General features: G+C 36.1%; 1 protein-coding gene across 2 annotated transcripts; it reads right to left on the bottom strand.

Moving 5' to 3' along the window:
• Positions 1–26,858: 26,858 nt before the first annotated feature.
• LOC133857026 (AUGMIN subunit 3) lies at positions 26,859–71,867 on the bottom strand. 2 transcript variants are annotated; one of them, XM_062292122.1, is made up of 18 exons: positions 71,520–71,867; positions 71,322–71,358; positions 70,840–70,943; positions 67,206–67,401; positions 66,137–66,197; positions 65,399–65,502; positions 65,191–65,272; positions 64,872–64,926; positions 58,666–58,797; positions 51,404–51,473; positions 49,155–49,212; positions 48,923–48,978; positions 44,546–44,698; positions 43,543–43,654; positions 43,288–43,429; positions 30,722–30,797; positions 29,892–29,987; positions 26,859–27,141 (listed from the first exon to the last, which is right to left on the bottom strand). In XM_062292122.1, exons 1-18 carry the CDS (start codon positions 71,693–71,695, stop codon positions 27,010–27,012), a joined length of 1,842 nt encoding a protein of 613 aa, XP_062148106.1. In that variant the 5' UTR covers positions 71,696–71,867; the 3' UTR covers positions 26,859–27,009. The 2 variants fall into 2 exon arrangements, with proteins under 2 accessions (XP_062148106.1, XP_062148105.1); XM_062292121.1 differs by having other exon boundaries at positions 66,131–66,197; positions 71,520–71,866.
• Between the last annotated feature and the right edge of the window lie 222 nt (positions 71,868–72,089).

Genomic DNA, 72,089 nt, shown 5'->3' with positions numbered 1-72,089 from the left:
TCAGCAAAATTAGAAAAATTGGATATTACAAATAGAGCATCTACTTCTGTGTTCACTTCACCTAATTTATTTTTGTTTTGAGAAAAGTCCACCTACCCCCCTCACACAGTCACACAACCACCCAATTATCAATATCCCCCCTAAACTTTAACTTGCGTCAGTGTTCCCCCAAACTACAAAAAATTGTCAATGCCTTTGAAAGGCAGGAAAAAAAATATTCCAAGTTGATATACCTTTTGGAAAATATGTGAAGATCTTATCCCGGTTCAACAAAATCGTATCAGTAATAAGCACAAAGGTTCTCTTCTGAGTGACAACATTTTATTTTCTGTTTTGGATCCACACAGATCTCTACCAAACAAGAAAAATATTTCTTTAGTAAGAGAAAGTTCCAAACACTATTAACCCGAATTCCTCAACAGCTTCATCGCTGTATTGGCAGATACTGATGACGTTTGAAAATTAAAGATAATTGTATCATTTTAGTAGAACAAAAAAACATTCATGCATATAAAAGTATATATAGGAACAACTTTACTTATAACCCTTATTCTTTCATCACTTTTAAAATAAGGTACACAAACTTGAAAAAGTGTCAATTTAGGATGTCAATCTTTCAATTTTTTTCAATTTTGATCAACCCTCCGTCATAATGTTCCATTTAATCCTGTCAAAATTTTCAAAATAGCTCTTTTTTTTTAAGAAAAGAAATTGCAAGGATTTAGGCATTGGTCAAAATTTAAAGGAATTTGCAAAAATACTCATCTTTGAATCTTTAAGAAAAATGTAAGATATTATCTCCATATATGGCCCATATGCCACATATACGATACTTATTATATTTTAATTAATAAATATAATATACAGTATTACGGTAATGGTAATTTCTATTAATTTAAATTACCATAATAGAATCGTTTAATTGATTTTAAAATAAATTAATAATATTGTTTCCTTGATGGGAGGAACAATAAGGTGTTTACCATATTTGAGGGTCCTTGACCTAGCCTATAAATATACAGCATGTGTACACCATCAGTACTGCAATAAAGTAAGGCATAGGTTTGAAAATCCCTTAAATAATTTTTTTTTTCTTCAGATCTTCGTGGAAACGCTTGAGGAAAGATAGCTAGAGGTAAGCCAAGATCCTTATCTTTTTCTTTTTCCGATGTGCATGTTAGTTAAACATAATATGTTTATATGTTCTAACAAAAAATTTATAATTTTTTTTATTAAAAAAAAAAAAAGAAAAAGAAAAACACTAGAGTATTTTTGAAATTTTTATAGGATTTAACGGAAAATTTTAAGGGAATGTTGAAATTGAAAAAAATTGAAAGATGAATACCCTAAATTGACACTTTTTCAAATTTGGGGTACGTCATTTCAAAAATGATGAAAGATTAGGAATTATAAGTAAAGTTTCCACTTATATATAATACAACCGTATGTATTGTACCACATCCTTACGTGGATGTTCATTTTATAAATAGATTCAAAATTGAAATTTATAGACTGAGAGGCCTCCTTAAGATACTTGTCAAGTATTCTTGGTTATCCACATAAGATGTAGAGCCTAACTTTAACTTTCTCCAAGTGTTCAGGTTCTATACAAAACAAATCATGGACATCCTCCATAGATTTTGTTTTGATGAGTACGTTGTATCTTTTTGTCCCTTCTGGAAAAGATATAAATGAGTTAGCATCATTACTGGAGTTACAAGCTATGAGAGGAGGTGCCATTTGTACCAATTTCTTTTAAAGAATTTTCAAATTAGTATGTATATTTATTACTTTGTGGTTTGTGAATGTTTTTAAATGGAATGTGTTAAAGAGCTTTGAAAGAAAAAAAAAAAAAAAAAAAGATCCACATGAGAAAAATTGAAAGTTAAATTAGCATTTAAAAAGCCCAATACACACAAATAAATGCTTGGGTGTATGCACTAGTACGGTGCGAAGCAATGAATGTACACGCATGTGCGCGCGTACCAGTGGACTGTAGGGCACTAGTGGCGCCTTTATAGTGCACTTGGCACTTGCATCAATCAGATCATGACCATTCATGTTTGGATGGTCATGATCATATACATGATTTGGTGGTTTGATCTGAATCATAGGATGCTTCTAAGGTAGCTATGCCCCTAAAAGTGTAGTATATAGCATTTTTCTAAAATTATATATGCATAATAATAATAAATTTTTTCTATATTTTGGGGTTTCAACCTTAACAATGTCATCCTAAATTCGAAAATCAAATAAAAAATATAAATAAAATTAAATGTTGGAAAAACTTTGACCGTTGAAACCGTTTCATTACTCTCTGTCTCGCGCTCTCTTTTCTGATAGTCATTACGCAAACACTCGAAACTTCTGGGAACTTTCTGTTTTGTGATTTCTGTCATTTCCTATTATCAATTAATCCAGGTCTTCTTCTTGATATATATATTTAAACGCTTCACTTACCATCTCTTTCATCATTTTTGCAATCATATCCTTATACTTTAAAAAGTGTCAATTTAGTTTATCAATCTTTCAATTTTTTTCAATTTCAACCCTCTATTAGGTGGTTCCGTTAAATCTAGTCAAAATTTACATACTACCCTTCTTTTTTTAATTTTTTTTTTAAAAAAAATTATATAAATTTTCAAAAATTCAAGCAAACGTATTTTTGCAAATTCTGTTAAATCCTAATAAACGCTAAATCTTTCCAATTTTTTTGGTTTTTTTTTTTTTTTGTTTTTTTTCCTTAAAAGAAATGATAAGTATTTTAAGAATTTTGACGCCTCTTCATTAGAATTTAACGAAAAATTCTAACGGATGGTTGAAATTGAAAAAGAATTGAAAGATGGATATACTAAATTAACACTTTTTAAAGTTGAAAGGTATAATTGCAAAAGTGATGAAAGATCAAGGGTGGTAAGTAAAGTTTTCCATTTTTCTTTATAGTTCTTCATGATTCTTTCATCTAAATATTGGTTAGCTCTCTGTCTATGTCTCCCTCTCTCTCTTGCCTCTTTGTACTTCTCATTTTCGTAACAAAATGAGAACCTTAATTTTTATTTCATTCTCCTAAATATTATTTGATCTTTCAGTTGACTTTACTTACGGTCTAATAAATCCAATTATTGGATCTACCTTAGAAGCATCCTAAGATTAATTTAGATAAAACCACCAGATCATATTTATGATCACGACCATCCAAATGAATGGTCATGATCTGATCGATCCAAGTACCAAGTGCAACATCAAGGCGCCACTAGTGCACTACAACCCACAACCACGTGCACCCACGTGTATACATCCAGTGCTTCGCACTATATTAGTGCATACACCTGAGCATTTATTTGCGTGTATTGGGCTTTTTAAATGCTAATTTAACTTTCTCTTCTTTTCTCATGTAGATCTGTTTTCTTTCAAAGCTCTGTAATACCTTCCATTTAAAAACATTCACAAACCACAAAGTAATAAATATACATACTAATTTGAAAAATCTTTAAGAGAAATTGGTACAAATGGCACCTCCTCCCACATCTTGTAACTCCAGTATTGATGCTAACTCATTTATATCTTTTGCATAAGGGACAAAAAGATACAACGTACTCATCAAAATAGAATCTATATAGGATGTGCATGAATTGTTTTGTGTAGAACCTCAATAGTTGCAGAGAGTTACTGTTAGGTTCTACATCTTATGGGATAACTAAGAATACTTGACAAGTATCTTAAAGAGGCCTCCCATTCTTAAAATTTCAATTTTAAATCTATTTATCAAATGAACATCTAAGTAAAGATATGGTACAATGCATACGGGAGTATTATATATAAGGGAAAACTTCACTTATAACTCCTGATCTTTCATCAGTTTCAAAATAAGGTTTCCAAATTTTAAAAATTGTCAATTTATGATATTTATCTTTCAATTTTTTTTTTCAATTTTCAACCCTCCCTTAGAATTTTTCGTTAAATCCTATCAAAATATCTAGGAAAACATGGTGCCTTGGACCCAAGCCCCAATATAACTCCGTCACTGCACACTTTTATCACACTTTTATCCTTTCGAGCTTATGTGGTAAGGTGTAGTGGCCTTTGGACCCGCCATTATTTAAATAAATAAATAAAAAATGGAGTATCAAATAACTATTACATCTTCCCATGTCAGCAGAGTGAAATAAAAGTTTAATTTATAATATTACTCATAATTTTAAGTTAATTGAGATTTGTAATAAATGTAATGCATTTAGAAAAATCATAAATGACACACCTAAAAGGAAAGATATCACAAGCGTTGAACATGGACAGAGATGAATCATATTTCATGGATTTCGTTAATTGTCTTGGTTTATGAGGATCACATAAATTTTAGTATCTATTCTTGGAACTACAAGGTAGAGGATAATGCCTAGCATGTTTAGAAATCCCTCAAACTATTATCTCATTTTCATTCATCCAAGTGAGTTTTAAAATGTTTCAATTGATCCATAGATTCAAAGTTTAGGTTTCAATGGCTCCAGAGGTCTAATGTTAATTTTGAAAAGTGGAAAGATAGGAGAATGACCAGAAGTGGATGTTTTGCACTTGTTGGAGAAGATCCTCAAATACGGGTAATAGAAGAAGAATTTTCTATAATGAAAAAAATGAACGGTTTTTTTTTTTTTGAACAGATAACATGAGTCACCATATATTACTGAAGAACGCCCGAAGGCAATTAAAGAGAATAGAGGTACAAGACCCCATACACCCTAAGTCAGAAAAATCTCACTTAAAACAACTATCTAAACAACACACAAACATTACATGAACAAGGTTTGAGTTGCTCATTACGTTTAAGCACAATCTAAACATAGAAAAAGAGGGCTAATATAGCTCCTATGCCAACAAATAGTCCAGTAACAATTGAGCATTACAAAGGCAGACTGTGAACAGAAAAACAAACAAAAAACCCAAACAGAAACCAAACAAAACCGGCGTTGGGAAAAAGCTATCACCGGCACTAGTGCGTGTAAACTGTAAACACGTGCCTTCATCAAGGACTTCCCTCTGCAGCAAACGATTGCCAAAACCACCGATCTCCAACAATCTCCACCATAGAGAGGCGTGTGTCATGAAGGACCCAGCCGAAGAACACAGATCTAGCTCTAAAAAAGACATCAAAAAAGCACAGCCAGAAAAACTTGCCAGAGACCCACCATGAAAAGCCGCTCCCCAACACAGATGTCCCGTGTAGCCTTCTGCCAGGAAAACCAACAGAAAAAAGCACAAGGAAAAACTAAAAAGCAACCTCCATAGCCCTATAAGGACTAGGAGAACATCAACCACAACCGGATCTAGCCCGAGGGAACAAAACTCCCTAGAAGGGATAGGAGATAAACCAAAGCAAAGAAAACAGGAAAAAACATAAAGGAAAGGAGAGAGGAGAGGAGGGAATAGAAGAGACCCTTCCCTCCTCCCTCACCAGCTGCACGAAGAAGAAGGATACCAAAATTTGATAACAAGTTAAACATAACCAATAGGATAATAAAACAAGATAATAATGAAGTAGTCCATGAAGAATCTTCTTCGTTTCAATCAATCAAAATTAGGCAAGGAACAACAAAAGTAACAGTTTTCCCCATTCTAATGGTCCAGTATGAGTGATGAACTAAAAGTTTAGACAATGTAATTCAACAAAATCATTATACAAATACTTACCTTAAGATCATGTGACAGTAGTTAGAGACAACTAAAAAGCAAGATTAATTCAAGTATAACAAAGAAGAATATTAACAAAGAATGACCTTTATTTATTCCTCATGAAATTTCTTAACATGTACAAGTTTACAAATAGAAAAGAAATTATTAGAACAAATATCAGAAAAATTAGAAAAATTGGATATTACAAATATAGCATCTACTTCTATGTTCACTTCACCTAATTTTTGTTTTGGGAAAAGTCCACCTACCCCTCTCACACAGTCACACTACCACCCAATTGTCAATATCCCCCTAAACTTTAACTTGCGTCAGTGTTCCCTCAAACTACAAAAAATTGTCAATGCCTTTCAAAGGTAGGAAAAAACAATTTCCAAGTTGATATACCTTTTGGAAAATATGTGAAGATTTCATCCCAGTTCAACATAATCATATTTGTAATAAGCTCAAAGGTTCTCTTTGGAGTAACAACATTTTATTTTCTGTTTCGGATCCACACTTAGATCTCTAACAAACATGAAAAATTGTTATCTAGTAAGAGAAAGTTCCAAACACTATTAACCAGAATTCCTCAACAGCGTCATCGCTGTATTGGCAAATATCGATGATGTTTGAAAACTAAAGTTAATTGCATTATTTTGTTAGAAAGAAAATATTCGTGCATATATAATTATATATAGAAACAACTTCACTTATAATCCTTGATCTTTCATCACTTTTAAAATAAGGTACTCAAACTTTAATAAGTGTCAATTTAGGATATCAATCTTTCAATTTTTTTCAATTTCAATTAACCCCTTGTTATAATGTTCCATTTAATCTTGTCAAAATTTTCAAAATATCTCTCATTTTTTTTAAGAAAAAAAATTGCAAGGATTTAGGTGTTGGTCAAAATTTAACGGAATTTGCAAAAATACTCATGTCTAAATCTTTGAAATAAATGTAAGATATTATCTCCATATATGGCCTACATGCCACATATACTGTATTTATTATATTTATTATATTTTAATTAAGAAATATAATATACCGTATTACGGTTATGGTAATTTCTATTAATTTAAATTTTCATAATGGAATCGTTTAACTAATTTGAAAAGAAATTAATAATATTGTTTCCTTGATGGGAGGAACAACAAGGTGTTTACCATATTTAAGGATCCCTGACCAAGCCTATAAATATACAGCCTATGTACACCATCAATACTACAATACAGTAACGCATAGGTTAGAAGATCCCTGAAATAATATTTTTTTGATATTCAGATTTTCGTGGAAACGCTTGAGCAAAGATGACTAGAGGTAAGCCAAGATCCTTATCTTTTATTTTCTGCTGCGCATGTTAGTTGAGTATAATATGTTTATATGTTCTAACAAAAACTTTTTATTTAAAAAAATAATAATAAAAAAACAAAACAAAACAAAACACAAGTGTATGTTGGAAATTTTAATAGGATTTAACGGAAAATTCTAAGGGAAGGTTAAAAATGAAAAAAAAAAAATTGAAAGATGAATACCCTAAATTTACACTTTTTAAAGTTTGGGGTACCTTATTTCAAAAGTGTAGAAAGATTAGGAGATATGAGTAAAGTTTCCACTTATATATAATACTCCTGTATGTATTGTACCATATCTTTACTTGGATGTTCATTTTATAAATAGATTCAAAAGTGAATTTATATACTGAGAGGCCTCCTTAAGATACTTGTCAAGTATTCTTGGTGATCCACATAAGATGTAGAACCTAACGGTAACTCTCTCCAAGTATTCAAGTTCTACAGAAAACAATTCATGCACATCCTCCATAGATTCTATTTTGATGAGTACGCTGTATCTTTTTGTCCCTTCTGGAAAAGATATAAATGAGTTAGCATCATTACTGTAGTTAGAAGCTATGAGAGGAAGGGCCATTTGTACCAATTTCTTTTAAAGAATTTTCAAATGTATGTATATTTATTACTTTGTGGTTTGTGAATGTTTTTAAATGGAAGGTGTTAAAGAGCTTTGAAAGAAAAGAGATCCACATGAGAAAAAGAGAAAGTTAAATTAGCATTTAAAAAGCCCAATACACACAAATGCTTAGGTGTATGCACTAGTATGGTGCGAAGCAATGGATGTACACGCAGGGACGGAGGGAAGGGGGGGCTGGCAGGGGCCATGCCCCCCCCCCCCCCCCCAAATTTCCAAATATATATATATATATATATAAGGTGGGAAAAGAAAATTTCTAAAAAATTAAAAAATATAAGGTTAAAAATAAAAATTTAGCTTATTGGCTCCTACCAAAAAAAAAATTTTGGTCACTGGCCCCTGCTCATAAGAACTTCTGGCTCTGTCCCTGTCCCTGTGTACACGCGTGCGTAAGTGCACGTGGCAGTGCATTGTAGGTTACTAGTGGCGCCTTGATGGTGCACTTGGCACTTGGATCAATCAGATCATGACCATTCATTTTTGAGTGGTCATGATCATATATACGATCTGGTGGTTAGATTTGAATCATAGGATGCTTCTAAGGTAGCTATGCCCCTGAAATTGTGGTATATAGCATTTTTCTAAAATGATTTATGCATAATAATAGTAATAACAATAATAATAATAATAATAATAATAATAAAGTTTTTCTATATTTTGGGTTTTCAACCTTAACCAGGTCATCCTAAATTCGAAAATCAAACATAAAATATAAATAAAATTAAATGTTGGAAAAAACTTGACCATTGAAACTTTTTCTTCACTCTTTGTCTCACGCTCTCTTTTCTGATAGTTAGTGCACAAACACTCAGAACTTCTTGGAACTTTCTGTTCTGTGATTTCTGTCATTTCCTATTATTGATTAATCCAGGTTTTCTTCTTGATATTATTATTTTTTTTTTTAAACACTTCACTTACAACCCCTTTCATCACTATTGCAATCATATTCTTATATTTTAAAAAGTGTCAATTTAATTTATCAACCTTTCAATTTTTTTAAATTTCAACCCTCCATTAGTTATTTACGTTAAATCTTGTCAAAATTTACAAAATACCTAATTGTTTTTTTTTTTTTCAAAAAAAAAAATTAAAAATTTTCAAAAATTCAGGCATGGGTGATTTTGCAGATTCTGTTAAATCCTAACAAATGCTAAATCTTTGCAATTTTTTTTTTGGTTTTTTTTTTTCCTTAAAAGAAACGATAAGTATTTTAAGAATTTTGACGCCTCTTCGTTAGGATTTAACAAAAAATTCTAACGAATGGTTGAAATTGAAAAAGAATGGAAAGATGGATATACTAAATTAACACTTTTTAAAGTTGAAAGGTATTGCAAAAGTGATGAAAGATAAAGAGCGGTAAGTAAAGTTTTCCCCTTTTCTTTATAGTTCTTCATGATTCTTTCATCTAAATATTGTTTAGCTCTTTGTCTCTGTCTCCCTCTCTCTCTCTTGCCTCCTTGTACTGCTCATTTTCATAACAAAATGAGAACCTTAATTTTTATTTCATTCTCCTAAATATTATTCGTTCTTTCAATTGACTTCACTAACGGTCCAGTAAATCCAATTATTAGATCTATCATAGAAGCATCCTATGACTAATTTAGATAAAACCACCAAATCGTATTTATGATCATGACCTTCCAAAAATGAATGGTCATGATCTGATCGATCCAAGTGCCAAGTGTACCGTCAAGGCGCCACAAGTGCCCAACATCCCACTGCCACGCGCACGCACATGTGTACATCCAGTGCTTCGCACTATATTAGTGCATACACCCAAGCATTTATTTTCGTGTATTGGGCTTTTTAAATGCTAATTTAACTTTCTCTTCTTTTCTCATGTGGATCGGTTTTCTTTCAAAGCTCTTTAATACCTTCCATTTAAAAACATTCACAAACCACAAAGTAATAAATACATATACTAATTTGAAAATTCTTTAAAAGAAATTGGTACAAATGGCACCTCCTCTCATAGTTTGTAACTCCAGTAGTGATGCTAACTCATTTATATCTTTTCCATAAGGGACAAAAAGATACAACGTACTCATCAAAACAAAATCTATGTTGGATGTGCATAAATTGTTTTGTGTAGAACCTCAACACTTGGAGAGAGTTACTGTTTGGTTCTACATCTTATGGGATAACCAAGAATACTTGACAAATATCTTAAGGAGGCCTCCCAGTCTTTAAATAAAATCTATTTATAAAATGAACTTCCAAGTAAAGATATGGTACAATATATACAAGAGTATTATATATAAGTGAAAACTTCACTTATAACTCCTGATCTTTCATCACTTTTGAAATAAGGTTTCCAAACTTTAAAAAGTGTCAATTTATGGTATCTATCTTGCAATTTTTTTCAATTTCAACCCTTCCTTAAAATTTTTCGTTAAATTTTATCAAAATTTCTAGGAAAAGCATGGTGGCTTCGGGCCCAAGCCCCAATATAACTCCTCCACTACACACTTTTATCACACTTTAATCCTGTCGTGTTGATGTGGTAAGGTATTTGGACCCGCCATTATTTAAATAAAATAATAAAAAATAAAAAATAAAAATAAAAAGTATCAAATAGCTATTACATCTTGCGATGTCAGCATAGTGAAATAAAATTTTAATTTATAGTATTACTCATAATTTAAGTTAGTTGGTGATTTGTAATAAATGTAATGCATTTAGAAAAATCATAAATGGCACACCTAAAAAGAAGGATATCACAAGCATTGAACATGGACTGAGATGAATCATATTTCTTGGATTTTGATAATTGGCCTGGATTATCAGGATCACGTAAATTTTAGTATCTATTCTTGAAACAACAAGGTAGAGGATAATGCCTAGAATGTTTAGAAATCCCTCAAACTATTATCTCTTTTTCATTCATCCAAATAAGTTTTAAAATGTTTCAATTGATCCATAAATTCAAAGTTTAGGTTTCAATGGCTACAGAGGTCCAATGGTAATTTGAAAAGTGGAAAGATAGGAGAATGACCAGAAGAGGATGTTTAGCACTTGTAGGAGAAGATCCTCAAATACGGGTAATAGAAGAAGAATTTTCTATAAATAAAGGAGCAATAAGAAAAGAATTTATGTCAAAAGAAAATAATGAAGAAAATGATTGGGTTTTTCTTTTTTTTTTTCTTTTTTGGAAAATTTTGAATATTTTCAGAATTAGAGAGAAATAAAATTAAAAATAATTATTCTAAATTTATGAATGAAATTAAGAGAAATGTAAAATTCTTTACATGGTCGAAAAAAGTTAAATTTGATAACAAGTTAAACATAGCCAATAGGATAATAAAACAAGATAATAATGAAGTAGCCCATGAAGAATCGTCTTCGTTTCAATCAATCAAAATTAGGCAAGGAACAACAAAAGTAACAAGTTTCCCCAATCAAATGGTCCAGTATGAGTGATGAACTAAAAGTTTAGACAATGTAATTCAACAAAATAATTATACAAATACATATCTCAAGATCGTGGGATAGTGGTGAGAGACAAATGAAAAGCAAGATTAATTCAATTATAACAAAGAACAACCTTTATTTATTCCTCGTGAAATTTCTTAACATTTAAAAGTAAAGTTTACAAATAGAAAAGAAATTATTAGAGCAAATATCAGCAAAATTAGAAAAATTGGATATTACAAATATAGCATCTACTTCTAAGTTCACTTCACCTAATTTTTGTTTTGGGAAAAGTCGAGCAACCCCTCTCCCACAGTCACACTACCACCCAATTGCCAATATCCCCCCCTAAACTTTAACTTGCGTCAGTGTTCCCCCAAACTACAAAAAATTATCAATGCCTTTCAAAGGCAGGAAAAAAAAATAATTCCAAGTTCATATACCTTTTGAAAAATATGTAAAGATCTTATCTCGGTTCAACAAAATCGTATCAGTATTCTCTACCAAACATGAAAAATTGTTCTTTAGTAAGAGAAAGTTCCAAACACTATTAACAAGAATTCCTCAACAGCTTCATTGCCGTATTGGCAGATACCGATGACGTTTGAAAATTAAAGATAATTGCATCATTTTATTAGAACGAAAATATTCGTGCATATATAATTATATATAGGAACAACTTCACTTATAATCCTTGATCTTTCATCACTTTTAAAATAAGGTACTCAAACTTTAACAAGTGTCAATTTAGAATATCAATCTTTCAATTTTTTTCAATTTCGATCAACCTTCCATTATGATGTTTCATTTAATCCTATCAAAATTTTCAATATAGCTCTCATTTTTTTGAAGAAAAAAAATTGCAAGGATTTAGATGTTGGTCAATATTTAATGTAATTTGCAAAAATACTAATGTCTGAATCTTTGAAAAAAATGTAAGATATTATCTCCATATATGGCTCATATGCCACATATACAGTATTTATTATGTTTATTATATTTTAATTAATAAATATAATATATGGTATTACTGTTATTGTAATTTTTATTAATTTAAATTACTGTAATGGAATCGTTTAATTGATTTTAAAACAAACTAATAATATTGTTTCCTTGGTGAGAGGAACAATAAGGTGTTTACCATATTTGAGGGTCCTTGACCTAACCTATAAATATATAGCCTATGTACATCATCAGTATTGCAATACAGTAAGGCATAGGTTAGAAGATCCCTCAAATAATATTTTTGTGTTATTCAAATCTTCGTGGAAACGCTTGAACAATGATGGCTAGAGGTAACCCAAGATCCTTATCTTTTATTTTTTGTTGCGCATGTTAGTTGAGCATAATATGTTTATATGTTCTAACAAAAAATTTATAATTTTTTTTAAAAAAAAAAAAAAAAAAAAACAACAACAAAACACAGGTGTATTTTGAAATTTTGATTGGATTTAACGAAAAATTTTAAGGGAATGTTGAAATTGAAAAATGAATACCCTAAATTGACATTTTTTAAAATTTGGAGTACCTTATTTCAAAAGAGATGAAAGATTAGGAGTTATAAGTAAAGTTTCCACTTATATACAATACTACCGTATGTATTGTACCATATCTTTACTTGGATGTTCATTTTATAAATAGATTCAAAATTGAAATTTATAGACTAAGAGGCCTCCTTAAGATGCTTGTCAAGTATTCTTGGTTATCCGCATAAGATGTAGAACCTAACTGTAACTCTCTCCAAGTGTTCAGGTTCTACACAAAACAATTCATGCACATCCTCTATAGATACTGTTTTGATGAGAACGTTGTATCTTTTTGTCCCTTTTGGAAAAGATATAAATGAGTTAGCATCATTACTGGAGTTACAAGCTATCTAAGGAGGTGCCATTTGTACCAATTTCTTTTAAAAAAATTTCAAATTAGTATATATATTTATTACTTTGTGGTTTGTGAATGTTTTTAAATGGAAGGTGTTAAAGAGCTTCGAAAGGAGAAAGTTAAATTAGAATTTAAAAACCCAATACATGCAAATAAATGCTTGGGTGTATGCACTAGTATGGTTGGTAGCCGACTAACCGGCTACGTAGATTTTAGATTTATATGAGTTTACCACTCACAATAGTATGTATCGATTGTATTATAATAAGGGTAATCGAACCACAGAGATTATTGATTGTTTTGCGTAATGGAATATTAAAGAGCGTATTTAACTTAACTTAAGGGTAAAAATAAAAGCAAAGGTTGTAGAATTGAAGCTACAACAATAAGGTGAAGAAATGAAAGCGGAAATTGAAAACAAACTTAAAAGAAAACTTAGGGTATTGATCTTGTCCAATCCTCAACCAATGAAACGCTTAAAGTCTCTATGGATCTTCTTAACATGCATGATATGAGCGCGTAATGGGCGTCAACCATTACGACGACCTCGACATGAAAACACTTTAGTTAAGACGTCATCATAAAGCACTTAGTTTTACATTAAACAACTCCACATAAAGATTTAAACTACAATTGAAAAACTTTTACTCTACCAAAGGTGTGGAGTGATTAATGCTCCCTAGCTTACTACTCTATAACACATCCTAATAAGCATACACAATATATGAAAACCCTAGTTAGGCCACAATGATAAGGTATCTAGTTTCACACCGAACGCATCACGTAAAAGTTACACTATAATTGAAAAACGGTTTAAACTACCAAAGGTGTGAAACGACCGGTATTCCCTAGTATACCCTATAAGGTGACTCTAATGAGAAAACACACATTATGTCAAAAATCATCATTGCACAAGACATCATTCTTTTTCAAAAATGTTGATTTTACTCATGAATCCAAGAAAACTCATAGACAAGCATAACTCTTTTTCATGAATAAATGGATTGAAATATTGAAAACAAAACCTTTTAGCATGGGTTTTGCAATCCTCTAGCCTTACACAATCATCAAACATATTAAGAAAATCTCAAGAAAATCAAGAACACTTCATGGTTTTTGGATAGGATTTTGATCAAACCCTAAGACCTAAATTAGCTATGCATAATTGAATCTAATCTATGCATGAAAATTAATGAAAACAGTAAAGATTAAGCTAGAAAAGTGAAGAACAACACTATAATTAAACTAAGGAAATTCGAATTACATAAAAAATGGAAAAACTAAACTAAAACTTGAAGAACAAAGAGGAAAAAGCAAAGGAAATAAGCTTTCTGGATTTCGGTCCAGAGAGTAGCATCAAAGTAAACTAAAACACAAAAAATTAAAGTTGATACACCTGAGCAAATCCGAAATCCCCAAAAGATGCATGTCTAAACCTAAATCCCTCATCTTATATATATAGAGAATTGGATTTACAAATGACCATCAAGAATTAATTCTAGCCAAGTATTCAGAGTTGGTCGGCGTCCATTTCTATCCACAAAATCCAACTTATGATTTGAATTGCATAAAGAATTCAAAAGATCTGGAAATATCTGATTTTTTGGAAGACAAAGAAATCGATCGATCGCAATCGGGCTTGTCCTGGTTCGATCGATAGAGTTTCGCTCGATCAACTTTTCTTCGACTGATAAACTTCGATCAATCGATTATAAAGTCGATCGATCGAATTGCCTTGGTCAATTCTTCAACTTGCAAGAACAATCTCGAACTCTAAAAATGACTAAAATACCCTTGATGTATTTCCAAGTCTAATTCAAGTGTTTTGAATTAGATTTCAATTAAGACCTGAAAATAAGATAAAACACAAAAACTACAACAACACGTTATATATACAACAAGAACTAGGTCTAACAAATGCAAATTAAGAGGTCTTGAATTGAATAATTCAAGACTTATCAATGGTGCAAAGCAATGGATGTACACGCGTGCGTACGCGTGGCAGTGGACTGTAGGGCACTAGTGGCGCCTTGATGGTGCACTAGGCACTTGGATCAATCAGATCATGACCATTCATTTTTGGATGGTCATGATCATATATACGATCTGGTGTTTTGATTTGAATTATAGGATGCTTCTAAGGTAGCTATGCCCTAGAAAGTGTGGTATACAGCATTTTTCTAAAATTATTTATGCATAATAATAATAATAATAATAATAATAATAATGTTTTTCTATATTTTGGGGTTTCAACCTTAACGAGGTCATCCTAAATTCGAAAATCAAATAAAAAATATAAATAAAATTAAATGTTGGAAAAAACTTGACCATTGAAACCGTTTCTTCACTCTTTGTCTCACGCTCTCTTTTCTGATAATCAGTGTGCAAACACTCGAAACTTCTTGGTACTTTTTGTTTTGTGATTTCTGTCATTTCTTATTATTGATTAATCCAGGTTTTCTTCTAGAAATTTTTTTTTTTTGTTATTTTATTTAAAACACTTCACTTATCACCCCTTTCATCACTTTTGCAATCATATCCTTATACTTTAAAAAGTGTCAATTTAATTTATCAATCTTTCAATTTTTTTAAATTTCAACCCTCCATTAAGTGTTTCTGTTAAATCTTGTCAAAATTTAAAAAATTCCCTTATATTTTATTTAAAAATATATATATATATAAAATTTGAAAAATTCAGGCATGGGTTTTTTTTAAAATTCTGTTAAAACCTAACAAACGCTAAATCCTTGAAGAAAAAAATTTCCTGTTTTTTTTTCCTTAAAAAATGAGGAATATTTTAAGAATTTTGACACCCCTCCTTTAGGATTTAACGAAAAATTCTAATGGATGGTTGAAATTGAAAAAGAATTCAAACATGGATATACTAAATTAACACGTTTTAAAGTTGAAGGATATAATTGCAAAAGTGATAAAAGATCAGGGGTGGTAAGTAAAGTTTTCCCTTTTTTCTTTATAGTTCTGCATGATTCTTTCATCTAAATATTGGTTAGCTCTCTGTCTCTGTCTCCCTCTCTCTCTTGCCTCTTTGAACTGCTCATTTTCGTAACAAGATGAGAGCCTTAATTTTTATTTCATTCTCCTAAATATTATTTGATCTTTCAGTTAACTTTACTAACGGTCCAATATATGCAATTATTGGATCTACCTTAGAAGCATCCTATGATTTAGACAAAACCACCGGATCGTATTTATGATCACAACAATCCAAAAATGAATGGTCATGATCTAATCGATCTAAGTGTCAAGTGCACCGTCAAGGCGCCACTAGTGCCCTACATCCCACTGCCACGCGCACGCACGCGTGTACATCTAGTGCTTCGCACCATACTAGTGCATGCACCGAAGCATTTATTTGCGTGTATTGGACTTTTTAAATGCTAATTTAACTTTCTCTTTTTTCTCATGTAGATATGTTTTCTTTCAAAGCTCTTTAATACCTTACATTTAAAAACATTCACAAACCACAAGGTAATAAATATATGAGTAATGATTCACTACCACCTAAATATACAACTTTCCACCACCTTGTCTATGTGGCAAGGTGGTCCCCTACTTTAATTTATTTTTAAAAAATAAAAAACTCAAAAAGTAGTGGGGGACCACCTTGCCACATAGGCAAGGTGGTGAAAAGTTGTATATTTAGGTGGCATTGAATCATTATTCTAAATATATACAAACTAATTTGAAAATTCTTTAAAAGAAATTGGTACAAATGGCACCTCATCTCACAGCTTGTAACTCCAGTAATGATGCTAACTCATTTACATCTTTCCATAAGGGACAAAAAGATACAACATACTCATCAAAACAGAATCTATGCAGGATGTGCACGAATTGTTTTGTGTAGAACCTCAACAATTGGAGAGAGTTACTTTTAGGTTCTACATCTTATGGGATAACCAAGAATACTTGACAAGTATCTTAAGGAGGCCTCCCAATCTTTAAATTTCAATTTTAAATCTATTTATAAAATGAACATCCAAGTAAAGATATGGTACAATACATATGGGAGTATTATATATAAGGGAAAACTTCACTTATAACTCATGATCTTTCATCTCTTCTGAAATAAGGTATCCAAACTTTATAAAGCGTCAATTTATGGTATCTATCTTTCAATTTTTTTCAATTTCAACCCTCCCTTAGAATTTTTCGTTAAATCCTATCAAAATTTATAGGAAAAACATGAAGGCTTGAAGCCCAGGCCCCCACAAGCCCCAATATAACTCCGTCACTGCACACTTTTATCACACTTTTATCATGTCGTGCTGATGTGGTAAGGTGTAGTAGCCTTTGGACCCCCAATTATTTAAAAAAACCAAAAATAAAAAAATAAAAGAGTATCAAATAGCTATTACATCTTGCCACTTCAGCAGAGTGAAATAAAAGTTTAATTTCTAGTATTACTCAAAATTTTAAGTTAGTAGGTGATTTGTAATAAATTTAATGCATTTAGAAGAATCATAAATGACACAGTTAAAAAGAAAGATATTACAAGCGTTGAACAATGACTAAGATGAATCATATTTCATGGATTTCGTTAATTGGCCTGGTTTATTAGGATCATGTAAATTTTAGTATCTATTCTTGATACTACAAGGTAAAGGATAATGCCTAGAATGTTTAGAAATCCCTCAAACTATTATCTCATTTACATTCATCCAAATAAGTTTTAAAATGTTTCAAATGATCATTAAATTCAAAGTTTAGGTTTCGATGGCTCCAAAGGTCCAACGGTAATTTTAAAAAGTGGAAAGATAGAAGAATGACTAGAAGATGATGATTAGCACTTGTAGGAGAAGATCCTCAAATACAGGTAATAGAAGAAGAATTTTCTATAAATAAAGAAGCAATAAGAAAAGAATTTATGTCAAAATGAAATAATTATACAAATACATATCTTAAGATCATGAGACAGTAATTAGAGAAAACTAAAAAGCAAGATTAATTCAATTATAACAAAGAACGACCTTTATTTATTTCTTATGAAATTTCTTAACATTTACAAGTAAAGTTTACAAATAGAAAAGAAATTATTAGAACAAATATCAGCAAAATTAGAAAATTGGATATTACAAATATAGCATCTACTTCTAAGTTTACTTCACCTAATTTTTGTTTTGGAAAAGTCCACCTACCCCTCTCACACAGTCACACTACCTCCCAATCGTCAATATCTCTCCTAAACTTTAGTTTGTATCAGTGTTCTCCCAAACTACAAAAATTGTCAATGCCTTTCAAAGGCAGGAAAAAAAAATTTCCAAGTTGATTTACCTTTTGGAAAATATATGAAGATCTTATCCCCGTTCAACATAATCGTACCAGTAATAAGATCAAATGTTCTCTTTGGAGTGACAACATTTTATTTTCTGTTTCAAATCCACACTTAGATCTCTACCAAACATGAAAAATAGTTCTTTAGAAAGAGAAAGTTCCAAACACTATTAACCATAATTCCTCAACAGCCTCATCGTTGTATTGGCAGATACCAATGACGTTTGAAAATTAAAGATACATGCATCATTTTTTTAGAACGACAATATTCGTGCATATATAATCATATATAGGAACAACTTTACTTATAACCCTTGATCTTTCATCACTTTTAAAATAAGGTACTCAAACCTTAAAAAGTGTCAACTTAGGATATCAATCTTTCCATTTTTTTTTTAATTTCGATCAACCCTACATTATAATTTTCCCTTAAATCCTATCAAACTTTTCAAAATTGCCCACTTTTTTTTTAAGAAAAAAAATTGCAAGGATTTAGGTGTTGTTCAGAATTTTAAAAATTTTGATAGGATTAAATAGAAAATTCTAAGGGAAGGTTGAAATTGAAAAAAATTGAAAAGATGAATACCCTAAATTGACACTTTTTAAAGTTTGTAGTACCTTATTTCAAAAGTGATAAAAGATCAGGAATTATAAGTGAAGTTTTCACTTATATATAATACTCTCTTATGTATTGCACCATATCTTTACTTGGATATTCATTTTATAAAGAGATTCAAAATTGAAATTTATAGACTAAGAGGCCTCCTTAAGATACTTGTCAAGTATTCTTGGTTATCCACATAAGATGTAGAACCTAACAGTAACTCTCTCCAATTGTTCAGGTTCTACACAAAACAATTCATGCACATCCTCCATAGATTATGTTTTGATGAGTTACGTTGTATCTTTTTGTCCCTTCTGGAAAAGATATAAATGGGTTAGCATCATTACTAGAGTTACAAGCTGTGGAGGAGGTGCCATTTGTACCAATTTCTTTTAAAGAATTTTCAAATTAGTATGTATATTTATTACTTTGTGGTTTATGAATGTTTTTAAATGGAATGTGTTAAAGAGCTTTGAAATAAAAAAGATCCACATGAAAAAAAATAGAAAGTTAAACTAGCATTTAAAAAGCCCAATACACGCAAATAAATGCTCAGGTGTATGCACTAATATAGTGCGAAGCACTTGATGTATACACGTGCGTGCGCGTGGCTGTGGGTTGTAGTGCACTAGTGGCGCCTTGATGTTGTACTTGGCACTTGGATCGATCAGATCATGACCATTCATTTTTGGATGGTCGTGATCATAAATATGATCCGGTGGTTTTATATAAATTAATCCTAGGATGCTTCTAAGGTAGATCCAATAATTGGATTTATTAGACCGTAAGTAAAGTCAACTGAAAGATCAAATAATATTTAGGAGAATGAAATAAAAATTAAGGTTCTCATTTTGTTACGAAAATGAGAAGTACAAAGAGGCAAGAGAGAGAGGGAGACAGAGGGGTGTCAAAATTCTTAAAATAGTCCTCAATTTTTTAAGGAAAAAAAATTGCAAGGATTTAGCGTTTGTTAGGATTCAACGGAATTTGTAAAAATACACATGCCTGAATTTTTTTTAAAAAAATAAAACAGAAGGCTATTTTGTAAATTTTGACAAGTTTTAACGGAAACACCTAATTGAGGGTTGAAATTGAAAAAAAAAAAAAAAAAAAAAAAAAAAAAAAAAAAAAAAAAAAAAAAAAAAAAAAAAAAAAAAAAAAAAAAAAAAGATGAAAGATTGATAAATTAAATTGACACTTTTTTAAGTATAAGGATATAATTGCAAAAGTGATGAAAGAAGTGGTAAGTGAAGTGTTTTAAATAAAATAACAAAAAAAAAATATCAAGAAGAAAAACTGGATTAATCAATAATAGGAAATGACAGAAATCACAAAACAGAAAGTTCCCAAAAGTTCTGAGTGTTTGGGCACTAACTATCAGAATAGAAAGCGAGAGAGAGAGAGAGAGAGAGAGAGAGAGAGAGAGAGAGAGAGAGAGAGAGAGAGAGAGAGAGAGAGAGAGAGAGAGAGGAAACGGTTTCAACGATCAGGTTTTTTCCAACATTTAATTTTATTTGTATTTTTTATTTGATTTTTGAATTTAGGATGTCCTGGTTAAGGTTGAAACCACAAAATATAGAAGAACTTAATTATTATTATTATGCATAAATAATTTTAGAGAAATGCTATATACCACACTTTTAAGGACAGAGTTAATATTTGAGATTTAGGGGAGCAAAATTGAAAAATTAATTTTTTTTTTTTTTTTTTGGTGGGAGGGGGGGGGGGGGGGGCAAAAATAATTTTTTTTTTTTTTTTTTTTTTTGGTGGGTGGGGGGGGTGTGCAAAAATAAAAAATTTAGCTGTAAAATTTTAATTTTTAAATTTTTTTCAGGAAAAACATGGTGGCTTGGGGGACCCAAGCCCCCGTAAGCCCAAATATATCAATGCCACTTCACACTTTTATTCTGTCTTGCTGACGTGGTAAGGTGTAGAAGTCTTTGGACTTGCCACTGTTAAGAAAAAAAAAAGTATCAAATAAATATTACATCTTGCCACATTAGGAAAGTGAAATAAAAATTTAATTTGTAATATTACTCATAATTCTAAGTTAGTTGGTGATTTGTAAAAAAATGTAATGCATTTAGAAAAATCATAAATGACACAATTGAAAAGAAAGATATCACAAGCGTTGAACATGGACTGAGATGAACCATATTTCATGGATTTCATTAATTGGCCTGGTTTATAAGGATCACGTAACTTTTAGTATCTATTCTTGAAACTACAAGGTAGAGGATAATGCCTAAAACGTTTAGAAATCCCTCAAACTATTATCTCATTTTCATTCATCCAAATAAGTTTTAAAATGTTGCAATTAATCCTTAAATTCATAGTTTAGGTTTCAATGGCTCCAGAGGTCCAATAGAATTTTGAAAACTGGAAAAATAGGAAAATGACCTGAAGAGGATGTTTAGCACTTGTAGGAGAAGATCCTCAAATACGGGTAATAGAAGAATTTTCTATAAATAAAGAAGCAATAAGAAAATAATGAAAAACATGAACGGGTTTTTTTTTTTTTTTTGAATATTTTCAGAATTAGAGAGGAATAAAATTAAAAATGATTATTATAAATTTATGAATGAAATTTAGTGAAATGTAAAATTATTTACATGGTTGGAAAAAATTAAATTTGAGAACAAGTTAAACATAGCCAATAGGAAAATAAAACAAGATAATAATGAAGTTGTCCATGAAGAATCTTCTTCGCTTCAATCAATCAAAATTAGGCAAGGAACAACACAAGTAACAAGTTTCCCCAATCAAAGGTCAAGTATAAGTAATGAACTAAAAGCTTAGACAATGTAATTCAACAAAATAATTATACAAATACATATCTTAAGATAATGGGCCAGTAATTAGAGGCAACTAAAAAGCAAGATTAATTCAATTATAACAAGGAAGATTATTAACAAAGAACGACCTTTATTTATTCCTCATGAAATTTCTTAACATTTACAAGTAAAGTTTACAAATAGAAAAGAAATTATTAGAACAAATTTCAGCAAAATTAGAAAAATTGAATGTTACAAATATAGCATCTACTTCTTATTAGATAATATATTTTCCCCATTCAAAAAAAAAAAAATATATATATATATATATATATATATATATATATATATATTCCATATAAGTATGATTAGATATTATAGGAGAATATGTGAGATTATAGACCGAACCACTGTGTGGGGCCCACCCTCATGTGAGGGGGTGTTGTGCCCATGTTGTGCCTAAATCTAACATTTCTCATCCTACATATCCAATGGTTGATTTTAAAATAAGTTGTTGGAGTTATACAGAAGTTGTAAACGTATCATATCTCATCTCCCATACATCTATTTTCTAAATTAACAATTGGATTTGTAGGACCCACAATGACTCACATGTGGGTCCTACAGATCGAATGGTTGATTTAGAAAAAAAGATGTATGAGAGATGTACATGTAACATATTTCTATTTTGGCACCCAAAAACATAACTATTGACACAACTATTGATTTTTTATTATTATTTTATTAAAAAAAAAAAAATCAGAAAACCATATAAATGGGTTGGGGTCTGGTTTGGTTGTTTTTATTTTTTATTTTTTTAAAAAAAATAAATGTCAATAATTGTATCTTTTGGTTGCAAAATATCATATCTCATTGGACATTTGTGTTTAAGATTCAAATAAATTTTTGATAGAAATGTGATATACATCATCCTCTATTCCATCTCTCATCCTCCAACTTTTCAAAAGAGATTTGATATACATCCTCCGATCCTCATGTCCTTCTCCTATCCTCTTACTTTTGAAAATCACCATTAGATCTGTGCGGTCCATATGAGGGACTGACATAGACCCCACAGATCCAATGATGAGTGTTGGTACAGTTTCCGGTACGGTGACGTGTTGCCTTGTGATTCGTTGCCTTCCTCGATGTTCGTTCTCCTCGTAATCTGCAAAATAACAAACGACTCGTCGGGGGTGCCGACCGGACCCCCACTCCGATGCCTAAGTCAGTTCAAACTTATTTTCTGGAGAATATCAGTAATCTCAAGAGTTCAAAGAATCTGTTTTAATACCTGGCGTAGTAGTCTTATTTATAGGCTCACAGTTATAAAACTGCTAAAATACTTGGAGCATAATCTGATTAGGAGTCTGAGTCCTAGATCACATAGTCTTTAATTTTATCTTTCTGATTAGGAGTCTGAGTCCTAGATCACATGGTCTTAAGTCTTATCTTCATAGAATTCAAATTGGGTAGTAGAGTCCAAACTGGATATGACACTCTCTTTAGCTAATGTCATTCTATTAGGTACCTTATCCCATATTGGATCGGCCCCCGATACTACCTTAGGCCCACATGTCTTTGGTGTTAATTTTATCCCCAACAATGAGTTTCAAAAAGTTGAAGGATAATGAGAAGGTCAGGAAAAATAAATGAATCACTTTTCTTTTTAAAATCACCACTGGATCTGTGGGGTCCACGTGGGCCTCACAGATCCAATGGTAATTTAAAAAAATGAAAAAAATGAGAGAAGGACCATTGAAGAAAATGAATCATTTCTCTTTTTAACGATGTAAAACCGAAATAAACTAGATGTTAGGCATGCCAATAATCCTAAAAGAAAATTGTACTTTCATATGTGCAAAAAGAAAAAATTTATGTTTAAATTTCTGAATATTATCACTGGACTTTTTGGAAAAATGTTTATGAATTCTATAACATTAAAACAGAATCATATTTTGGAACTACACATAATTTTCGTAGAAAATCACCAAAATTTTCAGAAACATATTAATCCTCACCACTGCCGTAATAATTAAGACTCTGATCCTGACACTTAAATGCTTTAAATTTAGTTGATGAAGCTGGAAAGATTCTTTAATTGGAAGTAAAGTAGCCTTCTCATTCACAGAATATATTGTGTGGAAACAAAATGTAGATGGAGGTAATTGTTCTCTATACACAACATCAATTAGATTTAATTAGCAAAACATTATTTTCTATAAATAAATGAGCACAGGGTAAGAACAATATTTGGAGAATAAAGATTGACCTCCAATTAATTTCGGTTAGACCAAACTGATTCAATCGTTGTTGTATTCTGTGAATTGTATAAAAGGCCAAGTGAAGAGAATCATAAGTGTTATCTAGAAAATTCGTCTTCTTAATTCTTCGTCATTTCTTGGGGCCTGACTGCCTCCCAAACAGTCAATCTTTAAATAAAATTATTCAATTCTTGGATGATTTACATTACATTCCATCCCATATGCACCGAAATCATCATATTTCCGTAGTTCTTTCATCCACTCCATATAACTAATCATTCAAACACCACTGAGAAATACAATTAGAAAATCAAGTCTGTAACACACTGTTGACAACTAAACGACATTGTAATTTTGTAATGCACATGACTTGTTATTTATTAGTAATCATACGTGTTTGTCGCTTTCGATGCTCCCATTAACCGCTAATAGTGCTGAAAAATCAATTGCGTAATGGTTACGTTGCAAACAACTAAACAGCATTGTAATTTTTGTAATATATTTGCCTTGCTATTTATTAATAATCATATGTGTTTTTCTTCCATTAAACTCATCATTCAAACAACACTGAAGAATACAATACAAAAAATCAGGTGTGTAATAGTTACGTTGTTGAAAACTAAACGATAGTGTGTTTGTCACTTTCAAAGCTTTCACTGACCGCTAAAATCTGCCAAAACATCAGGTGTTTAACGCTTACATTGTAATTTTTGAAACATACGCAGCTTGCTATTTATTAGTAATCATAGGTGTTTGTCTTCCATACAACTCATCATTCAAAGAATACTGAGAAATACAATCAGCACTTAAAAAAAAAAAAAAAAAAAAAAAAAGAAATACAATCAGAAAACCAAGCTTGTAACGGTTACATTGCGGACAACAAAACGACATTATAATTTTTGTAATATACGCAGCTTGATATTTATTAGTAAATATAGGTGTTGTCGCTTCCAATGCACCCACTGACCACTAAAAGCTGCGGAAAAATCAGGTGTGTAACAGTTACATTGTTGACAACTAAACGACATTGTAATTTTTGTAACATACCTGGCTTGCTATTTATTAGTAATCATAGGTGTTTGTCTTTCATACAACTCATCATTAAAGAATACTGAGAAATATAATAGCACTTAAAATAAAATAAAATAGAAAAAAGAAATACAATCAAAAAATCAGGCGTGTAACTGTTACATTGTTGACAACCAAACGACATTGTTATTTTTGTAATATACGTAGCTTGCTATTTATTAGTAATCATAAGTGTTTGTCACTTTCAATGCACCCACTAACCGTAAAAAGCTATGAAAAAATTAGGTGTGTGACGGTTACATTGTTGACAACTAAATAACATTGTAATTTTTGTAATATACACGGCTTACTATTTATTAGTAATTATAGGTGTTTGTCACTTTCAATGCACCCATTGACCGCTAAAAGCTACAAAAAAATCAGGTGTAACGGTTACATTTTTTACAACTAAACGACATTATAATTTTTGTAATATACACGGCATGCTATTTATTAGTAATCATAAGTATTTGTCGCTTTCAATGCACCCATTGACCACTAAAAGTTACGGAAAAATCAGGTGTGTAATGGCTACATTGTTGACAACTAAACGACATTTTAATTTTTGTAATATACACGGCTTGCTATTTATTAGTAATCATTGGTGTTTGTCGCTTTCAATGCACCCACTTACCACTAAAAGCTGCAAAAAAATCATGTGTTCAACGGTTACATTGTTGACAACTAAACGACATTGTAATTTTTGTAATATACGCAACATGCTATTTATTAGTAATCATAGGTGATTGTCGCTTTTATGCACTCATTGGCCGCTAAAAGCTGTGAAAAAATCAAGTGTAACAGCTACAATGTTGACAACTAAACGACATTGTAATTTTTGTAAAATACGCAGCTTGCTATTTATTAGTAATCATAGGTGTTTGTCGCTTTCAATGCACCCACTGTCCATTAAAAGCTACGGAAAAAAATCAGGTGTAGAACGGTTACATTGTCCACAATTAAACGATATTGTTGTTTTTGTAATATACGCGGCTTGCTATTTATTAGTAATTATAGGTATTTGTTGTTTTCAATGCTTCCATTGACCATTAAAAGCTACGGAAAAAATCATGTGTAACAGTTACATTGTTGACAACTAAACCACATTATAATTTTTGTAATATACACGACATGCTATTTATTAATAATCATAAATCCATAGGTACTTGTCGCTTTCAATGCACCCACTGACCGTTAAAAGCTACGGAAAAATTACGTGTAACGATTACGTTGTTGACAATTAAATGACATTGTAATTTTTGTAATATACGCAGCTCGCTATTTATTAGTAATCATAGGTGTTTATGGGTTTCAATGCTTCCATTGACCATTAAAACCTACAAAAGGCAAATGGACTTTAACAACACGTTAACCGACAATCCAAACATTCATTATTTGAATTGAGATCTTCAACAATATTGATAACAACTATAATCATTTATATGAAATCCATGTGTTCGAATAGGTAATTGGACAGTCCAAAGATCATTTAAACAAATAAATTCATATGAGCTCTCTAATAATTGATGATGATCTCAATTTCCGTAATTCAAGTTTACTTGGCTGACAAAGAGATGAACTCTTAAGACATCGAGAGCTGACACAGAGATGAGCATTACCGGACAGCCTTATAAGTTATAACGTTTGAAATTAAGTTATTCAACAGCATTTATGAGAGATAAAAGGTAGATACCACATAATTGTCTACAACTGCATTACATCTAATATGTATATCAATGTGGCACTGAATTGATAAATGAAGTTATTTGACATTTTTCTATTTAGCATTTATTATTTATGGATTTTCTAAGAAAAACCATTGGCCAGAGATTTCGCTATTTTCGTAGCTTAAGTATTTGTTGTTTCTTTGTCTCTTTAATTATATTCGAACATTTTATCAATGCATTTTCAGGGAGATCTTTCATATATTTTGATATCCATAAATGCCAAATTTGATTCTGGAGTCCGCTTACAACAATTGCATCTTTAGGTGACACATAATGCACACAATAATCCAGTCCACGGAATGAAAATGGAGATGTACAATCTGAATGAGCTAAGAAACTTGCAAAGCTCTAACTCGAGCAGTCAGTTCCCTTACTTGGCTTCTCAAACGCTCAGGATTGCAGAAGAAATCAACAAACACCCGCCTTTGAAGCCCGACTTCTTGAGAATGATGTTTTACAATCTGAGCCATAGAATGCAAGATGAAAAACTCAAATATGCAATAAAACGATTCGGCTTAGAAAGTGGGAAACATAGAACACAACACACAGACAAGGATGACAGTTGTGGCACAATATTCTATATAAGGAATGTTGAAAATTTGTGATTCCAAATTACTTGGGAGTATATATTACTACTTTTATGTGATTTCAGATCCAAGAACACTTATTCACAGGTGTATAACCTTCCGGCACAAATGAAAGAACAATAAGCTTTCTCATAGAAAGGGTATATACATTCCAAGGCAAAAGAATAAATAAGTTTCTTAATTCAGACTCTAGTTTACAAGAAAGGAAAATGTCAAGAGAGAACATACATTCTTCTAACTACTAAAATTTACATTTCATGTGCATAGTGCATAAATATATATAAGAGAAAATATACTGTATACCCCCAATGCTTGGAGCCTATTCCATTGACACCCAAGTGTTCAATTATGCTATTACCTTGTGGTAGACCTCGTTCTATATAGACCCCTTCAATCCCACTTAACGTTTATTTCACTAATAAAATTTTCTATTTTTATTCCAATTATAACTATATCTAAGCCTAATATTTTAGTCGTCCACACCCAAACTCCCAAAACTCATCACAACCCCCACCTATCGTTTCCCACAGCTCCAAAAGCATCCCAACCTAAAAGATGCATTGGAAACCACCACAGCCACTCTAATAGTCCTCTTCCTTCACTGCCAAATCCCCAAAACTCAGCACCTGCAACATTTGAGAGAGTTGACTTACCTAAGAGAGATTTATTAATTCCAATACCAGATTCAGGACTTCTTTTAAGGATTGGGGGCTCCTGACATTATCCTCTAACTCTTTTTAACATTTTTTTTCTTTAAATTTCTGAATATTATCACTGGACTTTCTGGAATGTTTATGACTTCTATAACATTAACACAGAATCATATTTTGGAACAACACATAATTTTCATCGAATATCACCAAAATTTTCAGAAACATATTAAGCCTCACCGCTGCTATAATAATTAAGACTGATCCTGACACTTAACTGCTTTAAATTTAGTTGGTGAAGCTGAAAAGTTTCTTTAAATGCTTCCCTTGATTGCTTGGATGTAAAGTAGCCTTTCATTCACATATTATATTGTGTGGAAACAAATGGAGATGGAGGTAATTGTTCTCTATACCCAATATCAATTAGACTTAGCAAAAAATTATTTTCCATAAATAAATGAACACAGGGTAAGAACAATATTTGGAGAATAACTAGGAAGACCACAGTACTGAAAAAATATGTAGAGGTAACCTAATATCTCAGCGCTGTTTTCTTAATGTACTTTTTGTAAGTTCCTCCAATTACTGAGGCGCATGGCTCAAATATTATTTCTATTTCCAGAGGATCTTGTTGTGCTGGATGTTAAAGGTCTTGAGAAATTGCTGTCTAATTTTTTTTAAAAAAAAAAAATTTAAAAAATATTTTTTAAAAAAAAATGGTAAAAAGGAACTTCCTGTATGTAAACCATGACTCTGAAAATGATTGATTGCATTGGACAGTTTTGTTTACTAATCTTCTCAACATCTTTATGTTTTCTACTTGTTATCTATTTGCCTCTTAAGTCAATTTCCTACAATATTTGAGAGTGCATGCTTTATTATTTTTCTTCCCCAGGCTCAAATTACAGCCTATGTTAAGTACTGTGGTCAATTTACATCGGAATAATTACCAGCAGATATTGCTGAGTCTGTTCTTTGTATTTCATTTATTTACCAAGCACAAAGAATACGTGCTTGCCAGAAAGACACAAAGTTTGAACAAGTACGAATTAAGTTCAAAAGGGTCACTAAATCAAGAAATTTCTTTGCAATAACATCTATTTGCAGAGCTCTAAGGCTGAGGAAAATTAGCCTGTGCATAAGCTTCAACCACGGATGCCCAAAACACCTAATCCTTCGCGAGGATTCCAACAAAGAATCTTCGAGCAATGTCAACTCTCCCATATCATGCATACATCCCCATTGCTGAATTTTGGACAGACCCACCCAAATCAACACCAATATGTATCATAAATCTACAAACATCATCAGCCTCTTCTTCATATACACATGCCATCACATTTCAGATAACCCTGTTTGGTCTGATTCCCTCATCTAATATCTGTGGAGACATCAATACTCTTTCCCCGTGATGCCCATTCTATGCACATGCACCAATCATCAAACTCCAAAAAACTACATTTCTCTCAGGCATTTTATCAAACTCTAACAGAAAATTTTCAAGATGCCCACACTTACCATGCATATCAGTGAGTGAATTACCAAGACGACATCTAATTCATACCTAGAATACTCGTGAGTTCTAATGAGGATATTACCATAAATGTCAAGCAAATTGGCCCTAAAGGAGGGGTAAGTGTTGGGCATATTTTCCTAAATACAAAGTACAACCAAACGCTTCTGTTCCAAATGATCAAAAACATATCATTTGTTCCTTAGCAAAAACAATTATTTAAAGGAATTTACGAGAAAAAAAAAATTCTTCATAATGTCTTAAAATTATAGATTACTCACAATTAGAGCATGTTATTTACTAAAATTCATTAAATAAGAAAATTATGATATGCAATGCTAGAAGAAGATGAGTTGCATGAACCACTGTGGTCTACGATATATTTATCTCAAAAAATACATTTATAGTTACTGAAAGGAATCTACCACTACAGAATTCACAATCTATCACTGCAGGATTACCTCGTTTTTCTTCAAGTGTTCCAGTGTCACCTCTTCAACTGCAGCAGAGAGTTTTGAATTGATCTTTTCCATTTCATCAAGCTCTTTCATCAATGACTGGAAAAGAAATCATATGTCACAGGACCAAACAGACAAAAAGAAAAAAGAACAAACACCAAAACCCAGACGTAATAAGGGCACGTTGTTCTTGTTCAACAAAGGATAAGTTAGAAGGTGAAGGAAACAAACTAACTTGCCTGCTAAATATGACTTTGATTTAGTGAGAATCTAAAAGCCAAAGCAGTTGGAAGACATACACTAATCACTACAATCACCTATTAACAAATATCCTTGGGATCACTAGAAATGTCCCAAATGCATGAATGCAAGCTCTCATGAAATGTTACTATATTTTGATTATAAAGGAAAGATCGCCATTGTAAGACACACACACTCATCTAGAAACTATGCTAGATGTTTAAATTCGATCAGCGTCAAATGCTCAAATAAAATTTTAAATCAGTCTCAAATGCTCAAATCCTCATCAATATTAGTTCGGAGCTATTTCTGTTCCAAAAGCTGGTTTTTATTTTTAGTCAAAGGTTAGTTAAGATTAGATAAGATGGCGTGTGAAACCAATTTTGAAGCTGGGGAATATAGTATCATTTGAATTGTATTCATTCTGCTTGTTCTGAACTTATAAAACCTATCACCATATTATTTCCAACAAGAACATAAACTCAAAAAAAAAAAAAAAAAACACGGAAAGGGAATAGCAAATGGGGAAAACAGACTCAAGCCAAATGTAACAGCAAACATAAGATGTCAAATTTTAATGGTGAAGGTTGTACCCGAGGTGTAAGTATTGGTTGTGCAGTTGTTGAAGATGCAAATAGTAGTTGCTGCAGACTTTGGATTAGGCTGCACCTGACATAAATAAACAAATACACTTGAAATGCTTCCATAAATATTCAAAATTTTGTTCAACAAACTACTTTTATATATGGCTCAAAAAGGATGACACATAAAGCAGCTGTTTCTTAACAGAGATGGTAAAATCATTGATATGAAGCCTAAGGATATATGTGTTCATGATGCCAAATGGCATCTAAAGGATGGGGTAAAATCAATTATAGAATAGCAAGATTTACTCTCTCCAATTTTTTTTATTGGTAAATTACACATGTAGCAACTAGGGTTTGAACTCAAGACAACACCCTCCACCATGTTTTTAACTGAGGGAGGAGGTATCATTTGAACTACAATTCATTGGCTCTGTTAGAGTGCACTGTGGAATAATATGTAATTTCCTAAGAGTATAGGGAGTGATATGTAAACCTTCTAGAAGAAGGACAGGTGCCCTAATGAGCTTTCTCCTTTAACTGTCATAAAATATTCTTGTATTTTGGCTTTTCTATTTAATGAATGGAGGAGGAATGAGCTACGTAGAATCTGTAGCTCCATTCCATTTCATAGCTTTCTTCCCATTTCAATTTCTTCAATCTCATTTCCTTACATGGTATCGGAGCATTGCAATAATTGTCTAGTAGATAAATTTTATATTCTGTTTCACTTCTCTTCTCTGTTCATTTCCTTTTCTTTTCTTTTTTTCCTTTCTTTCATTCTATGCTAGACCCAAATCGTGCTTTGTTCTTCTGAACCTTGGAGTTGGAGGCACTAGCATCGTCAACACCAAAGCCATGTTGATTGAATGGCACCGCCATTGCCACTGTTTACCTCACCAAGGCTGTGAGAATGAAGCTTAACCATACCTCATTAGTGCCCTGATAAGTTAAATTGTTCATGGCAGTTGTGTGGTTGCAACGTTGCTAGACATTTGTTGTCGTGCCAAAGAAGTGCTCAATGTGGTATTCTGGTTATCAGTAGCGGTTGGGCTTGTCCATCATTCTGGTAGTGGTTGTTAGTGAAGTTTGTGGCCGTCAGTGAAGGATTGAAGGAGGTTGTCATTTGGTTGCGCAGGAATGTCTTATTCCTATCCATAATTTTTGTGTTTTACTTATCAAAAAAAATAAGGATCCCCTTATCTGTCTTAACCCCCTTTGTTTTAACCTCCAAACCTGAACCTGAACCCATACCGCTTTAAAGAAAAAAAAAAAAAAACAAGAGGCCCGAGCCCTGTAGCCCATCCCTGCTTCGCCCCTTAGCCAAAGGCCCGACCCATACCATCAGGTGCTGTGACTGGGTCACACCATATCCCAACCCATTTCACCGCCGCTGACCGTAACTGATGCTTTCTGGCACAATCTCACATGCTTCCGCCCCCTTTTCATCGGATCTTTTGTTCTCCAACGCACCTTGGTGTTCCAGCCAGTTCTAACCTCCCTTTCCAGAGGTGTCTTGGACTGTTTGGCCCATTTGGTGCAGTCTCGGCGGGGCACTGCTTCGTGCCACTTCATTTCTCAGGCGAGTTTTCCCGTCTCTGCAGCTTCAACTGATCTGTTTTGGTGTTTGGTGATCTGTTTGGTGTTACGGTATTTTGGGATTTTTGGTCATCTGTTTGGCTGGTTCGGTGCACAAGGCTTCCTCATTTTTTAGTGCGGCGTGTTCTTCCTTTTGCCACTGTGCTGCCCATATGTTTTAGCATTTATGGTGCAGTGTTTTTCTGAGCAGCTTGGGATTTTCTGCCCATGATTTTCTGACAGTTTGCTCACTTGTGGTTGTATGACAGTTTGCTTGGTGTTTCTTTTGGTGCTTGGACTTCGCTATGCTAGCGTACTGCACATGATTTCACTTTTCTATCAAACTTACCAACCAGCATGTTTCGGTGGATTGGGATTCAGCTGTTTGTGTCTTTCGGATTTTCTGGTGGCCTTCTTTTAGACTCTCTTGGGGTATCCTGGCTACTAACAATGATGTTATTCTCTCCACCTCGGCCATCCTTCATCCCATAACTTCTGTTAAGTTGAATGAGAAGAACTATATCTACTGGGCCCTAGTCGTTGAGATCCATCTTTGTGGGAGAGGCCTCTTTCATCACCTTGAGAAAGAGAAGCCTAAGCTTGATGATCTCATACACCGAGAACAAGAACATAATCAGATTATGTCCCTTATGCTTGAGAGCAATGAGCCTAGTGCTGTCTGCAATCCACAACAAAATGAGGTTGTTGAGAGTAAGTATCTTCAATTGTTGGATATAACACGGGCTCTCATGATTCATATGCACATTCCAAGATGCTTTTGAAGCGATGTTCTTCTTACTGCATGTTATCTCATTAATCGAATGCCTTCTTCTGTTTTGGACGGGACATCTCCTCATTCAATTTTATTTCCCCACTCACCATTCTTTTCCCTACCTCCTATGGTTTTTTGGCTGTTTGTTATGCTCACTGAACCCGGATTTGACAAACTCGATCCACGTGCCACAAAATGTGTGTTCCTTGGGACATTCTTGGACTCAAAAAGGTTATTGGTGCTACAGTCCTATTCTTTGACAATTACTGATGTTACCTTTTTAGAGGCCCAACACTACTTTCCAAATACCTCATCTTATGGGGATTCTCTCCTAGACATCCCTCTCCCTACACTCGACCCACTTTCCCCTGGTCCTTCAGCAACAATGCCACTTCAGAGATCTGCTCCCTACATGTGTACACTCGACCATCCCCCCGCATGCTCCCACCAACTTCCATGGAGTCTTCAGATCTAGTTCCTCCACCATCAAATTCCTTACTTATTGCTCTTCGAAAATGAGCTAGATCTTGTGTCACCAAGTATCCTCTTTGTAACTTTGTTTCTTATCAATCCTTATCTCCTTTGTTTTCTTCTTTCAACACGCATCTTTCTAGTGAAAAAATAAATAAATAAAAAAATTAGGTGAGATTATGGAGTGCTTATTAGGAAAAATGGCCCATCATTTCCGTGGAAGAGTATTTGGCGTGTTAAGGAATAAGAGGAATGTCGTAGTGATTGAGTGGTGTTGTATGTGTAAGAAGAATGGAGAGTCTATTGATCATCTGTTGCTTCACTGCAAAGTCGCCCGTGATCTTTGAAGTTCCATTCTTATCTTATTTGGGGTAGAGTGGGTTATGCCACAAACGGTGTTGGAGTTGTTGACTAGTTGGGGTGCGTCGGTTGGGTATGGTCGTGCAAAATAAGCTTGGCGGTTAGCTCCATTGTGTTTATTGTGGTGTATTTGGCGAGAACGGAATGCGCGGCTCTTTGAAGATATAGAGATATCAATGGTGAAGCTACGGAAGCGTTTACTTAATATGTTATATATTTGGATAGTGTCACATCATTGCTTGAATGATTTTACTTATGTAGACTTTTTAAATTTATTCTCTTCTCGTCCCATTTAGGGGCTCTCTTGTATACTTCTCGTGTATAAGGGTTACGCCCCTCTGTGCTTTTAATGAATTCAATTACAATTAATTATCAAAAAAAAAAAAAATACGCATCTTTCTAGTGTATCTATCCCTAAAACAGTTAGAGATGCCCTATCTGACCCTGGTTGGCGGACAGAAATGGAATTGGAAATGGAGGCTCTGCATCAGAATGCCACTTGGGAACTTGTTCCTCTTCCTCCTAACAAACAGCTTGTTGGTTGCAAATGGGTATACACTGTCAAATTTAATACAGATGGCAGCCTGAACAAGTTGAAAGTTTGGTATTGAAGAAGGCACTAGATGGCCTCAAGCAATCTCCACGAGCATGGTTTGACAAACTTTCTGATGTTGTGAGGGAGTTCGGTCCTCTTTGATGTCAGACTAATATTAGTATTCCATTTGCATACAGATGCTAGGTATGTTTTCCTTGTGGTTTATTTGGATGACATTGTGATTACTGGGGATGATTCTAGAGGAATTGCTAGACTGAAATATCTTTTCCAAGAGAAATTTCAGACCAAAGACTTGGGAAAACTTTGATATTTCTTGAACATTGAGGTTGCTAGATCCCAACATGGGGTTAATCTATCTCAAAGGAAATATGTGCTAGACCTTTTTTTTTTTTTAGAAAAAATAAATAAATACATGTGCTAGACTTGTGTGAAGAAACAGGTATTTTGGGTGCTCGTCCTATTGATTTCCTATGGACCCAAATCAAAAGCGTTTGAAAGATGGAGAGTTGTTTGATGATCCTAGAAAATCTAGGCAATTGGTTGGGAAATTGAATTATCTTACTATCACCAGGCCAAGTATCTCTTATGCAGTAAGTGTAGTGAGTCAATTCATGGAAGCACCTAGAACTTCATATTGGGAGGTTGTGGTTCATATTCTACGATATCTAAAGAGATTCCTAGTCGTGGTATTCTATATAAGAAGAATAGACATCTAAGGATAAAAGAATTCACTGATGCAGATTGGACAAGATCCCCTTCCGACAGAAGATCTACTACTACTAGGTATTATTCATTCATGGGAGGTAACCATGTTACTTGGAAGAGTCAGAAGCAGAAAGTAGTTGCTCGATCTAGTGCAGAGCCAGAGTATAGGGCTATGGCTCATACGACTAGTGCATTGAATGGTTATAGCATTTTCTTCAAAAAAAAATGGATTTTCAGTTCCTACACCTATTCCTCTGTATTGCGATAATCAAGCTACTATGCACATTGCTTCTAACCTAGTATTCCATGAGAGAACAAAGCACATTAAAGTTGGTTGCCATTTCATTCGGGATAAATATTGAGTGGAGATATTTCTACACCTTTTGTCAAATCTAGAGATCAACTAGCTGATGTGTTTACAAAGTCTCTTTGTCATGTTCAATTGGAATCTGTTCCAAGTTGGGCTTACATGATATATTTGCTCCAGCTTGAGGGGGAGCATTAAGAATGAACTGTAGAATAATATATAATTTCCTAAGAGCATAGGGAGTGATATGTAAACCTTCTGGAAGGACACGTGTCCTAGTGACTTATGTCCTATAGCTATCATAGAATATTCCTGTATTTTAGCTTTTCTTTTTTTTGATAAGTAATAGCAATTTATTGAAAAACGCAAAAGGGCGCAACCCTTATACACGGGAAGTATACAAGGGGGCCTTAAAAGGGTCGAACAGAAAATAAATTTAAAAAATCTACAAAAGTAAAGACACTCAAATTATGATGTGGCGCTATCCAAGAATATAAAGTATTGAGCAACCGCTTCCGTAGCTCCACCATAGGTGTCTCTACATCTTCAAACAGACGAGCATTCCGCTCCCTCTAAATACACCACAGCAAGCATAGAGGAGCTAACCGCCAATCCTCTTTAGCATGACCACTCCCAATTGCCGCCCCCCCAACTATTCAATAACTCCAACACCATTCGTGGCATAACCCACTCAACCCCAAATAAAATAAGAACGTAGCTCCAAATAGCCCGGGCGACCTCGCAGTGAAGCAACAAGTGATCAATAGACTCCCCACTCTTCTTGCATAAACAATACCACTCCATTACTATTACATTCCTCTTACGCAAGTTATCATGCGTCAATATTTTGCCCAAAGCTGCTGACCATACGAAGAAAACCACCCTTGTTAGAGCCTTAACACGCCAAATATTCTTCCAAAGAAAAAATGGAAGAGATGGGCCATCTTTCCTAAAGAGCTCTTCGTAGAAGGATCTCACCTCAAATAAACCTTTTTTAGAGGAATTCCACACTAATCTGTCACCCTCTCCATGACGAATCGAAGTGGAATATAATCGGTCGAAGAAAGAAATGACCATATCCATCTCCCAATCCTGGATTTGTCGTGTGAAAAGAACATTCCACTGAATTACACCATTATGGACCACCAAATTATCCGCCACCAACGCGTCTTTGTTCCTTACTATACAAAAAAGAGCTGGAAAGCATTGCTTCAAGGAACTATCCCCACACCACCAGTCTTGCCAAAAACTAATATTAGATCCACTCCCTACTTCAAAACGAACAAAATTGCGGAATTTCTCCCACCCCCTCCTTATATGTTTCCATACCCCACTCCAAAAGAACCCGAAACCTCTTTCGAGCACCACCCGCCCTTTAGACTCTGAAATTTGGCATCAATCACCAAACGCCATAAAGCCTCTCTCTCCCTACCATATCTCCATAACCATTTACCCAAGAGCGCTCGATTGAACTGGATGAGATTGTGAACTCCCAACCCACCTGCATACAAAGGTGTACAAATCTTGTTCCAATTCACTAGATGGAATTTTTTCTTGTCACCAATGCCTCCCCAAAGAAAATCCTTTTGAATTTTATCAAGACGACTAGCCACCCTCACTGGAATAGGAAACAAAGATAAGTAATAAGTGGGAATGTTGGAGAGCGTACTGTTAATAAGAGTCAACCGGGCACCCTTTGACAAGTGCATCCGCTTCCAACCCGCCAACCTCCTTTCCATTTTTTCAATAACACCATTCCAAATAGAGTTGGACTTGTAAGAAGCACCCAACGGGAAACCCAAGTAAGTCATAGGCAAAGAGGCAACCCTACATCCAAGAAGATTAGCCAACCTTTCGACATCCTCTACTCCACCAATTGGAACAATTTCTGATTTTCCTAAATTAATTCTCAAACCAGAAGCTGCCTCGAAGCATAAGAAGATACATCTCAGATATCGAATTTGTTCTTCTTGAGCACCACAAAAAATCAAAGTATCATCAATGACAACAGGTGGTTCACAACTAAGGCCTCAGAATCTCTGGAACCCACTGAGAACCCTGTCAAATTACCCTGATCCAATGCGGCAGTCAACATCTGACTCAAAGCCTCCATAACCACCACAAACAACAACAGAGAAAGAGGATCTCCTTGTCACAATCCACGAGAGCTACTAAAGAAACCCGAAGGGGTTCCATTTACAAGAATAGAGAATCTCACTGTGGAAATACAAAAACGAATCCAATCCCTCCATTTTTCCCCCAAACCACATCTCTGTAGCAAATAGAGCAAGAAATCCTAGTTCACATGATCAAAGCCTTCTCCAAATCTAGTTTACACAAGAGTCCAGGTTCCCCCGATAGAATATGACTATCCACACATTCATTAGCAACAAGCACAGAGTCTAATATTTGTCGACCTCCAATAAACGCATTCTGAGTGTTGGAGATAATCTTGCCCACAACGGACTTAAATCTGTTGGCAAGAACCTTTGAAATAATCTTGTAAATCCCCCCTACCAAACTAATAGGGCGAAAGTCTCTGACATCCATGGCACCAGTCTTCTTAGGAATCAAAGAGACAAAGGTAGCATTCAAACTCTTTTCAAACTTGCCTCGAGCATGAAATTCTGCAAAAACATCCATAATGTCAGTTTTTAAAAAATCCCAACACTTCTGAAAGAAAGCCGCAGTGAATCCGTCAGGATCCGACGCCTTGTCTCCATTCAAATCCCTGATTACATCCCACACCTCCTTCTCCTCGAAAGCTCTTTCTAGCCAAATGCTCTCCTCCGCATCAATGGATAAAAAAGATAGGCCCTCCACCCTAGGCCGCCACGATCAATTCTCCAAGTACAAATTACTGTAGAAATGAACTAAGTGCTCATTAATCTCCGCAGGATTTCTGGAAATTATACCGTTAATATTCAAGAGTTCACTTGTTTGAATTTACGCTGTGAGTTGGCCACCCTATGAAAGAATTTTGTGTTCTTATCCCCCTCCTTTAACCACAAAGCTCTAGACTTTTGCCTCCAGCTCGTTTTCCTCAAAAAGAAGGGTCTTCTACATCTCTCTCGCCATATCTACCCTTCGAACTTTTTCATCCTCCTCTAGGCAACGGCGTTCTTCGATTAACTCCATCTCTCGAATACCCTCCAATAATTCTTTCTTCTTCTTCCCTATATCACCAAACACTTTTTCATTCCATTTCTTCAAATCAGACTTCAAGGCCTTCAGTTTATTGGCCAAAACGAAGCTAGGCAGACCAGAAAACTCATAAGACATCCACCACTTTTTCACCTGCTCAACAAAACCCTCGTATTTCAGCCACATGTTTTCAAACTTAAAATACCTGTTTCCTCCTCTATTTGTCCCACAATCCAATAACAAAGGAAAATGATCGAAGAAAAGTCTTGTCAAGCTCCTCTGAGATACTTCAGGAAAACAATCCTCCCACTCCGGAGAAATTAAGAACCTATCTATTCTCGACCAAATTTGATCTTCCTGACCATTAGACCAAGTAAACTGGCCATCTTCAAGGGGAAGGTCCACCAAATTATGCATGAAAATGAAGTCAAAAAACTCTTCCATAGCTGCAGAAAAGCCAGCACCACTAGATCTCTCACTAGGAAAACAAACCAAATTAAAGTCTCTCCCAATACACCAAGGCATCTCCCACCAACTCATCAATCCTGCTAACTCAGCCCACAAATCCCTCCTCTCCCTGTCATCATTCGGACCATAAACCCTCCCAAATGCCCAAACAACGTTATCTCCAGTGTTACGCAAAGAACAGGCAACAGTGTATCTACCAATACACTCTTCCACTTTCTCCACCACCCTTCTATCCCACATTAACAAAATTCCACCCGACGCTCCATTGGCACCCAAGTAACACCAATCAACATGAAAGCAACCCCATAAACTTCGCACCACCTCCCTTGAGATAACTACCATCTTTGTCTCCACAAAGCATACAATATCCGCCTTCCAAACCCTTAGAAGCCCTCTAATCTCCACTCTTTTCTCGATCACATTAATCCCTCTAACATTCCACGTCAAAATTTTAGGCGTCATAAAAGCGAGATGGTCCCCTACCCTTATGCCTGCCTCTGTCAGACTGAACCCCTTTCTTCTCATAATTAATAGACCAGGTCAGCCTATTTAATTCCCTCTGCCCTTTCACCCCTTGAGCAAGCGAAAGCTTAGTCTTAGGTTCTGCCAAAGAGAGGTCTCTAGCCGCTTCAATCTCCTCAAACAAAGCCAACAATCTGTCCTCAAAACGACCACAAGAAAGCCCAATGATTGGATAAAACCTCTTAATTCTTTCCACCACCCATCTAGGCGACACCCTCTGCCCGTCTACACCTTCCACTGCCAATGGAGTAATAACTATCGGCTCATAACTCTCTAACTTCCCCTCACCATCCCTAACCTTGTCTTGCAGCAAGAGGCCTTCAGGATTATGCTCTAGCAAAAAATGAGTACCCTCCTCAGCCACCATGCTTTTAAAAGAAGACCCACTCTCCATTTTGTCACCTGTTCCTTCCCAGAGGCATTTCCCCACTAGAGGTCCCCCTGAAAATGCTTCTGGATCGAATCCCACTTTACCTTCTGTTGTGCAAAAGATTACCAGCTCAAGACTGCCTTCTTCCTGCCTCTGAGTCACTGAATCCACACCAAACCCAGAACTACCCAGTCCAACATTCAACTGCGAGCTAGTTACCTGAGGAGCCAACATCAGACCTCCACCCTCTGCCGACAAAGCCATGCTGATTCCAATTCCAGCGACAAAACCCCTCTCTCCTAGATCGGTGGCCTCTCTAGCTACAGTTGATCCTAGCCCAGACTGACGAGGGCCGTTTGATTCCAGCCCAAGACCAGAAACTACTAACTCCTCCGACTGTCTATCAACTAACTGTAAAACTTTCGGCACTCCTAACCCACCACACAGCAACTCCTCGGACGCCGGAGAGGTGTCCTAATCCCCAATCATCGAAGAAACCGCCTCCTTCTCCCTGCTCTGACTCGTTCCTGCATCCGGTTTAGATTGCCCCGGCTTAACTTTCCAAACAGCCGAAGAAAACTGGTTCCATAACTTCCGACGCTGATAGACCCGGCCAGGAAAACCTGGTTTACACGATGACCTCAATACGGACCGAACCCGTACCCAACAGCTTCGACTACACAGCAGAAGTAGAAGCACCAGCGTCCAACGAGAATTGGCGAGTTGGAATAGGTCGCAGAACCGACCCAGCCTTGGGCTTAAATAGAAACTTGGGCCTCTTGATGGGAAACTACAAAGGTGCTTTACCTTTAGAAAGTTGGGCTGTCTTTGGTGGACCTTGGATCGAAGAGGTTCTTTCAGGCAATAGGGAATTGGGCCGAGAAAGACTGGAGCCCAAGGAATTGGACCTACCCATCACCTCGTCTTCCAACCAAAGCAACCCATTCAGACAATACCTTATTTCCTCATGCAACGTCTCCAACGTCTTCCTGATGCTGCACAGCTCGAGGCAATCACCGACGTGTGACTTGCGTGGTGCAATAGGCAACACAGAGGGGCTAGAGCCCGCCCCCTACCCCTTAGGTCTGACACAGACTCACTATCCGACGACTTAGCAGAGACTGAGTTTTGAATCTTCAGCCCTGCCGGTTTCGCCGGAAAAGCCTTCTCCATCTTCTCTACCTTCAGCCCCACCGGTTTCGCCGGAAAATCCTTCAACAACTTTTCCATCTTCAACCCAGCATGCTTCGCCGAAGCCAGTTTTGCCGATAAGGCCACCTGATCACAAGAACCCTTCGCTAAAGACAACGCCCGGGTCCGGGAATCCTCCTCCGTAAAGTAAAAAGACGCCTTCTCTTTCGGCAAAGAAGTTCTCAAAACTTCAGCGTAGCTCCTCCTCTCAAAGTGAGGCTTAGGCTGTGACACAACCTTGCCTTGAAAATGCTCTGAGGAACTGCCAGCAAGCAGACTATTGAAAGCTAAATGAAGCTCCTCCCCGAAGCGCTTCCACCCCTCACCAAATTTTCCTTTAGGCACCAAAACAGAACCTTTCCTAATTCTCCCCTCATATTCTTCTATGGTCAGAAAGTAACCATGCCTATTTGCACATTGCTGCGCAAGAATCCGCGGAAAACCCGAAACAGATTGATTCTAGAACACTCTACAATCAAGAACCGTAACCAGATCACGAAAAGACTTAAGCAATCAGGCAGCCTCATCTTTATCTATCAGAATGGACCTCGACACTCCTTTTCGAAGTTCATGAATCCTAATGCCTGTGAAACCACCCACTACCGACAAGCCAAACTCCTTAGACTCTACAGACCACCAACGTGACGAACTCATTGCTTACACCAGAAACATAAACAAATTTTTAAATGCAATCATTAAGAACTCTTGTTTTGAAACATGAGCTGCTCATAGACTAATTCAAGAGGAAGTAAAAACATTGAAGCTCCATGAGAGATAGTGAAACATAAAACAGACCTGGAACATAGATACTGGACCACATCGGAAATTTCTCGTTGATGCATTTTTACAAATGAAGAAGATAATCAATATGGGAAGGATGACGTATGGATGCTCTGAGATGGTTCCGGTAGGTGAGGTAGGGGATGTGGAGGAGTTGACTAGTATTCTTGGGTATGGTGTGGCCTCACTTCCGTTAATGAATGGAGGAGGAATGAGCTACGTAGAATCTGTAGCTCCATTCCATTTCATAGCTTTCTTCCCATTTCAATTGCTTCAATCTCATTTCATTACAGGCTCCAAAGCTTCTCAAAATCCTTTCTCATCCTAACCTAAATCAATCATTTTTCAACTATGACTACTACAATCCTACAACATCTATTACAAACATCAAGAACACCTAATAGTCGCAATGAATATCAAACTAGTTTCAAAGTGCTTGCTTGAGGCAAATTCTCTTTTATTTTTCATTACGTTTTTCTATTGTGCACGTTTGAATTCAAGTGAATTAAGGCTTATAAAAGTGAAGCAAAAAATCAATACTTAATGGTCCTCTAATTTCCATTATCAATGAGAAATATTTCACATAAACAGTAGGCTTGTATCCCAAATTTTCTTACTCTTCAGCATGATTAGAGCATTTGTAAGCATTGACGATTGCTAAATTTCTAATGAACCCATAAACCATGCAAGACATTTTGGCTTGAGATAAGGCTGGTCATGTCACAAGACTGCTGCAGAACAATTTTCGTCTTTCATATACATGTAGCTGAGCATTTAAATGTGCAAAGGTGAGGAGATCAGGGACAGGAAAGAGTAGACACAACATGACTGTGTCTATTGGTGATTAAGGCTACAATTACTTGCCAAGATTATTAATAAGCATTGATGATGAGAACAATGAAGATCAAGCAATCCATGGAATTTGAAACTTGAAGTATTCACAATTCAGTTTCTGGAACAGACTGAAGTATTAAGAGTGGTGATAAGGGGGCCAAACAACAAGCATGAACATGATTTGGCAGGAATATTTCATGGGTAGATAACAGTAACTTTTAGTTTTTGTTCTTTTTATCTATTTTAGGATTAAAGATAATGCACATATTTCATATTCCTGCAAAGCTTATCACTAAATGAGAGCTAAAGAATTCTGAAATCTTATCATTTTGCATTGGGCTGAAACTAATTACAGTATCAACTTAGCATAGTCCGACAATCAAATATAGCAGATACAGTAGTTATAGCCAAAAAAGATTACTGTCAAATCTATTTTATCATGCAGGTATACAAGTTCATCAGTTCAACCTCACAGCAATATTTAAAAGAAAACCCCTAACAAAATAGAATAACTCACAGCTCATTGATACATCTATTTCTGTCTTCCGGAAGAGAATTTTCAAGGTCAGATTGAAGGGTCATCAAGTCTGAATGAAGACTAGATATCTGCTGAACAATGCCTGGAGCTGATACGTATGTTGAAAACCCAGCTTGAGCATCTAAGAAAATGGTAAAAGCAAGAATGCAATTAATACGCTAACCGAAAAACTAAAAATTGCAGTCTGCACTTGAATGGATAATCCGGTAACTAAAAGAGATGTATGGTCATTACTTGAATGGATACTTAAAAGATCTCTAACCCCATGCAGAAAATTATCCTTATCATCCACTGCTCCTTGTTCATGTACGTCAGATGCAGCTTCAATCAGTGCCAGGCAACGACCCTGTTATGGTTATACAACACCATCATCACGTAAAATATGAGAGAAAATGATAAAACTTAAGGAGTATATAAGATGACAACTAGTAATTACAACATAAAATTTTAATGAATCCTAAAAATCAATAAAAGAAAAGAGAAGTTATATCTCTCCCAGAAGGACATCATGGAGGAAAAAATATAAAAGAAAACAAGAGACCTATATAACAAAGGTTTCCAGGGTAATCTGAAGCATAATCTTCCCACTTTAGATAAAGTCAAATGTAGAATATAACAAATATATAGTTACCAAAAAAAATTATGTGAGATGTTTAAAAATTGTGTAATAGAAAAGCTACCAAGATAACCAGACTTCATTCCTCATTTTAGGTACTGCTCCACAATTGGAAGTGTATGGTTTGAGACTAAACATTGAAAGGTCCAATCTAGAACAGCTAGCTGACCATGAAGCAAAATGAAAAATCTAATCCACAAACGTTTCCCATTGCATTTGCAATGTTTATTAAATACTCAATCAACAAATATGTGTCTATTATAATAAACGTGGTGGTATAAACAGTTTTCAAGTGTGACCAATAAGCCATGACTCCGTAGTTACCCACTAGCATAGGGTAGCACTTCATGAATGCACAGGGCTCTGCCTGTAGACCAGAGACCAAGATATATTATATCATATTTTCAGTTTAATCTCTCCGAGACATCCCTGATCATATCATGGCATCCAGCACAACAAAAAGAAGCCTGGTATAAAAGTAGAATAGATGTATGTGTATGTCTGCATGCCCGCACACGTGCCTTGTTGAAGCAATGGACGTGAGTGACAATGAGAGAGAGAGAGAGAGAGAGAGAAAGAGAAACAATGAAAAAACAAAGTAAAAACTACAAGCATATGTACCACTCGGCCTTTGGTTGCTGACATGTATGCTTGGAGCTCTGACTCAATAACCTTAATTAACGAATATGCTCCAAGCATGTTCTTCTTTTCCAACTGACAAGCTATTTTTAAGAACTGATGCCTCGCAAGTTGATTGATCAGATGATTTATGAACTGTCAAAAAAAATTAAGAATATTATATACCTAAAAACAAATAAATGCAGCTAATTCGAATGCTTTGAGTTGTTTAACACTATAATATTACTCATGCAGAAGAAATTAGTACCTAGGTACCATGAACACAATGAAATTTCATGAGCCTGACCACAAAGTACAAAATTCATATACGAAATAAATGGCCAGCTCAAATAATTTCTTCCTATGAGATAATAATATATAATGGATTTAAGTATTTTCTCCTTAATAAGACATTTTATTACCACCAAGCAAATCTACTCCCACTCCCACATCTCTACCCCTTTCATTTGCATATTTTTCTTTGGCATAATTTTGCTGCAAATCTAAATCTTTATGAGAAACCACCCTAGACCATATCATTAGCATTCCAGTCTATCTAAAGCAGAAAAACACTCCAGTGAAAAATCATTTTGGTTTTTTGGAATTATAACTTTTCTATCCAAAAGGGCTACCTATCAGGGTTTTCTGTGGGTTCTGGCAACAGCGAAGCAATTAACATTTCTCATCTATTGTTCGCAGACGATACTTTAGTCTTTTGCGAGGCTAATTCTGATCATCTTCATTATCTTCGTATGCTTCTTATTTCTTTTGAAGCTGTGTCAGGATTGAAGATTAATCTGGCCAAATCTGTTATGGTTCCTGTGGGTGATGTGGATAATATGGATGGTCTGGCTAACATATTGGGCTATGGAGTTTCCTCTCTTCCTATAAAGTATCTTGGTCTTCCGTTGGGAGCTCCTTTCAAGGCTAAGTCTTGTTGGGATGAAGTTGTAGGGAAGATTGAGAGGCGGCTGGCAAGTTGGAAGCGGTTGTATCTGTCGAAGGGGGGTAGGGTTACCCTTATAAAGAGTACTCTCTCCAACCTTCCTACATATTTTCTCTCTCTTTTCCCTATTCCATCCAGTGTTGCTAGTCGTATTGAGAAGCTGCATCGAGACTTTTTGTGGGGTGGTATAGGCGACGAATTCAAATACCACTTGGTTAGTTGGTCCAAGGTTTGTCATCCTATTTCTGAAGGTGGTTTGGGCATTCGAAACTTGAGAATTTTCAACAAGGCGCTTTTAGGGAAGTGGTTGTGGCGTTATGCTTATGAGAGAGAAGCTTTGTGGAAATCTGTGGTGGATGCAAAGTATGGCTCTACTAGGGCTGGTTGGTGTTCCTTAGATCCCCTTGGGTCTCATGGTGTGGGGATTTGGAAGAACATTAGGAAGGGGTGGAGCTTGTTTTGTAGCTATACCAGACTTATCTTGGGCAATGGGTCGAGGATACGTTTTTGGGATGATATATGGTGTGGAGAGATGTCCCTCAAGGAAGCTTTTCCAGTTCTGTATGATATAGCTTGTGCCAAGGATACTTTGGTAGCAGACCACTTGGTAGTGGTAAGTGGTTCCTATCAGTGGGATGTCAGATTTTTCCGTGATGTACACGATTGGGAGGTGGACGTCATGGCTTCCTTTTTCTCCTTACTGTATTCATCCAAGGTTGCTCAAGATGGGGGGGACCGGCTATGGTGGTCCCTCTCTTGCAAAGGGCCTTTTGATGTTAGATCATTCTATAAGGCTCTTGCTTGCAAAGAAGCTATCTTATTCCCCTGGAAAAGTATTTGGCGGACCAAGGCCCCATTGAAAGTGGTCTTCTTCGCTTGGACGGTAGCGTTAGGGAAAATCCTCACCTTGGACAATCTCAGAAAGAAGCGTGTCATTGTGATTGATAGATGCTGCATGTGTAAAATGACCGGGGAGACTGTGGATCTTCTTCTTCATTGCGAGGTTGCACGCGCTCTTTGGTATGTCATCCTCAGTCGTTTCGGGCTGTCTTGGGTGATGCCTTCTCGGGTGATAGACTTATATGCCTGTTGGTGGCCGGGGGGACGTTCCCGAAGCGCGGTCGTGTGGAAAATGGCTCCTTGTTGTCTAATGTGGTGCTTGTGGACGGAACGCAACGATAGACAGTTTGAGGACAAAGAAAGAACCATAGAGGAGCTCATTTCCTTTTTTCTTCATTCTTTGTACTCCTGGACGGCTGCGTATCTAGCACCTCTAGGGATTAGTTTTAACGATTTCCTTGTATTGCTTTCTTCTTCTTCTTAATTGTCTCTCTTGTATACCCCCTGTATACTTGATTGCGCTTTGCGTTTTTCTAATAAAATTCTCTTACTTATCAAAAAAAAAAAAATTATAACTTTTCTATCCCTCAATCCATCAACTCTTTCTAATTTATATTTGTAAGTGCCCTCTGATTAGATCAGACAGACATACCATTTCAACTCTTGAACTCAGGCACTTCCAGAGTTTCATTTTTTTTTCTTTTTTCTCTTTTTTTATAAGTAATAATTCATTAAAAAGCGCAGAGGGGCGCAACCCTAGTACACAGGAAGTATACAAAAGAGCCCCTAATCAGAGGAAAGAAACGAACAAGAAAGTAAAAAATCAGCAAATAACATACTACCCGGGCTATGCGCCGACACCCAAAGATATAACATATTAAGCACATTTCTACAAAGAGCCCCAACCGTAACCTCTACATCCTCAAAAAGCTTAAAATTTCTCTCACGCCACAAGCCCTACAAAACACATAAAGGAACCTACTTCCAAATAAGGTTAAAAGGGCCACGACCCAGCAAGGTGCCCCCACCACTCAATAAATCTAAGGCACTACTAGGCATAACCCACTCCACCCCGAACAAGCTATAAAAATAACTCCAAACAACCCGTGCCACGTTTCTGTCAACCCCTGCCACATCACAATAAAACACTCATTTTTTTTTCTTTTATTTGGATAATAGTGCCTTTCCCGTTTAAACTTTCCAATTAGCCAATTCACAACCAGAATTTATGGGTTTACAGTACCCCATCATTATTAGAGAAAACATATTTACCTTAAAGTAGTTCTATGCAAATGCTATTAAATTCAAAATAATGCCCCCCCCCCCCCCCCCCCCCCAAAAAAAAAAAATGCTCTAATTAGATTCTAACCGTAACAAAACCAAAATAACCACAGCAATAAAAGTAATAGCTTCAGAAGCAAACAGATCGTTCATGACCATTGGGACGCCCACAAAACCCCCAATAAGTTCACAAGTATTTAAAATTGCATAAGATTATGTACTAAATTATTTTAAATTAAACCTAACATACAAGCTTTAGAAAACAATAATTCAATCAGATGCATTATCGTTGTTCATCCTACCTAAATCAACAACTTAAACCCTACTCTGGAATGAATTCAAGGGGTTAAATAGAACACTTTGCTATCAACACCTGTAGTGAGGTGAAGCAGGAGGATAGTAGGAAATTGGGCTCCAATTATACAACTGAGACTCCCCACTCAGTAAAATAGAGAGGGGTAAGAAATCATGACGACAAGACAAAGGGACAATTAAAAATCAAAAGAAGATGTTGATGATCATAACGTTCAAGAAAGAGGGGTAAGGAGCAAAATGATCCTTGAAATAGCCACATACTACTAACAAGAAGACAAGATTGATCCTCTACTGTTTAGTTTAGATTAAAAAGTGCCAAAAACATTTCGAGGAGGCCTACACCAACCATGCCCTCCTATTGATTGTTGCAAGACCGAATGAGATGTAACTGGTATTCCAGGTGAAGCCCCTAAAACTCAACCAAGCTAAAACCAAATCAATAACGCTGACTTTTGATTCCCAAGTATTAATTTATCCATTTCTGTAAACCATTTTAGGCAACTTTTACAGTCAACCTCTTGTTCTTTTGGGTGATCCTCCTGATCAACTAATTAAATCCACGGAAAATAACACCATATCAAGATTGGAGAAGAGTGATCATTTAGAATGCTTAAAGTAAATGATATAAACAAATAATTGAGAAAATCTGAACTTCTGGTCTAATATTTGGCTAAAAACTTCTAGGGCAAAGATTGGACTAAAATATCTTTTGTTACATAATTTCAAAAAGCTACTACTCCAAATCCTTATTAGCTATCAACATGCCATATTTTAAACTCCCATGAGCAGCCAGTAAAGCAAGAAAAAGATTGTTAAACATGTCAGGGTTCTACTTTTTACTACAAAGCTTGAAAATATTAATGGACTGGCACTAAGAAGTGCGTACTGAAACAAAAATCTACAGCTCATGCTATTCATTTGTGTTTTATCAACATTTTCCGAAGAGAGAATTGAATATAATATGCAGAAATATAAAATAATATAATAGCTAAATATACCGCTTTCTGCCGGCTAATATAGTATTCTTGGCGCATGACCTTTAAATCATAATCACCTAAAAGTTAAAAAGTTGAACAATATTAATTTTATAGAAAAAAGTATTGAACCATAACACAGGTAAAAAAATTAAGGAAAGGAAACAGATAATTTCTTTCTTCTAACAATTATTTTTCTTTATAAGTTTTGTTTCTTCTAACAATTATAAAGAGGGAAAAAGCTACTAGAGAATACCTTGCAAAATGTATGTGTCCTGGAGTTGAGCAAGCTCCCAACAAAGATCCGGAATAGTCTGAAAAATAAGATGTAGTACAAATATACATTCAACTGAAATACAGCAACAAAAAGAACGCACATCTTCTGGTGAGTAAGAAATCATTGAGTACATAGGACGCACCCATGCAAATGGGTAGTGTACAAGCGAAAACACCAGATAAAAAGAAACAAGGGGAAGAAAAAAAAAAACGAGGAAAATAGCGCCTAAAGTTTAAAGACCTTGGAAGCTCCAACCGAAGTGGAAGAGACATCACTAGATGAGACAGACATCACTAGTGTAAGGTGATGGCATAGAAGCAAACCTAAACTTAAGGAGCTCTACAAATGCATGCAGGTATTTTGCACATTGTAAGAATGAGAAATAAGCACATTTTTTGGAACTACAAAATTCACTAAGGTCACATTGACACTCACATCCAGAAACAAATTGAAGTTCAGTCGTTACACTCAAGAACAATGCATTATCAGCAATTGGTAAACAATACAACCAACTGAACATGATCACACACAGCTAAGTTTGGTCGACATTTCTATTAGAGTATAATGATGTGTTTCACTGTCTGCATTGCCTTTCCAAATGCCAAAACAAACACCTCAATGAGTACCATCGTCCCATTTCCTTATATGATACAACTTTAGAAATTAGTAATTACGAACTGCAATACATAACTCTCATTAAGAACTAGAACTGGGTATTAAGTGAATGGTGAAACCTTCACTAGTAACATGATGTTTTCAGATATTTTCCATTCTCCAAATGCTTTAATTTTATTCAGAAATTCACATTACTATATTCACCTCTTAATTAGGGCTCTAAAACCATAACTTAAGCATGGATCTAAGTATTTGAATATACAGTGACAACTTCCAATTTTTTGATCCAATTTTCCTAAGTATGAGATTACGTCTACAAAAAAATTTCAAGTTTACCAACAAACTATGATACAACTAATCATTGAACATCACAACTTTAGCTTTCTTAAACTATTAAAAAGCGTAAACATAAGAGTTAGTATTGCTAAATCAGCATATTACAGCAATATCTAAAATTATGCGCAATGTCTTCATTGTTGTGTAAGACGAATGATATCCAGTAGACTTCAAAATACATGTGAACACAAATGGAAAATGGAAAAATTGAAAAACAATACATCAAGCTCTAAGACTCCAATTGTATATGAAGCTCAAAGTACAACCCAAAGCTTTTAGATTTTTTCCATGCCAACCTTTCTCAAGCATGTTTTGGATTGCATTAAGGAGCTTAAAAAGTACTTTTAGTACATAAAAATATGTGCCAGGCAAAAATAGATCCGTTTGGTAAAAAAACTTAAAAAGTACTTCTTTGACTTTTTTGCTCTAAAAAAGCCCAAAACGGCGTTTTGGAGAAAGCTTTAAAATGAGGCTTTTTTCTAAAACTTTCTTTCTAGCTTTTTCTATAAACAAAAGCTCTATTTCCCAACGCAATTCCAAACAGGCTCTTAATCATATAGCCATATATTAGGAGAGAACAAATAGCAATGATAGCTTTTGACCGCATTTCTTGAAAGGTTGAAGGATATTTCAGCTGCGATTTGAAAGATGGTGCCTATTTGCATCTTTTGGTGTGTCTGCAAAGAAAGAAATCTCAGATGTTTCGAAGATTTGGAGAGCTCCATGAAAGATATTTTAGCTTCATTTTTTCATACGCTGTATCTTTAGACGGTGGCGTTTTTATCCCCACTGGCTATTAGCTTTGCTGATTTCCTTGTTCATTTTTCTATTCCTATTTAGGTGTTTTCTTTTGTATACTTCCAGTGTACTAAGGGGCACCTTACGCTTTCAATAAATCTAAATTTACTCATAAAAAAAAAAAAAAAAATCAGTTTTTTTTTTAAATAGATTGGGTAGCTCCTTTCGGTTAAAAATTAGAAATTTAATATGAGACAGCAATTTGGATTCAGTTGCTCTTGCTAATGTCACTAGTTGTATAAAGAGAACTAGTGACATTAGAAAGAGCAACTAATAACCTGATGCTGCCTTATGCTATGAGGGGAAGACAAATAGTAGAAACTATGATAAACTAATATCCTTAGAAAAATATATAAAATAAAATATAAGGCAATACAACTAACCGGACATGTTTGACTTATCAAAAAAAAAACTATTGCAAATGATGAGGATATGGCAGGCAAGATGTAGAAAAATTGGAACTAGATACAGGGACAAACCTCAGATAACAACTTCTCTTCTTTGTGAAAAAGACTGGAAAGTTCTCCCACCAGCTCAGAATGCTTTCTCCTGGTTACAAGAACATAGCACTTATAGAAGAAACAATAATGTTTCAAGAATAAAAACGAATTTCTAGAGAAACTAACCAACATAAGAAATTAATATGTTTTATTCTTACCAATATTTTCTTACTAAGGACAATAGTCTTACATTATCAATCCCGAAGTTCAGACTTTCTTGAGCTTCTTTTTTTTTTTTTTTTCTTTCTTATTTTCTCATAAGTAAGCCCTTCCAAAAAGTAAACACAGAGGGACTACAATCCAAGTAGACAAAGAGTATACAAGAGAAATATACACAAATGTCAAAAACTGAAAATAAATAGAATCAATAAAATCTTAAAAAGTAGAACAAGAGCCTGCCACACACATATAAATAGTGTAAGGTCATAAACAGAAAGCTTCTCCCAGAAAAACATTCTAGTCTTGTTCTCAGTCAGCGCACACACCAAAACAGAAATAGAACAGCTGCTTTCCAGCTCAACAATAAAAACGAATTTCTAGAGAAACTAACCAACATAAGAAATTAATATGTTTTATTCTTACCAATATTTTCTTACTAAGGACAATAGTCTTACATTATCAATCCCGAAGTTCAGACTTTCTTGAGCTTCTTTTTTTTTTTTTTTTCTTTCTTATTTTCTCATAAGTAAGCCCTTCCAAAAAGTAAACACAGAGGGACTACAATCCAAGTAGACAAAGAGTATACAAGAGAAATATACACAAATGTCAAAAACTGAAAATAAATAGAATCAATAAAATCTTAAAAAGTAGAACAAGAGCCTGCCACACACATATAAATAGTGTAAGGTCATAAACAGAAAGCTTCTCCCAGAAAAACATTCTAGTCTTGTTCTCAGTCAGCGCACACACCAAAACAGAAATAGAACAGCTGCTTTCCAGCTCAACAACTTTATCCTTACCAAATCTGCCATGCAAACTAAAAACCACCCGATCAATTGATTTAGGAAGAACACCAAGAAAACTAATAGAAGGCACCAAAGAATCCGTAATGCCACACAATGTGGTAAGAAGTGAGTCACTGACTCCCATTTAGACTCAACTACTCCATTATCAACCATACATCTTCTCTTAATAAGGATACAATTAAAGGAAATAGTTGAAACAAAGGCGGCCAATTTTTGGGTTCATCCAAGAGCGGCAAATGTGCTTTCAAGGAAAAAAAATGGAAAAAAGAACGAAAAATTATTCCTAGATTCCCAAGAGCAAAATCAAAAGACTTGACCTCAAAATGAAGAATCTCAGAGACACTACAGCAGTCCAAATCCTCCCCTACCACCATAAAGCTGGCCCTATCCAACAAAGCAAAAAGCTCACCAATAATATCCAACTGTTAATCATTTAAAGCCCTAATAAACATCAAAAGCAGCCCAAACAAAATAAGTATCATCAGATACAGCAATATTGAACAAAGCGGAGAGCTGCACTTGAAAGGTGATTCCCCTTGCATACCATGGCACAAGTAGATCCAACAAGTCATTCAACTTCAATGTGAAGATTCTGGACAAATGACCCCACCCTTTTATACACATTCCCCATGAAAACACACCTGAGACATGCTATTTGGTGTAGTGCACCAACACCATCTTCATGATCCCCCACCCCCCCTAAAGAAAAGATAGACCAACATAAATCATTAGTTAAGACGAATACGGATTCCTCTGCATCAAGGCCCTCTTAAGGATGGTCTCTATCAACTCCAACATCCGAACTTTTCTTCTTCAATAAAGCACGCTCTTGTTAGTGAGCGAACCTCTAGGACAATTGGCACAGGCTCTTGGGTCATCCTGCCCTTCGTACTGTCCAGCATGTTCTCTCTACTTTTCGGCTTCCAGTTTCAACAAATAAAGCTCGTACTCCTTGCCCTGCATGTTAGCTTGCTAAAGAAAACCAGCAACCCTTTTATGTTTCAAATTCAGAAATTTGTACTCCTTTAGAGTTAATTTATTTGGATGTTTGGGGTCCTTCCCCAGTTCTTTCAATAAATGGAAATAGATATTATGTTTCATTTATCGATGCTTTTAGCAAATTCATGTAGTTGTTTCCCATCTCTCACAAATCTGATGTTATGAATGTCTTTCTTAAATTTCAAACTACGGTAGAACATTTGTTCAATACTAAAATCAAAAGTGTCCAAACAGATTGGGGGGGTAAATATCGACCTCTCAACAAATTTTTCCAATCAATTGGCATTGTTCACTGTCTATCTTGTCTTCACACCCATCAGCAACAGGGTTGTGCTGAGAGAAAACATGGTCACATTATTGATACTACTCTTGCACTCCTCGCTGAAAGTGGTGTTCCTAAACATTTTTGGGATGAGGCGTGTCAAACACCATGTTACCTCATCAATTGCCTCCCAACTCCAACTCTACAACATATTTCACCATTTCAGAAACTCTTTGGTAAGCCACCTGACTACTCCTTAAAAAAATTTGGGTGTCAGTGCTTCCCAAATCTCAGGCCTTACAATACCAATAAGTTTGAATTTCGCTCAAAAGCCTGCATTTTCATGGGTTACAGCTCTCATCACAAGGGGTATAGGTGCTTTCATCTTGAGACTGAAAAATTTTTGTGTCACGTGATGTTGTCTTCCACGAGTCAATTTTTCCTTTCTCCATCTCAACCTCCAATGGCATGTCTCAATCAGCCAATTCATCCACTCAAATCAAGCCTTCCTTGGTCTCCACAACAGCCCCTATTTCTGTGTCTTTCCAGCCCCGTGTCCGTGTCTCTCCTAGAACCCGTGGCTCCTCACTTTCCACTTTACCTATGGCTGATCCTATTGTGAATATAGACCCTCATGTTTCTCCATTATCTGACACAATTGCAGGAAAGTCTAACTCCCTTGTAGGCTCCTCTACATCTACTGCCCCTATTTCTGTGTCTTTCCAGCCCCGTGTCCGTGTCTCTCCTAGAACCCGTGGCTCCTCACTTTCCACTTTACCTATTGCTGATCCTATTGTGAATATAGACCCTCATGTTTCTCCATTATCTGACACAATTGCAGGAAAGTCTAACTCCCTTGCAGGCTCCTCTACATCTACTACCGGGTCATTTATAGGTGAGGACCACTCTATTGAGCCAGCACATCCAAGGACTCATCACATGGTTACTCGGGTACAGAACAATATCATTAAGCCACGTCAACTCTACGATGGGATTATTCAGCATCCCATTGCCCGGGCCTTACTCACAGTACAAGATGGTGCTCTGGCCAAACCTATTTGTTTCTCCAATGCTATCAACATTCCAGAATGGCGGACTGCGATGCAGACAAAATTCAATGCTCTCCTCCACAACAAAACTTGGTCTCTTATCTCTCCCACTACTGCCAAGAATGTAGTCGGCTATAAATGGGTATTCAAACTGAAACGCAAGGCAAACGAAATTATAGAGCGCCACAAAGCACGCCTAGTTGCCAAGGGCTACCAACACCAAGCTAGTCTTGACTTTGGAGAAACGTTCAGTCCCGTTGTGAAGCCAACAACTATCAGAACAGTTTTGTCCATAGCTTACTCTGCAGGATGGGTTATGAAGCAAATTGATATTCAAAATGTTTTTCTTCACGGTTTTGTCTGAAGAAGTTTATATGCATCAGCCTCCTGGGTTTGCACATCCATCTATGTCACACCACATATGCAAACTCCACAAAGCACTTTATGGTTTAAAGCAAGCTCCTAAAGCATGGTTCTCCCGACTCAGTACCAAGTTAATTGACCTTGGTTTTATTGGATCCAAAGCTGATACATCTTTGTTTACTTATACATCTTTCATCTTCATTATCTACATGTGTTATTCTTGTGCTTTGAAGCTGTTTCAGGTTTAAAGATTAATTTGGCTAAGTCAATTATGGTTCCTATAGGTTATGTGGATAATAGGGGATGAATTGGCTCGCATCTTGGGATGTGGAGTTTCCTCTTTACCTTCAAAGTATCTCGGTCTTCCGTTGGGGGCTCCTTTTAAGACTAAGTCCATTTGGGATGATGTAGTTGGTAAGATTGAGAGGCGGCTGGCTAGTTGGAAGCAGTTGTATCTGTCTAAGGGTGGTAGAGTTACCCTTAAAAGAGCACTCTCTCCAATCTTCCTACATACTTCCTTTCTCTTTTCCCTATTCCCTCCTGTGTGGCTAATCTTATAGAGAAGTTTCATCGAGACTTCTTGTGGAGAGTTGTAGGTGAAGAATTCAAATATCACATGGTTAGTTGGTCCAAGGTTTGCTCCCCTATTTCAGAAGGTGGTTTGGGCATCCGGAATTTGAGGATCTTTAATAAAGCTCTTTTAGGGAAGTGGTTGTGGCGTTATGCGCATGAGAGAGAGGGTTGGTGGAAATCTATTGTGGATGCAAAGTACGGTTCTTCTTGGGCTGGTTGGTGTTCCTTAGACCCCCTAGGTCTCACGGAGTGGGACTTTGGAAGAACATTAGGAAGGGGTGGAGTTTGTTTTGTAGCCATACCAGACTTATTTTGGGAAATGGGTCCAGGATCAGATTTTGGGATGATGTGTGGTGTGGAGAGATGCTCCTCAAGGAAGCTTTCCCCGTTTTGTATGACGTAGCTCGTGACAAGGATGCGCTCGTTGCAACTCATTTGGTGTTGGAGAACGGGTCCTATCAGTGGGATGTTAGCTTCTTTCAAGCGGCCCACGACTAAGAGGTGAACGTCTTGTTCTTCACCTTATTGTACTCTACCAGAGTGGATTGTAAAGGGGAAGACCAGCTTTGGTGGTCTCCTTCTCATAAAGGGAAGTTTGATGTTAGATCTTTCTATAAGGCACTTGCTTGCAAAGAGGCACTTCACTTCCCCTGGAAAAGCATTTGGCGGCCAAAGTTCTCTTGAAAGTGGCTTTCTTCGCTTGGGCGGCAATGCTAGGAAAGATCCTTACCTTGGACAATCTCAGACAGAGGCATGTCATTGTGATTGATAGATGTTGTATGTGCAAAATGAATGGGGAGTCTGTGGACCACCTTCCCCATTGCGAGGTCGCACGGGCTCTATAAAATGCCATCTTCAGTCGCTTCAATCTATCTTGGGTTATGCCTTTTCGGGTGGTAGATTTATTCGCTTGCTTGTGGACGAGTGGTCGCTCTCAGAGTGCGGTTGTGTGGAAGATGATTCCTTGTTACCTTTTGTGGTACTTGTGGAGGGAACATAACGATAGACAGTTCAAGGACAAAATAAGAACCATTGAGGAGCTCATTTCCTTTTTCTTTTACTCTTTGTTCTCTTGGACGGCTGCGTTCCTCGCCCCTTTAGTGATTAGTTTTAATGATTTCCTTGTATTGTTTTATTCTTCTTCTTAGCCGCCTATCTTGTATACTCCATGTGTACTTGATTGCGCTTTGCATTTTTTAATGATATTACTCTTATCAAAAAAAAAAAATTATGTCGATGACATTATAATTACAACCTCTATTCCCTCTACTATTGATGAACTTCTCCATCAGTTTAAGTTGGAATTTGTTGTGAAGGAACTTTGGGATCTCAACTACTTTCTTTGTGTCGAAGTTCTCCACATGAAATCTGGACTCCTCCTTTCCCAGCGTCGTTATATTCTAGATATGCTGAAAAGAACAAATATGTTGGAGGCCAAACCTATTTCTTCCCCTATGTCCACATCTCACACACTCTCGGCATTTGTTGGTGATCCAAAGGAAGATCCGTCACTATTTCGTAGCACATTGGGCTCTCTTTAGTATCTCTCTCTCACACGTCCAGATTTAGCATTTGCAGTCAACCGGGTTTTTCAATTTATGCATCGTCCAACAAAGGTACACTGGCAAGCTGTTAAACGAATTCTAAGGTATCTCAAGCACACTGTCACTCATGATCTCCTTCTCACACACATTATTTCTTCCCAACTTGAGGCCTTTTCTGATGCTGATTCGACGAGATGTCCAGATGATCGCAAATCCACCGGTGCTTACTATGTTTTTCTTGGGTCGAATCTCGTCTCTTGGAGCTCAAGAAAACAACCTACTGTCTCTAGATCCAGTACTGAAGCGAAATACAAGTCTATTGCAAACACTGTTGCTGAGCTCCTGTGGATTCAAGCTCTACTTCGTGACCTTCGTATTCATCTTCATTCTCCACCGAAGCTGTGGTGTGATAATATAGGTGCTACGTATCTCTCGATTAACCCGGTTTTTCATGCAAGAAAGAAGCATGTGGCAATTGATTTCCACTTTGTTCGTGATCGTGTAGCAGATAAGTCTCTTCAGGTTCTTTTCATTCCCAATAAAGATCAGCTTGCCGACGTGTTGACCAAACCAATTGTCTCCACCAAATTTAAAGATTTTTGTTACAAGCTCCACGTGTGATCTCCCCGTTGACCTTGCGGGAGCGTGTTAAAGCAAATAAACCATAAGTGATGTTTATCAAGTGTTAGTGTTTACCATGGTTTGTGTTTATCAAGTGTCTGGCATAGAGTTTATGTTGAATCATAGCTCTATTCCTAATAGTATGTAAAGACCATAACGTATGTAAATCCTATCAGCTATCACGGCTGTAGAGTTCCATAAGATTGTTGTCACCTTGACAGCAACGGTTGTAGAGTTCTTCTCCTATGAGGACTATACTTGTAATTTCCTATATATATCAATGTAAACCACGTTCAGTGGTAAGAAAGAAAAAAAAGTTTTTTCCACAGAGAGTTTCAAATTCTATTACTCAAGACTTGCATGCTTTGGTTTGATGAAAAATAGAGATGGGAAAAGTTACAATACAAACCTGGCATTTACTCCTCCCGAGTATCTAAGGACATGACAAGTTAGACCTAAAAATGTAATGTATAGTTTTGGCACTCTTTTACTTGATATTCTAAGCGGAAAACATATGCCTCCAAGTCATGCACTTGACCTAATAAGGGATAGGAATCTTCAGGTTCTAATTGATTCTTGTTTGGAAGGCCAAGTCTAAAATGATGAGGGGACTAAATTAGTACGTTTAGCTTCGCGATGTTTACATTATGACTTGAAAAGTAAAATACAAAACTTGTACCTAATAGCATCTTCATTCATATATTTTACCCCAATCTTTTGGGTGAGAGAAGGGGGGTTAACTTTTTCCATGCATATTACCTAGGCTCTAGACATGGATCTTACGAAGTGATTTGCAAACTAAAAGTTAAAAGCCAAACATCTAAAATAGCATAATAATTTGACAAGTAAATTGTGGAACACGTACCTAAGAGAATGAAGATCAAGATGAATGTGAGCTTCATCTGATGATATTTGAGTTTTAAGTGCTGTTAGAATCGCTTGCTGTTTAGCATTCTCAACTTGGGCCTCTACCCACTGTCTTTCACTTGTTCCAAATCTGTCACAACATTGAACAGCCAATAAAACTAGAAATTAGACAATCATCACAAAATCCCCAAAGTAGCCCAAAAAAATAACACGAGAGGTGCAAATTGCAACCATGTCACATCCAAGATTGTGAATGTGCTTGTGCATGTCATCATCAATGTGTGTTACTATCACCCACATCCATAACGCACGAGAGTTAGGGGAGGCATACGAGGAAGATGATAGATTAGAAAACTACAACTTGTAAAACTCAAGCCTCGTGTAACACAAGCACTGCAGCCACTTTACAGTTAACTAACAAAGAAGCTTCTTGACAGTAGTGAATCATAAAATGTAAAAACCATTTTAAGAACTGCTCTACTTCTAGTTTCTTCTTAACGCTTAAAGCGCATCAAGTATGATTTCCCTTGTCCAAATAAAAAGTTGGAAATGTATTCCTGTGCAATTAGAAACTCCTCCAATATACAATTACCACTAGTACACGCCGGTGCTTCTACTTCCGATGTGCAGTCGAAGTCGTTAGGTCTGGGTTCTGCCACTTCGAAGTCCGAGGTGAGACCAGGATTCTCTGGTCGGGTTTATCAGTGTCGGAAATTACGAAAACATCATTCTTCGGCTGTTTGGAGAGTTAAGCAGGGACAGACCAAACCGGATGCGGGAACGAGTCAGAGCAGAGAGAAGGTTGCGGTTTCTTCGATGATTGGGGAAGAGGACACCTCTCCGGTGTCCGAGGAGATGTTGTGTGGTGGGGAAGGAGAGCCGAAAGTCTTGCAGTTAGCTAATAGACTGTCGAAGGAGATAGCAGTCTCTTATCATGGGTTGGATTCAGATGGCTCTCGTCAGACTGGGTTGGGCTCAATTGAAGCTAGAGAGTCCACCGATTTAGGGGAGAAGGGCTCTGTCGTTGGAAAAGGAGATAGTTTGGCTTTGTCGGAAGAGGGTGGAGGTTTATTGTTGGTGCCTCAGGTTTCTAGTTCGCAGTTGTGTGCTGGAATGGGTAGTTCTGGGTTCGGTGGAGATTTAGTGGATCAGAGGCAGGAAGAAGGCAGTCTTGAGCTGGTGATTTTTTCCTCGAAAGAAGGTAAAGTGGGTATTGAATCAGAAGCAACTTCAGTGGGACCTCAAGTGGAGATATGCCGCTGGGAAGGAACAGGAGACAAAATGGAGACTGGGTCTACCTTTAAAGGCGTGGTGGCTGAGGAGGGAGCTCATCTAGAACGTTCTTTGAATCTGCTAGAGCATTTTCCTGAAGGCCTCTTGCTTTAAGATAAGATAAGGAATGGTAAGGGGAAGTTAGAGAGTTATGAGCTGATGGTTATTACTCCACTGGCAGTGGAAGGTGATGACAGGCAAAGGGTGTCGCCTAGGTGGTTGGTGGAAAGAATCAAGAGGTTTTATCCAATTATTGGTATGTCGTGTGGTCACTTCAAGGACAAATTATTGGCTTTGTTTGAGGAGATTGAAGTGGCCAGAGAACTCCTTTGGCAGAACCTAAGACTAATTATTTGCCTTCACAAGGGGAGAAAGGGCAGAGGGAATTAAATAGGTTGGCTTGGTCTATAAACTATGAGAAGAAAGGGGCTCATTCTGTTAGAGGCAGGCACAAGGGTAGGGGTCCATCTCGCTTATATGACGCCTAAAATATTAATGTGGAACGTTAGAGGGCTTAATGCGATTGAGAAAAGATTGGAGATTAGAGGGCTTCTAAGGGATTGGAAGGCGGATATTGTTTGCTTGGTAGAGACAAAGATGGCAGTTATCTCAAGGGAGGTGGTGCGAAGTTTATGGGGTTGCTTTCATGTTGATTGGTGCTACTTAGGTGCCAATGGAGCGTCGGGTGGGATTTTGTTAATGTGGGATAGAAGGGTGGTGGAGAAAGTGGAGGAATGTATAGGTAGATACACTGTTGCTTGTTCTTTGCGCAACACTGGAGATAACGTAGTTTGGGCTTTTGGGGGGGTTTATGGTCCGAATGATGACAGGGAGAGGAGGGATTTGTGGGCTGAATTAGCTGGATTGATGAGTTGGTGGGAGATGCCTTGGTGTATTGGGGGAGATTTTAATGTGGTTCGTTTTCCTAGTGAGAGATCTAGTGGTGCTGGCTACTCTGCAGCTATGGAAGAGTTTTCAGACTTTATATTCATGCATAATTTGGTGGACCTACCCCTTGAAGACGGCCAGTTTACTTGGTCTAATAATCAGGAAGATCAAATATGGTCTAGAATCGATACATTCTTAGTTTCTCCGGAGTGGGAGGAACGCTTTCCTGAAGTGTCACAGAGGAGATTGACAAGACTTCTCTCCGATCATATTCCTTTGTTATTGGATTGTGGGACATCAAGAGGGGGAAACAGGTATTTTAAGTTTGAAAACATGTGGCTGAAATACGAGGGTTTTGTTGAGCAGGTTAAAAAGTGGTGGATGTCTTATGAGTTTTCTGGTTTGCCAAGTTTCATTTTGGCTAATAAATTGAAGGCTTTGAAGTCTGATTTGAAGAAATGGAATGAAGAAGTGTTTGGTGATATAGGGAAGAAGAATAAAGAATTATTGGAAGGTATTCGAGAGCTGGAGTTAATTGAAGAATGTCGTTGCCTAGAGGAGGACGAAAAAGTTCGAAAGGTAGATATGTCGAGAGAGCTGGAGAAGACTCTTCTTTTTGAGGAAATGAGCTGGAGGCAAAAATCTAGAGCTTTGTGGCTGAAGGAGGGGGACAAGAACACAAAAATTTTTCACAGGGTGGCCAACTCACATCGTAAATTCAATCAAGTGGATTCTTTGAGTATTAATGGTATAATTTCCAAGAATCCTGCGGAGATTAAGGAGCATTTAGTTCAATATTACAACAATTTTTACTTCGAGAATTGTTCTTGGCGGCCTGGGGTGGAGGGCCTATCTTTTTTATCCATTGATGCAGATGAGAGCATTTGGCTAGAAAGAGCGTTTGAGGAGAAGGAGGTGGTGCGGGATGTTGTCAGGGATTTGAATGGAGATAAGGCGCCGGGTCCTGACGGATTCACTTTGGCTTTCTTTCAGAAGTGCTGGGATTTTTTAAAAACTGACATTATGGATTTTTTGCAAAATTTCATGCTCGAGGCTAGTTTGAAAAGAGTTTGAATGCTACTTTTATCTCTTTGATTAGTAAGAAGACTGGTGCCATGGACGTAAGAGATTTTCGCCCTATTAGTTTGGTTGGAGGGATTTACAAGATTATTTCTAAGGTCCTTGCGAACAGATTCAAATCAGTTTTAGGCAAGATTATCTCCAACACTCAGAATGCGTTTATTGGTGGTTGACAAATATTAAACTCTGTGCTTATTGCAAATGAATGTGTGGATAGTCATATTCGATCGAGGGACCCAGGACTCCTGTGTAAGCTAGACTTGGAGAAGGCATATGATCATGTGAACTGGGACTTCTTGCTTTATTTGTTGCAGAGATGTGGATTGGGGGGAAAATGGAGGGATTGGATACGTTTTTGTATATCTACAGTGAGATTTTCTATTCTTGTAAATGGAACCCCGTCAGGTTTTTTAGTAGTACTCGTGGTTTGCGACAAGGAGATCCTCTTTCTCCTTTGTTGTTTGTGATGGTTATGGAGGCTTTGAGTCGGATGCTGACTGCCGCATTGGATCAAGGTAATTTGACAGGATTTTCAGTGGGTTCCAAGGATTCTGAGGCCTTAGTTGTGAATCACCTTCTGTTTGTTGATGACACTTTGATCTTTTGTGGTGCTCAAGAAGAACAAATTCGACATCTGAGATGTATTTTCTTATGCTTTGAGGCAGCTTCTGGTTTGATAATTAACTTAGGAAAATCAGAAATTGTTCCAATTGGTGAAGCAGAGGATGTCGAAAGGTTGGCTAATCTTCTTGGATGTCGGGTTGCATCTTTGCCTATGACTTACCTGGGTCTGCCTTTGGGTGCCTCTTACAAGTCCACTTCTATTTGGAACGGCGTTATTGAAAAAATGGAAAGGAGGTTGGCGGGATGGAAGCGAATGTATTTGTCGAAGGGTGCCCGGTTGACTCTTATTAATAGTACGCTCTCCAATGTCCCTACATATTACTTATCTTTGTTTCCTATTCCAGTGAAGGTAGCCAATCGTCTTGATAAAATTCAAAAGGATTTTATTTGGGGTGGCATTGGTGACGAGTCCAAATTTCATCTAGTGAATTGGAACAAGATTTGTACTCCTTTGCATGCAAGTGGGTTGGGAGCTCACAATTCCATCCAGTTCAATTGAGCACTCTTGGGTAAGTGGTTGTGGAGATATGGTAGGGAGAGAGACGCTTTATGGCGTTTGGTGATTGATGCCAAATTTGAGAGTCTAAAGGGTGGGTGGTGCTTGAAAGAGGTGTCGAGTTCTTTTGGAGTGGGTGTTGGAAGCATATTAGGAGGGGGTGGGAGAAGTTTCGCAATTTTGTTTGTTTTGAAGTGGGGAATAGAGCAAATATTAGTTTTTGGCATGATCAGTGGTGTGGGGATAGATCATTGAAGCAATGTTTTCCAACTCTTTTTAGTATAGTGAGGAACAAAGATGCGATGGTAGCGGATAATTTGGTTGTCCATAATGGTGTAATTCAGTGGAATGTTCTTTTTATGCGACAAATCCAAGATTGGGAGATGGATTTGGTCCTTTCTTTCTTCGATCGACTTTACTCTATTTCAGCTCGACATGGAGAGGATGACAGGTTAGTGTGGAATCCCTCTAAAAAATGTTTATTTGAGGTAAGATCCTTCTATGAAGAGCTTATTAGGAAAGATGCCTACCTTTTCCTTCTTTTCCCTGGAAGAATATATGGCGTGTTAAGGCTCCAACAAGGGTGACTTTCTTCGTTTGGTCAGCTGCTTTGGGCAAAATATTGACGCATGATAACTTACGTAAGAGGAATGTTATAGTGATTGAGTGGTGTTGCTTGTGTAAGAAGAGTGGGAAGTCTATTGATCATTTGTTGCTTCACTGCAAAATCTCCCGAGATCTTTGGAGCTACATTCTTATTTTATTTGAGGTAGAGTGGGTTATGCCACGAACGGTGTTGGAGTTGTTGAATAGTTGGGAGGCGGCGATTGGGTGTGGTCGTGCTAAAGAAGCTTGGCGGTTAGCTCATTTGTGCTTATTGTGGTGTATTTGGAGGGAGCGGAATGTGCGGCTATTTGAAGATATAGAGACATCTACGGTGGAGCTTCAGAAGCGGTTGTTCAATACGTTATATATTTGGATAGCGTCCCATCATAGTTTGAGGGTTTTTAATTATGTAGACTTTTTAAAATTATTCTCTGTTCGTCCCTTTTATGAGTTCTCTTGTATACTTCTCATGTATAAGGGTTGCGCCCCTCTACGCTATTTTTATAAATTGCAATTACTTATCAAAAAAAAAATTACACATAATACTCCCAAATTGACATCCCTTTTGCAGTTACACCTCCAAACTTTAAAAAGTGACACATGACCCTTTCAAAGCACCACTTCATTGCAAGTTTCTAGAATTAAAATGGAAAAAAATGGAACACGTGACACATATGTGCTAACGTTTAATTTAAAATGCCCAAATTACCCCTAAAAAAATGGGAAGCTAAAGGGATTGTTGAACCACCCTTCAAGGTTGAGCTATTCTTGGGGTAGCTAAATCAACCGTCAAGGCTGAGGGGACAATTCAGCCGCCCCCAAAAGCATGAAGGGGAGGCCTAACCACCCCCCTCAATGTTGTGGAGATGGTTCAGCCACCCCCCCAAAACTGATAAGGGGGTGGGTGAACCATCCCCTCAACTTCCCACTTTTTTTCTCTCTTTTTTTTCCTTTTTTTAAATTTTTAGGGATAATTTGGGGCATTTCAAGTCAAAAATTAGCATGTGCACATCACGTTGTGCTATTTCCATCCATTTTAACGCCAAAAGCTAATGGAGTATGTAACTTGCAACGAAGTGGTAGTTTGAGAGGCTAAGTGTCACTTTTTAAAGTTTACAGGTGTTAGTTCAAAAGGAGTGAATTTTTTTTTTTTTTTGGGTAGGTGTAGTTTCCCTAAGAAATATAACATATAATGGGAAAAAGAAAAAGAATAACTTATTTGGATACAAAAAACATACATAGAACGAAGCCGCTGCAATTCAGATACACGTTGATGTTGGGATTTTTCCACATCTGTTGCATTGTTAAAAATAAAAAATAAAAAAAAAGGGTTATGTAAGTGTACAGTAGATAGTAACCTAACATATTTAATGTCAAATTAAAAATTTGTATTTATGCAAAAGTATCAAGAAAAATGAACCCAAGTCAAGCCAATTGAGATATACAATGATGATAGGATTTCTCAAAAGGCTCAAAAAAGGAAAGAGAAAAAAACCAAGAAAGAAAAACTGCAAATCTAAAAACACAAGAGCCATAGAAGCAACAGGGAAGAAATACCTTTTACAATGATATTTGAAATGTCATCAAGACTCACCCAAGAGCATTTGGATTTCCCCTCAGCAACTAATCGGAAAGGACCCTAATTATGTGATCATAATAAGGTTATCAATAATTTTGAGATAGAAATTCTATGACTGGACAATAATGTAACATAAAAAATATTACACTAAGTGCAGACAAACACAACAAAACCCAGCACACATACCGTGTCCAATTGCTTAGCAAACCACTGATTTAGCTCCTTTATACAGGATGAATCTCCCAGCAAGTATGGATGAAAGTCAGAGTATGCTAAATAGATGCCATCCTCTGCAAGTTAATAGTGCTATAGTATCATCATGTAAAGTAGGACGAAATTGTTAGGGGGAAAAGTGCTTATAAACCTTTCTAATCGAGCATGAATCAGCACCAAAATCTTGAAATTCTTATACATATTTTTGAAAAACCAACATTTACAAAGCCCAAACATTGATCAAGTTTCATTGTAGAGAACCTAGAACAGAACAATATTTGGACCTTATGCGGATTCGGTCAAGATGAAAAATGTGCAGCTAAAACCAACTAGGGCATGAACTGTAATAAGTTTGAAACCCCAAACAACAAAACCAACCTCAACCAACCCACCTAACCCATTAGCTAAAAAGTATAATATCAAGTCCGTAAAAGGAAAAGAAGAAGAAAAAAAATTAAAGTAATGTTTGGGCTGAATTAGATGATGAGCCCCAAACCCGAAACCCAAATATCATCAAGTAACCTTTTTATTAAAAAAAAAAAAAAATAGTCAATAAACTCATTAGATTTAATATCAGAGAATATCAATAAAAAAATTCACAACTTTGACGGAGAAAAATGAAAATAAAAGAGAATTAAACAATGAAGTACTTCCAAAATTTTCAATTGGCCATGAAAGTAAGAGTACAAGTGATAAAAACGATACCATCACCAGAATGATAATGAGCCAACTCCTGTGCTGTAGCAGTGATCCTTCCAAGAACTGCGTTCATCTAAGTCACAATTAAAGAATTCCAAAAACTTCTGAAATGGTCAACCATCAACATATATTGAGAGCAGTTGTTCTCTCTTTAAAAGAAACAACAACCAGTTTCAACCACATAAAGCAAAGACATGAAATGTAACTATGACATTGTGATTTTTCTAAACAAAGCATTCCTCTACCATGCTACAGGAAAAGAAAAATAAAATATACAGAAAAACTAAATGAATATAACACGAAAACGATATATTAAAAAAATATTTTAATCGCAGCAATCATGAAAAGAAAGAACATCTATCAGCAAATCACCACATTACTTTTTATTAGTATTAAAAAGAGGATCACTTATACAATCTTCCACAGCTAATTTCTTCTAAGATTTCATTTACTCAACCATCTGTTGACAATACATCTGCCCCTTGAAACCAAGGGCTTCAGTATTTTGTAGTAAATCTAACAACAAAGACCAACCATTTTGGGATGAAGAATACTTTCCATTGGGTTTTAACAGTTATGGCTTTCTATGTTTCACTCCCAGGTACCAAAACACGCCATATTTTTCAAAAAAGTCACCTCAAATTTGTTATTGAAGGAATAAGCTTGTAAACAATGCTTGGAGGTGCTATACTTATATAATTTCACAAGATCCCATGTAAATTTTTGTGCATTAATTAATACTGGAACGTCCATATATATATCAGCTTAGTTTTAAGACCAGAGCTATCATATCATGCATATGAAGTTAGCTTTGAGATTACAGCTGACTTATACATAAATGTATGCCATCTTGAAGTTTTTCACTGCAAATAATTGGATAATGCACTTATTCAATAATCATAGCCTACAAAATGCACAAAATGCATGGACACCATTTTTAAATTGTATGCTTTCCAGCCTCGTCAAAAAACTGAAAAATTCATCCCTGTTAAGGAATGGTTAGATTTGTACAGTATATATCAAAATTATCTTAAAGTGGATGAGTTTAATATATACGTTTGAATTATCATAGCATACGCACCTGTAAATTTCTTGCTGAAAGACTATCATCTATTAACGTCAGGTGTCCATTGACATTAGATGTTGCAGCAACTCGTGCCCGTCTCCCTTGGATCAAAGCTGAAGCTTGGCCACTGAGCATATCAAATTGAGACTGCAGATTCTTAAGCTCTCTCTGCAGCTCTAAAGCTTCAGCTTTATTTGCCAAAGTTGCATCCCTAAAGATAAAAAAACAAAAAATGAACTTCACAAAATTTGAAAAAATAAATCCATCAGAACTGGAAGCTGACTACCAGAATTCCATCGCCACCAACCAAAATAAGCATATCTTCAAATAGATACCAGTAAGAGCACAGCAAACAAATTCATCTTCGTGAGCCAAATATAAAGGATTAGTCACAAGTTAATAAAAAAAGCCATTACCATGGTCCCACCTTATTGGTATTCTGGGAGGGGTGGCTTGGACACGGTCTTACCCTTAATGTCAGTTTTTTTTGCATAAAGTGGCCGCATATAATGTTTCTTGTCATAATGAACATAACACTATGTTCAATTAAAAATAACGTGAAAACAAAATGCAAACTAAAAAGATAATCGCTGAATTCAGCATCAAATTATAATTAAGAGACCTATCATACATCCTAATTCTGAACATATGTGTCCCCAGAAAAACAATTTGCAACCTGCACGCCACAAGCATAGCATTTAAGTGCCAAAGCATCCATGCATAAAACAAATATAAAACAGTACATAATTTCATGATGCTAAGAAATATGAAGGTCAAAATCAGAATTCACATGACTAAAAGAGGCCCTGCTCAGGCAACTTTTGTCCCACAAGAATATAATATCACAAGGATGAGTACATGATAATCCAAAAAGTTGACTAAATCATGAGGATGAATGCACCGATAATATAGAAAAGACATATATCTATAAAGTATGCTACTAGCATAGAAGTAATACGAGAGATATATGTATAAGGCATGCACTACTCCCAAAGTGCTAAAATTGTTTTGGAGCCACCTCATCAATAGCCCATTATATCATACAAAAGAATATGAAGAAACTAAGAGAACTCAATGAAGTCAGGAAAGGTAGTCCTAGATTAAATTTATAGATTCCTTCACACAACAAACACATAAACAAATGAATTTTTTTTTTTACCAGTGAATACATTGCCCGTGTAGAATGAACCTGTAATGACCCAAAGAAAAACGATAGTCACATCTACACTATCACCCCAAAAGGACTAGTCAATTTGGAGCTTTCCTAAAATCCCTTATAAAGCCTAGTTTTACCTAGTAATTAGGCAATGTAGGACTTAGCACTCATGACTATCTTTATAAATCATCCACTCTACATAGACTATTCATCATCTTTCCAATGTGGGATAGTGTGTTACAAACTCCCCCCCTTATACCCCTAACGTCATTAATGATGGCTTAACATGCCCTCACAAAGCAATAGCATAGCTGGAACGCCTTTGAGGTGGTAATCCATCTTCCTTCCTCGCAGGTTGAAAGCTCTACTTTTGAGTTTTAGTTGGGAGAGGCTGTTGTTTGGGATATTGGGTCCCTGGCCCAGCTCCAAACTATCCCCCAGGCTTGTGTTTGTATTCTCTGGAAGTGAGGGGTTCGGCCCAGTGCCTTGCCCACTAGTTGAACCATGCTCTGTTAAATTCGTACCAATCCTAACATCTTAGGAGCTTGTCTATGATTTGCTTTGGGAGACTCGTCTGAGACCTAGACCTTTTGAGCTTTGGACTCACCCCGGCAATCTCAACAATTTGCTGCCTCATATACTCCCCCCATACAAGAGGTTTCTTATCCTCTTTAAGAATATATCTACAAATGGAAGCCCAATCCCTATGAAATCTCACATCGATTGCTCCTCCTTCCCAACAAGCAAGGGTCGAGCGCGAAAGCCGTCAAGGCCACGTCATACGGTGCTCCAATACCACATAACCTGGCATTACTAGATGACTTTGATACCATTCGTAATGACCCAAGGATAAACGCTAGCCATATATGTGCTATCACCCCAAAGGGACTAGTCAATTTGGAACTTCCATAGAATCTCTTATAAAATCCAGTTTCACCTAGTAACTAGACAATGTGGGACTTAGCACTCGTGACTATCTTTATAAACCACCCACTCTATGTGGGTTATTCATCATCTTCCTAATGTGGGACAGGGGTGTTGTTACAAACTCCTCCCCTTGAACCCTTGACGTGCTCATCAGGGCCACGTCATGCAATGTTCTAGTACCACATGGCCTGGCTTTACTAGGTGGCTCTGATATCACTTGTAATGACCCAGGAAAAAATGTTAGCTACATTTGCACTATCACCCCAAAAGAACTAGTCAATTTAGAGCTTCTTTAGAATTCCTTATAAAGCTCAGTTTCACCTAGTAACTAGGCAATGTGGGACTTAACACTCGTGACTATCTTTATAAACCACCCACTCTATGTGGGCTATTCCTCATCTTCCTAATGTGGGACAGGGGTGTTGTTACAAACTCCTTCCCTTGAACCCTTGACGTGCTCGTCAGGGCCACGTCATGCAATGTTCTAGTACCACATGGCATGACTTTACTAGGTGGCTCTGATATCACTTGTAATGACCCAGGGAAAAACGATAACTACATTTGCACTATCACCCCAAAAGAACTAGTCAATTTAGAGCTTCCTTAGAATTCCTTATAAAGCTCAGTTTCACCTAGTAACTAGGCAATGTGGGACTTAGCACTCGTGACTATCTTTATAAACCACCAACTCTATACGCGCTATTCCTCATCTTCCTAATGTGGGACAGCTGCGTTACATAACCCGTGAACCTAACTCTACATCCTTGTTTATAGGGGAGAAGTCATTTCGTCAAAAGACCATTGACATAACAAAGAGATGATGCTAAAAGAGAAATGTTAGTCTAATGAACCAATGAGCTTTAGCTCAAATGGTACTTTCTCCCTTTGTAGCAAGGTGAAGGGTGAGGTCGTGGGTTCACGTCCCACCAAGTGGATGCGCAACTTACCAATCAAAAAGAAAAAGAAAAAAAGGGTTAGTCTAATGCACTTGATAATGTCTCTTCTCCTCAATTGTAATTCTTTAGGGGCTCCTTAGTACGCTTCCTGTATACATTGGTCTCCTTTTATTCATAAAACTAAGTTCTATCATGGCGTAAATTTACTTAAACTTCCCTACAATTAAACCCCATTCTGATACTGGCCAAGTTCAGAAGGTTGAACTCAAAACTTATCCAATGACGAGTTGATTCTATATTTATGTAACTCAAGGAAGTGACTGCACTTGTAAGATCGAAAACTCACCCAAACTGAAACCTTGAATTTAAGGAAACACCTAGACTCTCCATCTAATTTACACTCTTCTTTCATATATAAATTTGTGCATGCATGTATCCTTCCTTGCAAACTCCCTCTCTACCCAGTTCAAAACAAGATAGATGCAAAGCCAACTACAAATAACACCAATGAATTTCCTATGGCACATTCTTGAAGTCATCACACTTAGGTCATTGGACACAATTTTGCTTAGTTGATAACCAAAAAGGAAAGAAAAAAGAAAAAATTGAAGAAACATGAGGGGGGGCACTAAATAGTGAATAAACATCAATGTCCAACAAATTACATTACCGTATATCTTTTAATCCTTCTTCAGCTCCAAAAAGTGCCTCCTGGTTGTCTCTCCTGGCAGAAAAGGCTGAAATACTATCATAAGCAAAGTCCAAATCCTCCCCCTGTCAAGTAATAAATTTACTTGTTTCAGTGCATACTTCAAATCACGGAAAACGAGTAATACTAGCAAAGCACTATATTATCAAAGTTGTTTCGTCTATATCCAAACATCTCCGGATCCTTATTCAATCAACCCCAACACATTGTCTTAGCGAAAATCTAAAGACAAAAAAAAATAAAAAAATAAAAATGAAACAAAAACCCCTCAACATATGCCCCTTTCCTCTCTAGGGCTCTTTGTCATTTTGAATTAAAACATGGAAAACCCAGTTTAAACTTAGTGTCATATGCCCCATATAGCAAGTAATTAAAGCTAACAAGCAAAAAAGTGTTCATAATTTACAAGAACGCGCTTAACAAAATAGGCACGAGGAAGTTACCTCCAGTAGCTTCCCTTCTTGCAGAAACTGATCATACCTGGACACCATATTTTCAAAAAAATTATTCACTAACATCAACTAAACCCTAAATGATTTCCATTGTAGGAAAGAAGAAATTAGTGTATGTAGTATAATTCACCAAAAACAGGGGGGGAAATCAGATGATGGCGAAGAGTGAGGGAGAGAGAGGAACGTAACTGGGAAAGTTCGGAGAGGGAGAAGACGTTGGAGGGGCGGAGACTGGAGCAGATCCAGTCGAGGATGGGGCGTGCGTCGTCGTACTGGAAGGGCCACTCGAAGCTGTCAGGGTCCAATCCCCCTGCCCCTTCGTATCCCAATTCCCCCAACAACGAGCACAGTCTCGCTCCACTCATTCTTTGTGCCAATCTGATTGCTCTCTCAGATCCTCATTTCAATTTTCAAATGCGTGCGGGAGAGAGAGAGAGAGAGAGAGAGAGACGGAGAATTCAATTGTGCTTTACGCAACTTCTCGAGCACTTGCTGCACCAACTCTTCACTTTTGAAATTCGGCAAAATACCAGGTTTAATAAATGTTTGGAAATGTGTTTCCTTTTACGTTTTTGTCTTCGTATTTTTAAAAATATTTGAAAAATAAAAACAGCTTATAATTATAAATTATGTTTGAATGTATTGATTTTTGTTTTTTAAAACAAAACTGATTTAAAAGACAAGCTTCTAATTGCTACTGGACACTCATGGGTACATTCTTGTCTTGTGAGATTTTAGACTTGAGTAATTTTGCAGGCC

The sequence above is a fragment of the Alnus glutinosa genome, chromosome 14, assembly GCF_958979055.1.
Source record: "Alnus glutinosa chromosome 14, dhAlnGlut1.1, whole genome shotgun sequence".
NCBI lineage: Eukaryota > Viridiplantae > Streptophyta > Magnoliopsida > Fagales > Betulaceae > Alnus > Alnus glutinosa.
Note: the sequence above shows the minus strand (reverse complement) of the source record. Positions and strands in the feature narration are given on the sequence as shown.

Bases quoted from the DNA above. Each gene is read 5' to 3' on its own strand.
- LOC133857026 (XM_062292121.1), bottom strand. From the start codon at position 71,695: ATGAGTGGAGCGAGACTGTGCTCGTTGTTGGGGGAATTGGGATACGAA. The intron at 29,988-30,721 runs GTACAACCTTCA...TTTCTTTTCCAG, and splicing joins AACCAATACTTACACCTCGG to TCATTGATGAAAGAGCTTGA. The intron at 27,142-29,891 runs GTAATCCTGCAG...TCTATGGCTCAG, and splicing joins AACACTTGAAGAAAAACGAG to ATTGTAAAACATCATTCTCA.